General features: G+C 41.0%; 1 protein-coding gene, 1 long non-coding RNA gene and 1 other non-coding gene across 7 annotated transcripts; 1 reads left to right on the top strand and 2 right to left on the bottom strand.

Moving 5' to 3' along the window:
- Positions 1-31,778: 31,778 nt before the first annotated feature.
- LOC102080596 (uncharacterized) lies at positions 31,779-54,914 on the bottom strand. 4 transcript variants are annotated; one of them, XR_002058392.2, is made up of 4 exons: positions 54,391-54,901; positions 50,942-50,997; positions 35,120-35,230; positions 31,779-32,316 (listed from the first exon to the last, which is right to left on the bottom strand). XR_002058392.2 is itself a non-coding variant. In XM_025903247.1 (4 exons), exons 1-4 carry the CDS (start codon positions 54,542-54,544, stop codon positions 36,721-36,723), a joined length of 432 nt encoding a protein of 143 aa, XP_025759032.1. In that variant the 5' UTR covers positions 54,545-54,903; the 3' UTR covers positions 35,900-36,720. The 4 variants fall into 4 exon arrangements, 1 of the variants encoding a protein (XP_025759032.1); XR_003216465.1 differs by lacking the exon at positions 31,779-32,316 and adding an exon at positions 36,639-36,783 and having other exon boundaries at positions 35,187-35,230; positions 54,391-54,914; XM_025903247.1 differs by lacking the exons at positions 31,779-32,316; positions 35,120-35,230 and adding exons at positions 35,900-36,783; positions 42,137-42,295 and having other exon boundaries at positions 54,391-54,903.
- LOC112844023 (5S ribosomal RNA) lies at positions 40,650-40,768 on the bottom strand. The gene has a single exon (XR_003216578.1). It is a non-coding gene; the product is annotated as a 5S ribosomal RNA (ribosomal RNA).
- A 7,406-nt stretch (positions 54,915-62,320) lies between the features above and the next one.
- On the top strand, positions 62,321-65,480 carry LOC112843953 (uncharacterized). Of its 2 annotated transcripts, XR_003216516.1 has the most exons (4): positions 62,321-62,794; positions 63,011-63,130; positions 64,575-64,734; positions 64,984-65,480. It is a non-coding gene; the product is annotated as an uncharacterized LOC112843953 (long non-coding RNA). The 2 variants fall into 2 exon arrangements; XR_003216515.1 differs by having other exon boundaries at positions 62,321-63,130.
- The last annotated feature ends 1,369 nt before the right edge of the window (positions 65,481-66,849 follow it).

Below are 66,849 nucleotides of genomic sequence, written 5' to 3'. Positions count from 1 at the left end.
CCCAAAAAAGTGCACATGTAAAACTGCGGTGTTAAGCGGTGCGGTTGAAAAATTGGGCGCCTAACAAAAAAAGTTAGGCGCACCAGTGCAACCATGGCAAAAAGTTAGTCTAGAGCCCTGTACTAGCAACCTGTCACAAAACACACAATTTCCTCCGATTTTTTAGATTGGAAAAGTAGGGGACAGAAAAAAAAGGGACAGGCGGAAAATCTAATCTACAGTGGAGGAACAGTACCTGAAAGTCATGTCAAAAAAAGAATTCAGCAAACACCTGACACAGACCTGAAAGATGCACCTGGTCCTTCAGTTGTCCATCTAGTGTTCCAAAGCCTCATCTCATGGTGTCAGTGAAGGGTGGCTGTCAAGAAAGGGAACAGGGAGAAAAGGCTGAGGGATGCCAAATTACACAAGAACTGTGTGGGATCATCTCGGCAGAACAAAACTTTTATTTGTACTCATGTACTCAGCATAATTATCAGGTACAACTGTAACACCCAAACCCACCCTGTCATTACACCAGCATCAGTTTACATTTTCAGACTGCAGTTGTAGCAGCGGCTACGCTCGAGAATTTTGATGCAGGATCTTTGGCTGCCAGCAGGCATGCCTCCCTGTGTATTTGATTTTTTTTAACTGATGACTGAAGGTAAAGGTTTCACCACACATCTGTCAGCTGTCAATTAGGGCACTTTAAGTCTCAGAGTGCGATATGGGTCCTTGCGGTGCTTAGTCAGGGGCAGAGTATGTTTTCTGTTGTAAGAGTCAAAGTGATGTCTGCACAAGCTTTTAAGCTAAATAACACAAAGAGGAGCTCTTTTAAAACAAGAGTGAGACTGAGAGGCCTGCTGCAAGAAGATACACACCCAAGTGCTGAGATTGTAAAGATGAAAAGTGAGCAGAGGAAAATGAGCGTTTCAGGAGAAGGAGGCGGTTTCCTCTTTTTCCCCTCTGGCAGCCTCACAGCAGGGAGTTATGAGGTAGCCCCAACCTACCTCACATCTGCCCGCTGTGCAAGAACAAGCTCAGCAACACAAGCATCCTCTCTCTTTTGCGAGTGCATACGTGCACATCTACAGTGCTGCATGCCGATGAACCCATTTTCTTGGAGCACCTACACAAGCTGCAATATACAGATCATGTTTCACAGCGCTACAGCGAGAGCCAAACACCTCCCTCTGTGTTTCATTCTAGCCTCCTTCTCTTCCCAACCACACACACCAACACCTTCCTCTTGTGAATTTTTTTTATCCTTAACATAAAGACAACTATAAATTAGGATAACCAAACCTGATTTATTACCTCCTACACCTCCCCCACTGTGTGTTCAACAGGAAGCTAAAGACTGGTGCTGTTAAATTGTTCACAAAACAGCAGGAGCTCGGTTTGAGGCCACAGTGGGCCAAAAACACACACAAGATGACCTCCAGCAAGGACAAAATGTATCTGGATGTCTCTGTGAGCATCTGTCTCACTGTGTAAGTGTAGCACAGTGTCTGTGCGTGCACGGCTGGAGAAGAGATACAGCACAGCTGAAAGCCAGCACTCAGACGAGGACCCGGTGCATCGTCTGTGTCTCATCTCAGCCAGTTTACTTACAAACTCTTCAAGTTTGAATTTTAAAGCCGACAATGTGAATGAACCTTATTTACATGTGGCGTTCATCTCAAAGAAACCAGAGTGAGTGTAAATTGTTATTCTAAAAAAATAATGCTTCTCGGCTTACTGCGGATCCACTTCAGTATCATAAGGGAAGTAACAGCAGCTCAAGGGAACAAAGCAATAAGTAAAACTTAACATAAATTCACATGGTAATGCACTCAGCATTGGGCAATACTTTCCATATTACAGAGGGACATGTTTTTAGAGGGAAAAAAGTGTTTTTGTAGAGAGCAAAGAAGAATTTGCACAGGCGTGCAGAGACACAATATAATGAACAATATTAGCAGTGATATTTGGGATTTAAAATGAAGATAAACTATTCCAATCTCTGGGCCCCAATTGTGTATCTCACACACACACACACACACACACAGAGTCTGATTCATTACTGGAAGTCTCATCCAGACGTTCAATGGGTACACAAAGGAATTCTTCAGCAGAAGGTGAAAGAAAATGGCCCACAAGTTAATCCAAAATGACCGTTTTTATCAACAATGGCCACAACGGTGATATTGGCACCTGTGACAAGGTTGAAAAGAACTGTGGGTAATTTGGTTTCACAAAATGCAGCTCGCGCGCACACACAACACACACAACACACACACACACACACACACACACACACACCGCTAAGTTCTCCTCCTGCCTTTTTCAGCCCAACTGTTGAGCGCGATGACAAGTAGAGCCGCAGAATTGTGCTGCTCTGCAATTACATTGAGACGTGGGGTCAAAATTCCCACGTAGACTGAGTGAGATGAAATATAAACTGGCTCTCCTCTAACTGACTTTATAGAAATAATTAAATAAGCTGCATTTATAACTGTTATTAAATAACAGCAGCACACGAGAACTAAAGTGTAATCCCAGCACATTTAGCTTAGCTTGCACCGATTAGAGATGACGACTGTGGTGGGTAATTAAGGGCAAACAATATACAAGTCGCATGAAAAATGGAGGCCACATTACCTTTCCAAGCTCCCTTTCCTGATGGCCCGCAGTATCTGGAAGTGGTCAAAGTTTACTGTGGAGAAAATGAGAAGCAGTTAGTGAGAACGCGTCAGTTTGAGCTGAGCTATAAAACAGGGAACATGACATGTACAGCACTGTGCAAAAGTCTTGAGCCATCCCTCATTTCTTTATTTGCTTCCAGGGATCCGGACTTCCCTATAATCTTTAAAGTGGTATTAAGGAATAGCTCTCCAGGCTTTTTAAAGTGTCTCTGATTTTTAATCCAGGGCTCGTATTTGACCAGTTTTTGTCTGTTAAGACCCTTCACACTAATCTCTGAAACATTCAAACATAAACAGACACCTAAGTCACGGAAAGGACCAGAAAACTTAACAAAGAACCAATTTCAAATTGTATCTTTACACATTTACTTGCAGCCTATTGCAAAAAAACAAAACCCCACATCATTTGTTCTCACTTCTTTAGTTGAAGAATGCAGTTAATAACACTGTTAACACAGACTGACCTGGCAAAACATGAAAAAATAAGGGGGTGGTTCAAGACTTTGCTCGGTACTGTATGAGAAATGGAAATCCAGACTCTTTCTGTGCACTTCACAATGTATCGCTGCACTTTGGCAGTACTGTGCAGATTAAATGTTTTTTTCAAAGAATTAAAAAGTAGGAGCGCAGTGGGAGAGAATAATGCGTGTGTTGGATAATGAAACGTGAAAGATTGAAAGGTGGAAATAATGAATCACAACAGTCAAAATGTGAAAAACAAAACATTTTCCCTGGAGGATCTGTACACTGACACACCGTCACAGTATCGACGATTAGCAAGCAAAACAAAACCCCAGAAATAACATTTGTTAAATGAAGACTTAGCTAAACTTTTTTAAACTTCACATCTGAATAACAAATAACACACGCAGCACATAGAAACAAATATCTAAAACGAGTTAGATCCCAGAAAGTTAGACACACTTTCATAAGTTTTATGATCGACTTTTACGAGATAAAATTTGAGCAAGTAAAGACATTTCACATGAAGACCAGAGGCAGGAGAGTTGTATTTCAAAAGACATCCAGCTCAGAGCGCTGAACTCATTCATCTTATTTATTTTCCTATTTCAGTATGCATAATAACACAGCCAGATGTTTTCATTCATTGCCACTGAAGCAGATGCATGTTTGTGTTCTGCAGACTGATTGAATCCTTCTGTACGCAGCTTAAAATCAGTCCTGAGGGACATGGTTGAATGGAAGTGGTGAGGAAGAGTGTCATGTTTTTTTCCTCTGTAATAAATAAACTAAATAATAAGCACAAATATTTTTGTTTTCCAAATATATTTTTTATGAGCGCTGAACATGTGATCAAGATTAGACGATAAATACAAGATTAATTTCACTATTCTGCTGTATTTCTACTTAACACCCATGTGACTCACTTTTGAATTAAATTAATGCAAAGTGTGAGACTAATATTTTAATCAGATCTCAATTTATGCAATTTTAATTCCAAAATATCCATCATAGACCCCAGAAAAAAGCATGAATAAAAAGAACACCCAATCCATGATATTAAAAAAGCCTTGATCATTAATAGCAAGTCTTTTTAATATCAACCAATAAGAGTAAAGTTAGCTTAAAGGCAAAAAGCCAAACCCCTGTTTTTCAGGCAGAGGAGAAAAAGAGGAGCTTGGTGTAAGATAAAGAAGCATTTTTTAAACTGTGAATCGTGCAAAGCTACTCTAGTAGAGTCCAAGAATAAGAATATCATGTTGGAAATGAGCATGAGGATGATCAAAACACATTCCTCCAACAAATAAATACCATAGAGAGCAGAGCTGCTTCATCATTTAAAAAAACAAAACAAAACAAAACAAAAGAACGTCTTTGGCTGAGCACAAACAAGCGCTCAGGAATCAGATTAACCAACAACAGACACGATTTCTTCCAACAACTCAGAGTAAAGAGTAATGAGCTAACACTGAGTAACTGTTGGCCAGTAAAATCAACAGTTTCTAACTTTCACATTCAGCAGCTCATTAAGACACTTCAAATAAATCTAATTAAGACATTTAAATGTTGGTTGTATTTTCCTTCCTGATGCATGTGAAAGGTTAAGACTTACATCTCCAAATGTACTGGAACTGATTTGAACCAGAGGACTCAGCCACACTGTTACTATGTACTGCATAAACATGTTTACCGATGAAGGTAAATCAGATGCTGTCCTGACTGTGTGGCTAAATTTTGTGCTGAAAGCATCCAATCAATTTAATATGATTAACTTGCTATGAGAGGTTTTTACTCCAAGTGTGACTTTTTCTGGGTTCATACACCTTTCAGGGTCAAATTCAAGCACTTTGTAAGCACGTTCAATGTCCATTTTCAAACTTTTCCAGCACATTACCATAAAAAGGATGCATATTTCACTTCGCATCACCTCAGTAAGACCATGTGAAAGGCCAAATTAATAAGTCTTCACATCAAATATTGATGCTTCTTTCTTATGTGACACAAAAATAGGAGGAGACAGATCTTTGCTTATGTTGTTTTTTTAAGTTCATTCATTCAAAACTAACTGTAAGATGCTTAACTACATTGCAGTCTGTGTTATTGTTGTAGTCCTAAATTATCACCTTTAAAGTGTTTGTGCTAATAACATCATGTACAGTAAGACAGGCATAGAGAACAGCACTGACTGGAGAGGCTTTGAACAGATGACATACTCAGTTCAATTCAACACTTTAGACTTTAAAAATGCACAAGCGTCTTTCTATTTATTTAATCTACCATCTGTGATATTATTATGTACAGTTATAATGTACTGTTCATCTCCCTTAAATAAACAGGCAGCCTTAAAGTATGAAATAGTCATTTGTCTACTACTGTCTCAGGGGCTGATCGTGCCCCACAGGCCTCAATGTGAGCTTGAAGCCATTATGTTTAAGTTGTTTAATGATAAACAGATTTTGAATGAAAGCGAGGAAACTTCGGTAGCACAAAAAGTGGCTTTTCTTTGTTCCCATATGGTTCAGTCATATTACCGTTATTTCCCCCTAAGGTGTTCCCAAAGACACCAGGTTAATACTTGAAGAAGCTGCAGCAATACACAAAATATAATCAATATCCTATTTACTTGGTGACAACGCCGCTTTTAGCCTTCAATCAGAAAGCCTTACGTTCGCTAGTTAAGCATCGGGCTAACGTTTAAAGCTTTCACTTGAGGGAAGTAACTCGTATTACTGCTACTGCTGTGTAATCTTAGTTAAATTCACAGCATATCCTACAAGTTACCCCGCAATAACTAACTGTTATAATAGCGGCACCGTATTGTATCGCACTGAGTGCATTTCAATCATTTATCCCGCGAGTTTGCTAGCTAGCAAAATAATAATACCAATTTTAAGAAATAACGTGTGTAACGTACACACTCGAGAAATTATTTACTAGGACTTACGCAAATTCCCCGTTGTGAAAACGTACAAATCCTTCTTGAAGACTCCTTCTTGTATTTTCGTTTCCAGCAAACACTCATTAAAACGGCAACCTCCGGGCACGTTAGTGCACTCACCCACGACTGCTCGGGTGGGGGTCACACATTGAAACAGACTGACGTGCAGAGGTACGAGGCAGCCCAGGCAGAGAAATGTTGCTTTTAGACTTTGCGACTCATTTTATTTATCTATCTGATAAGAAAACTATTCAATCAGATAGTTATTTGTGGTGAATGAAATACGGTTACAGTTTCAAATAGTTTTAAACACCAAATCCGAAATCCACGCACTACAATATTAAAATCCAAGATTTTTCAAGGATTTCAAGCACCCGTACCAAACCTGGATATGAAGCTGATGATTGTTAAAATAAAATAGAACATTTTAATCAATTTCTTGTTTGCTCCGAAATCTACGACATGACTATATACAGAAAAGCTTGACATGGTATGCAAAAAAAAACCCGAAAAAATAAATACAAATACACGAACAAAAATGTTTTAACAGTCAGTTTCGTCATTTTAAAACTCTCCAAAACTAACATTTTCTTTGATTGACTGATATTAAATTGATTAGGGTCAAATTTAGTGTGAACAATATTACACAAACAAACACGTGTGTGCGCATGCGCACATGTTAGAATCGCTTCGATCCCTTGTGACGTGGTAACTTTGCTTTGATCCTTCCTGACGCGGTAACTTTGCTTTGATCCCAAAACCCTTAAATAGGAGCGCTCACCTATTATACTTTATGCTTAACGGACATTGACCTGCAGCAACTAAAACCCTGGAGAAGTTTTGAGAGCATTTTACGGGAGAAACCAAAACAAGTTCAGTTTTCTTTCTCACCAATTCACAGCGCAAACAGACACATTACACCATGTCAGCCAACCCATCCTTCAGCTCAGATGAGCTTGAAATAACGGAAGGGACCATTTTGGGAGATCACCACGTGGTGGAGGCTTTCCTTGGAGAAGGAAGCTTTGGTGTTGTAACCAGATGTCGCGATACAAAAAACAACCAAACTGTGGCTATTAAAGTCAACAAGAGCGACCCTGAAATTCTGCAACAGGCAAAACAGGAAATTTTCATCCTGGAGCAACTGCAACGCTTGGATCCAGACAGGTGCAACATTGTCGAATGGAACGGCTATTTCCTCGATGGAGAGCGCATTTGCTTAAATTTTGAACTCCTGGACCAAAGCCTGTCGGACTACATAGGGGACCGGAGTAACCAGGGTCTCCCAATAAGAGAACTCAGGCCAATTTTGCATCAGCTCGCAAGTGCTCTGTTCCACCTGGGTTCTGTGGGAATAGTGCATGCTGACCTCAAACCTGTCAACATAATGGTTGTGAACCGCCATGAGTCTCCCATCAAAGTCAAACTTATAGACTTTGGCATCGCATGTAACACTTCTGCAGTGATTGCTGGTGGTGCTGTGGGGACAATTGGTTATTGTGCACCTGAGATTATGCTTGGCACATCATATGATGAAGCAATTGACATGTGGTCTCTGGGGCTGGTAGCTGTGGAGCTTGCTACAGGGCTGCCTCTCTATCCTGGGGAAGACGATTATGATGTTTTGAAATTCATAATTGAAACTCAGGGTGAGCTACCAGATCATCTTCTAGAGTCTGGCTTGTATACTGATTGTTATTTCATCGAGGATAAGTACAACGAACGGCGCTGGACATTTAAGACCCAAGAACAATTTCAAGACGAGACAGATTATCAATCCAAAGAAACTCGATCGATAAAACTTAAGTGTCTAGATGACCTCGAACAACTACTGGAGGTTAGGCGAGGACCTGAAAATGGCCAACCATTATTTGTAAGGCTAATCAAACAGATGTTGGCCTTGGATGCAAATCAGCGCATAACACCTTCGGAGGTTCTGAAGCATCCCTTTTTCGACACTGGCCTCTCAAAGAGAGCCCCCTGCCTTGACATAAATAGCACAGGGGGAGAAAACCTTGTGCTCTCTCAGCAGCCTTCAAGCTGGAACAGTCATGGATCGCAAAAATTCAACTGCAGTTTCCAAAATTCAGTTGAATTTCCTCAAAAAGGACACCTCAACACCTCAGCCAACCCATCTTCCTCTGAAGATGATCTTGAAATAACAGAAGGGACCATTTTGGGAGATCACCACGTGGTGGAGGCTTTCCTTGGAGAAGGAGGCTTTGGATTGGTAACCAGATGTCGCGATACAAAAAACAACCAAACTGTGGCTATTAAAGTCAACAAGAGCGACCCTGAAATTCTGCAACAGGCAAAACTGGAAATTTTCATCCTGGAGCAGCTACGACGCTTGGATCCAGACAGGTGCAACATTGTCAAATGGAACGGCTATTTCCTCGATGGAGAGCGCATTTGCTTAAATTTTGAACTCCTGGACCAAAGCCTGTGGGACTACATAAGGGACCGGAATAACCAAGGTCTCCCAATAAGAGAACTCAGGCCAATTTTGCATCAGATCGCAAATGCTCTGTTCCACCTGGGTTCTGTGGGAATAGTGCATGCTGACCTCAAACCTGGAAACATCATGGTTGTGAACCGCCATGAGTCTCCCGTCAAAGTCAAACTTATAGACTTTGGCCTCGCATGTCCTGCTTCTGCACTGATTCCTGGTGACCGTGTGGGGACGGTTGGTTATTGTGCACCTGAGGTTATGCTTGGCATTCCATATCATGAAGCAATTGACATGTGGTCTCTGGGACTGGTAGCTGTGGAGCTTGCTACAGGGGTGCCTCTCTATCCTGGGGAAGACGATTATGATGTTTTGAAATTCATAATTGAAACCCAGGGTCAGCTACCAGATCATCTCCTAGAGTCTGGCTTGTATACTGATTGCTATTTCATCGAGGATAACTACAACGATCAGCGCTGGACATTTAAGACCCAAGAACAATTTCAATACGAGACAGATTATCAATCCAAAGAAACTCGATATATAAAACTTAAGCGTCTCGATGACCTCGAACAACTACTGAAGGTTAGGCGAGGGCCTGAAAATGGCCAACCATTATTTGTAAGGCTAATCAAACAGATGTTGGCCTTGGATGCAAATCAGCGCATAACACCCTCGGAGGTTCTGAAGCATCCCTTTTTCGACCCTGGCGTCTCAGGGAAAGCCCCCTGCACTGACATAAATAGCACAGGGGGAGAAAACCTTGTGCTCTCTCAGCAGCCTTCAAGCTGGAAAAGTCATGGAGCACAAAAATTCAACTGCAGTTTCCAAAACTCAGTTGAATTTCCTCAAAAAGGACACCTCAACACCTCAGCCAACCCATCTTCCTCTGAAGATGATCTTGAAATAACAGAAGGGACCATTTTGGGAGATCACCACGTGGTGGAGGCTTTCCTTGGAGAAGGAGGCTTTGGTTTGGTAACCAGATGTCGCGATACAAAAAACAACCAAACTGTGGCTATTAAAGTCAACAAGAGCGACCCTGGAATTCTGCTACAGGCAAAACTGGAAATTTTCGCCCTTGAGCAGCTACGACGCTTGGATCCAGACAGGTGCAACATAGTCGAATGGAACGGCTATTTCCTCGATGGAGAGCGCATTTGCTTAAATTTTGAACTCCTGGACCAAAGCCTGTGGGACTACATAAGGGACCGGAATAACCAAGGTCTCCCAATAAGAGAACTCAGGCCAATTTTGCATCAGCTCGCAAATGCTCTGTTCCACCTGGGTTCTGTGGGAATAGTGCATGCTGACCTCAAACCTGGAAACATCATGGTTGTGAACCGCCATGAGTCCCCTATCAAAGTCAAACTTATAGACTTTGGCCTCGCATTTCCTGCTTCTGCACTGATTCCTGGTTACCGTGTGGGGACGGTTGGTTATTGTGCACCTGAGGTTATGCTTGGCCTTCCATATCATGAAGCAATTGACATGTGGTCTCTGGGGCTGGTAGCTGTGGAGCTTGCTACAGGCCTGCCTCTTTATCCTGGGGAAGACTATTATGATGTTCTGAAGTTCATAATTGAAACTCAGGGTCAGCTACCAGATCATCTTCTAGAGTCTGGCTTGTACACTGATTGGTATTTCATCGAGGATAACCTCAACGAACAGCGCTGGACATTTAAGACCCAAGAACAATTTCAATACGAGACAGGTTATCAATCCAAAGAAACTCGATATATAAAACTTAAGTGTCTCGATCACCTCGAACGACTACTGAAGGTTAGGCGAGGACCTGAAAATGGCCAACCACTATTTGTAAGGCTAATCAAAGAAATGTTGGCCTTGGATGCAAATCAGCGCATAACACCCTCGGAGGTTCTGAAGCATCCCTTTTTCGACCCTGACCTCTCAAGGAGAACCCCCAGGCACCGATATGAATAGCACAGGGGGAGAAAACCTTGTGCTTTCTCAGCAATCGTCCGATTGTTTGGGTGGCCAAAATTCTAGGGGAGCTAGAAATTCTTGTGGAAAAAAAGCCCAAAACAATAACATCAACAAAAACAATCAATGAATATGGTCTTAAACTTGGGCACAATTTGGCTTGAAATCCATCAACTAATCTCTCAATATTCAAAGCAGAGCAGCAGACAACTTACCATCACATCAGTCCTTCAATCAGACCTACAACAAATGTCTTCCTTCTCTCACCCCAACCGGTCGCAGCAGATGGCCGCCCCTCCCTGAGCCTGGTTCTGCTGGAGGTTTCTTCCTGTAAAAAGGGAGTTTTTCCTTCCCACTGTCGCCAAAGTGCTTGCTCATAGGGGGTCATATGATTGTTGGGTTCTCTGTATGTATTATTGTAGGGTCTACCTTACAATAATACATACAGCCTTGAAGTGACTGGTGGTATGATTTGCTGCTATATCAATAAAATTGAATTGAATTGAATTCAAGGTGAATTCGGAACTAATTGGAAACATACTGGATATTAAATAAACCTGCTTTGAGCATTAAATAATTGTTGTTTGAAATTCTTTATAACTATATAAATATAGTGCCACTTTTCTACTGTTTAAATTGCAACTGTTTAAAACTGACTCATTTATTCATACACTCGAACATAAACACACACACGGTAAATGGCCTGTATTTGTATAGCACTTTACATTCACCCATTCACACACTGGTGATGGCAAGCTACATTGTAGCCACAGCTGCCCTGGGGCGCACTGACAGAGGCGAGGCTGCCGGCTGCCGGACACTGGCTCCACGGGGCCCTCTGACCACCACCAGTAGGCAACGGGTGAAGTGTCTTGCCCAAGGACACAACGACCGAGACTATCGGAGCTGGGGCTCAAACCGGCAACCTTCCAATTACAGGACGAACTGCGAACTCTTGAGGCACGATTGCCCTATATACACATATACTTTACAGTACCAGTCAGTGCTTACATACTAGTTCTTTTCCCTACTTTTTCATGCTTACTGGTACAAATGCCTGTTACTAGAGTTAAATGCTATCAATGTATTCTCACAGTTATCGAACTGTACAAATGCATACAAAATAACGCTCATGTAAACATAGCTGTGCACTAGTTTGCCCTTATTGCTGCAGTTTGTTTCAAATCACTTTGAATAAAGCTCAGCTTCTCTCAAGCTCTCTCTTACTCTCTCTCGCTTTCTCTCTCTCACTCTCACACACACACACACACACACACACACACACACACACACACACACACACACACACTAACACACACACACTATGTAACGTTTCAGCATCTTGTCTTGTAAGCTTTTAACCTGTCAGTCAAACCTGTTTTGAAGATAAATAAGTGTGCCACTTTCTTCTGTCCAGCAATGCGTATTCCAAACTTAAAGTCTGAATTGCTCCTCCTCTTTCTAGGTTCTAACAATATCTCTTCTTAAGACCTTGATTAAGACTAGAGATGGCACGATACCACTTTTTTATGTCCGATACCGATACCGATATCATAAATTTGGATATCTGCCGATACCGATATGAATCCGATATAGTGTGTTTTTTAATCAATAAAACTGTTCTTTTAATATCTTGCTGCATTTTGTATAAGTTCATACTCAAGTTTAAGTAAACAACAACACTAAAGCTATTCTGTTATACCTGTATGTAAAAAATACACTGCACCCAAAATATTTTATATTTCAGCAAAACTGATCAATCTAATAAACTTAAACCTACTCCATCCTTCCTCTTCTGGTATTTTAAAGAGTACTTAGCAGAAATATTAAGCAACCTAACTAATAGGGTTGCAAACTCCCAGCAAAAAAAAATAGGGAACCATCCCCACCCTCCACCTCATGATGCTTAATCGATGTAATCAACTTTAATTTGATGCAGGGTGAAAAAAAATGCACAGAAATAAATTATTTTTCAAGAATAATTAAATAGATTCAACATCTTTCTTCAACAGAATTGCAGACTGCACAGATGGTACTTTCCCAAAGGAAAAAGTACTATAGCTTACTAGGGTATATTAGACTTAACAGTTACTACATACAGTAATGGACTTCTATACATTTTACATCAGATTAAAACTTTGGGTGTAAGATTCAGATAATTATTTATTAAAAGCTAGACATTTTAAATGAGAATAAGAAAGAAAAGTATGTCTTTGTGCCCCCTTTTCCCTGTTCATGCCCTATCGGCCCCCCTGGCTAAACTTTGCTAGATCCGCCCCTGCACAGTTACCAGCAGTCAGCTACGTAGAAAAGGATCCTGGTGTAGAAAGTAATATTAAATAAAAATTCTAACAGCAGCTTATCAAGGTTAAACGTGCTGCTGTTGTTCAGCCGCTGGTTTCCTCTTTCTGGTGCAAAGTGGGCCAAAAACAAAGAAGAGAGACGGACTCGCGACAGAAAAGCCGATCAGCTGATCATTAAGCAGTTTCAAGATTGAAGTAGCTGCAGGAAGGTGAGGGAGAGAGAGAGGCAGTCGCTCCATATATCGGTTGTTAAGCTTGACATGGGAACGCTTTACAAACATTCAGAGATGAACTTGCACACTTGCTTTACTTCTCTCTGGGATAACTTCCTCGGAGATGAAATGCTGGTTTGGTAGCGAGGCTACAAATACACACAGCCACTCTATCACGTGAGGCATACTGCTCCGACGTGCTACGGTTATGAGCCGAGTTACGCCGTGTCGCAAGTTTTGTGAGGTGTTTTTTTTTTTTATATTTAATGTATCGGATTACATTTTTAATTTCTCACCGATATCCGATCCAGTAATTTACGTCAGTATCGGACCGATACCGATACGTAATATCGGATCGGTCCATCTCTAATTAAGACCAGCGAAAACTAAATGGATGAATAGAAACAAGGAACAATGTTCAGAGAGTAAAGTATTTCTTATTTTAAGCCTCATCTATTTAAACGACGTGGTGTCTGTTTTGTAAATCATCAGCCTTTTACAGCTGAGAGGAAACAGTCAGCTAGTGTATCTCCTGATGCAGGACCTGATGCAGCTCATTTTGGGTACTACGATCACCAAGCATTTAGAAAATCTGTTAGAGGATAATAAAGTGTTTTCACCATCTTGGCCAAGAAGAAAAACACATTTTAGCATATAAATTAGCAGTCTCTTCTAAACAAGTCCTTTAGCATGCCGATGTTAAAAAAAATATAACAAAAGGCATCTATCATATTGCTAAAAGTACTAATTACAGTGTTTTTAATTGTTTAGTTATTTTAATAGTTTAATTCAAGCGTATCACTGCATTGAGAAATGGGTGGTTATCTGTTGGATAATGGGATTAAGCAGTGTTTTTGTTGACGTTCATAAAAGACAAAATATGTAAAACAATTAATAATGAATGAGTCTGTTCAATGAAAACACTACGAAAGAGAAAAAAGTATCCAGCTGTAATATAGCATGCATCAGCTCAGTAGTTGAGATCACAGCTCACTGCGAGGAAAGTCTTTATGATCGTACACAAATGAGCCTCGAAACTGCAACTAAACAGTCACTGTGAGGCAGAGCTGTGGTGGTAATAAGGATAATGACAAGCACAATGAAACCTCTGCACAAGCATTTTCCTGACAAGAACAGATCCATTATTACTATTATTATAAGATTACTTCGTGTACCACAGATTATCATCACATATTATTGTTACTTCCTACATCCACCTATGAAAGTACTAAAGAAGAAGCTGAAGGCTCCAAGGTAAGCTCTTTGTCTATAGAAAGGATGTAGCCCTGAATTTATGAGACAGGCAAAGATACCAAAATACAAAAACAGATGCAAAAAACTGCACAAAAATGTAAATGTAACATATATAAAAAATATATTAAAAAAATGTAAAAAGTAAATAAACATAAAGATTTATTAAAATATATACAAAAAACAAAATATGTAGCCAAAATACCAAAACCACAGAACAAAAGAGAAACACGCACTTTTCTAAACGTTGTACACTGCAAGGTTTCCTGTTCAAGGTTAACCCTGCATGTGTGTAATGGACCGAGTTGAAAAACAGGAGTCCCACAAATTATTAGAAAAATATGGTTTTCATTCATTTAACCCCCAAAAATTAGATTTACAAAAGTAATAAATGTTGAGCTCATAAAAGAGGTCAAAGAAACAAAACTGAACTCAGGCCAAGACTGCAAACTTAACAAACCAAATGACTGCCCAAACAAACATAACTGACCTAAACATGAAATGACACACAGGGGTACATGTAATGGCTGATCAGACCGTTGTGACACATGAGGGGTAACAAACAAACACAATCATAAATCACAAAACAATGCAGTACAGTCTAGTTTGTTAATAAACTAAACACTAAAGAAGAAAATCAAAACCATTAAACCCTAAACTCAAATATTTAATTAAATACAAATACTTTGTTTTTAAATTGAAGCAAACACACATTCTCCCCTTCAGCAGGGAGTGGTGGTGTGGTCCAATTATCCCTCTTTGCATTTAGTGGTTTCAAACCCTGGCTACCATCTTTTGTCCAGCAACTCCCAGGGATGATGGCAGGTAAGAAATAAAAAGACAAAGGTTAGTCAAAAATCAAAGTAATGAAGTGGCATGAATACATAAGTAAAGTAAATGTGTGCGCTTACAAATAGAACAAATGTATCCACACCAATCAATAAAGTTATTGAAAACTAAAGTGTGTTACGGTGTTCAAATGAAGAAATGAAAATACAAGAGTTACTGACTTTAGAGTGTGGCCACGGGTTTGGCCATCACAATGTGCAGACTCCAGCTGTGGTAATGTGGGCGGATGAAGATGGTCACTGATGGACCTCCACCCCTGCCTTCTGGTCATCTGTGTTACTGATTAAGACTTACCTCTGCTCTGTGCGCGTGTGTGTGTGTGTGTGCATGTGTAACAGTGCCCCAAGCAGATGAGGGCACAGCAGGCGTGATGCCAACTCATGCAGCTTCTCCTTAGAAGTCACTCAGCGCCCCGTCCGTGTAGACAAAGAGCAATAATGGGAGAAAAAAAGACACAGACTAGGCTCCTCCAGGCAGACCCATTGCTAACCAGCCTCTGAGTGCTGAATGAGAAGGCAGACCCCCGCCATGCCAGGTGATTTCAAAGGCAAGGGTGTGTTATCTGTAGTTTGTGTGGGAGACAGTGTGATACACTCCCTCTGTACATGGCTAATCCCCTCATATGGCACAGCTCCGACTCCACCTCAGGGCCAAAACACAGAGGCACCGTAGCATGAATGTAGCTCTGTGCAATATTAAAAAGAATAAAGAAAATGAAATAATAATTAAATCTAGCGCTGTGTTTTCATAGATTCACCAGGTCTTTCTCCCAGTGAGAGCGATGATTCAGCTTCTCATCTGGGTCCTGTGCCAGTATAGCATTTACTAGCAGATGGATAAACAGGTTTGGAAATCCCCTCCCTGTACTAAGGTTTGTGACACACACACACACATTCACGTGGCAACACAATGAGTGGCTTCCAGGAGAGACTCGCCCTTTCAAACTAATGATTCATCAATAATGTTTAGCCAGAATTGAAGCATCTGAATCCACAGCATGTCTGTGCTCTGGCACTCCTTGAGGCAAAGATCTAACAGCTCCAACCAGATGTTTTGGCTGTGCTCCAGTTGTTGTTTGTTGGGTAAAAACTGGTTAATTAAAGTTAATTATGAGTTTGTTTTGCTTTGTAGTTTTAATTGGCATGTTTATCTCTGTTTACTTCATACAGCTCATATCTTCTTAATAATAGTATGCAGGTTGAACGCCACAACTGGTTGTCTTAAGGTTGACTTAAATGAAAGAATACAAACCAAACTGTGAATGTTGGGAGTTAAATTAACTTCAAGGTGATTGGCTGATGACCAAAGCACGTCATAGTTTGGAACCATTCGCATGTTTGTATTTTAGTATAAATGTCTGACTGTATGGTTGATTTGAAAATGTAAAGTTATTTTTAACGCGTGGCTTTTATTCAAACTCTGAAGCACTTTGTAACTCTGTGTTTGGATAAAAGTCCATCAAGTTATGAACCCATCAGCACATCCATGATTCTTATATCACCTTCCAAAGGTGCTCCATTAGACTGAGATCTGCTGACTACAGTGGCCATTAGAGTACACTGAACTCACTGTCATGTTCAAGAAAACAGTTTAAGATGATCTAAGATTTGTGACACGACACGCTGTTCTGCTGGAGTCAGCCATCAGAGGAGAGGTACACTGTTCTCATAAAGAGACGGACATGTTCAGCAATAATACTCAGGCAAGCTGTGATGTTTACCTGAGTATTATTGCTACTCGGTTGATACTAAGGGGCCCAAAATGTGCCAAGAAAATACCCCCCACAGTGACACCACCACCGCTAGTCTGCACAGCTGACATAAGGCAGGATGGATCCATCCTTTCATGCTATTTATGCCAAATTCTGACCCGACCATCTGCATGTCAGAGCAGAAATCAAGACTCATCAGACCAGGCAACATTTTTCCAATCTTCTCATGTCAAATTTTGAGAACTGTAGCTTCAGTTTCCTGTTCTTAGCTGACTAAAATGCTCTTCTGCATTCTTTGGTTGTAACAAATGGTTGTATGAGCTACGGTTGCCTTCCTATCAAACATTTTTCTCTGACCGTTGACATCAATAAGGCAGTTTTCCCAAGAGAACTGAAGAAGTGCTTTTAAATAAAAGAATAACCATTCAAAGTGCTCAGTGGTGAAACTTTAAATCTTTCAGAGTTTGATAGCTGGACAAATGATGCCTTATTTGAAGAAACGTGAAATGAGTTCAGCATATTATGTGAACAGAGATAATTCAATGAGTAAAAATAAACACTGACAAGAGAAACACTTCACTATTGATTACTGTGATGGCCAAACCCGTGGCCACACTCTAAAGTCAGTAACTCTTGTATTTTCATTTGAACATAGTAGTGATGGGTCCAGCAACACTGACGCACCGGCGCTTCTATCAAGCTCACAGAGTGAAGCCTGTGTCGGTGCGTGCGTCGCTTTAAGAAAAAGTCACGTGATCGATACAGCTACTGTATCGCTCATTGCCAACGCGCCAAACTGTGTTTAAAAGGTACCGCATCCGCATCTGTCAACGGAACGAGTCGCCACCAAAAAAACCACAAAATTACTCTCACAAAGATAAATAAAAATACACATCTCTCCATAACAAAATGGAGCTCGAAAGAGAAAGAAAAAGAAATGTTTCTGCTGTATGGGATCATTTTGATCTTTTAACTGCAAATAGTTTGTCTGTCTTTGTTTCAGTGTAATCTATCAGAATAGGAAAAACAGCAATGTGACCTGCAGTGTAAATTATTTCATTTTATGCAATATCGCATCTGTTCTGCGGAGTTTTCTTACACAAACAAAAGCACCTCCTCAGTGTTTAGGCATTACAGAGCCAAACGTGAAAATGAGGCGACAAACACACCGAGAATGAACACAAGTAGGCCTATATTGACACTGAACAGCTTTATCATCATTTTTTTTATTAATATGTGTCTTATTATTTTGAAATCGAGCATCTAGGAAGACTGTTCTGGACCAGGCAGTCATGAATTCTATTATAAAGGACTGCCAACCCCTTAGTATTGTGGAGAGTGTTGGAGAGAAAAATTCCGAGATCAGAGGATCCTTTAACGTACTGAGGGAATAGGAAGACATCTTATCAGAACTTTTTCCACCTGGCTTTACAGTTTTTGTGTACCCCAGCTTCATCTATGCCTGTGAGTGTTCCAAAGCTGGGGAAATGGTGTCAAAAAAACAAAACGCAATAGACTGAATGCAAAAACATTGGATAAACTTATTTTTCCGAATAGAAATTTATTATAAACTCTGAGTCAATTACATTTAAATGGGTAATATTATATTCACAATATTTTCACTTAATGTAATTCACAGTATATTTTAAAGATTTCTACAATATTTGCAATGTAAAACATATAAAATGATTCCATAGAAAGTACAATACCTTACAGTGTACAAGTATGACTAGGTCATTGAATCAGTGTCTGTTGTGAGTCTCAAGTAAGTTGCCTGCAATGATATTTAAGGTCCAGCAGGTGTCAGTATGGAGCAAAACAGCAACACTGTGTCGACACAGTATCGATACAGTTTGGGGAATGTGCTGAAACGCTTCACGAGGCCTCATCTACCCATCACTAGAACATAGTAACACACTTTAGTTTCCAATAACTTTATTGATTGGTTTGGATACATTTGTTCTATTTGTAAGCACGCACATTTAGTTTACTTATGTATTCATACTACTTCATTGCTTTGATTTTTGACTAACCTTTATCTTTTTATTTCTTACCTGCTATCATCCCTGGGAGTTGCTAGACAAAAGATGGTAGCCAGGGTTTGACACCATTATATGCAAAGGGGGCTAATTGGATCACACCACCACTTCCTATTGAAGGGGAGAATGTGTGTTTTCTTTCATTTAAAAATAAAGTATTTGTATTTAATTAAATATTTGGGTTTAGGGTTTAATGGTTTTGATTTTCTTCTTTAGTGTTTACTTTATTAACAAACTAGACTGTACTGCATTGTTCTGTGATTTATGATTGTGTTTGTTTGTTATCCCTCATGTGTCACAATGGTCTGATCAGCCATTATATATACCCCTGTGTGTCATTTCATGTTTAGGTCAATTATGTTTGTTTGGGCAGTCATTTGGTTTGTTAAGTTTGCAGTCTTTGCCTGAGTTCAGTTTTGTTTCTTTGACCTCTTTTATGAGCTCAACATTTATTACTTTTGTAAATATAATTTGTGGGGGTTAAATAAATGGAAATTATATTTTTTTCTAATAATTCCTGGGACGACTCCTGTTTTTCAACTCGGTCCATCACATGTGGTGTCAGAAGTGGGATCCTTCAGTTGAGGAGACAGGATTTTTTTTTGCATTTTCTGCCCTTTTTTCTCCCCTGACAAACTTTTTGAGCCATGCAGAATGCTGTGCGCCCAAAGAGAGGAAATAAAATGGAGGCCAAAGAGGCCTTGCAGCAGCCAGAGAGGGAGAAGGAGATGGAAGAAGGAATTTCAGTTGTGGCTGGAGACACTGAAGGAGAGGATACCAGGGAGCCAACTCTGCTTGATATTGCTGGGATTCTTCAGGCTTTCATGGGACAACAGGAAGTTCGAGATAAAAAGCAGAGAGAGGATGCTATACTGCAAGAACAGCGTTTTAAGAGTTTGCAACACCAGTTTCGGCTTTTGCAAATGGAAGTGCAGGCCAGAACCACCCCACTTCCAGAGCCCACATCAACTGATCCAGAGCCTGTTGAAACTCCAGCTGATTATCAGACACAAGCAACATCTCAGCATGAGGGTTCTGGCTCAGCCTCCATATTAACAGGTCAGTCTGTGCATATTCATCATCCTAAACTGGAGAAACTAGCTGTTGAAGATGATGTTGAACATTTTCTCACTACCTTTGAGAGAATTGCAGCTGCTTGTCGCTGGCCAGAGTCAGACTGGATTTTTCACCTCATTCCTCTTCTGACTGGTAAGGCTCGAAGTGCCTACGTTAATATGGATGTGGACGATTCACTGCAATATGAGAAGGTAAAAGCTGCCATTTTGCAAAAATATGACATAAACCCAGAAACATACAGGCAAAGATTTCGCTGTCTTGAAGTTTTTGATGAGAGTCCCAAGGAACTGTATGCAAGACTGAAAGAACTTTATGAGAAATGGATTCAGCCTAAAAACAGAACTATAAAAGAAGTTGGTGAAATTATTATCTTGGAGCAGTTTTTGAGAATGCTGTGTCCCGAGCTTCAGGTCTGGATTAAGGAGCATAATCCAAAGTCTGCTGCAGAGGCCGCCACCCTGGCTGATGTGTTTGTAGCTGCCCGAAGTAAGAGTCAGCCATGGAGCAACAGTGCATGGAAGGCTGCCAGAGATTCACGTCGGTCGCAACCCCCTCAGCATCCTCAGAGGTCAGCGACGGGTGTGGGTAAGCCCTTTACAAGGGAAAACCAAATGCCTCGAAGCCAGGTAAAAGGCCACCAGTGTGCTACCTTTGTGGACAGGAAGGTCACACTAAGCCCATGTGTCCTAATAATCAAAGCAAATTATCTCAGATGTGTTTTGTGCCTCATCAGAATGTGGATATTAAATCTGAGAGAAAGCAGTCAAATAAAATCACCACAGTTAAGATTAATGGACAAGAAATGAATGCTTTAATAGATACTGGCAGCACACAGACTCTGGTACACAGGAAATATGTGGCAAATGACTACACATGCCCCTCTGAAACCATATCAGTTTGCTGTATACATGGTGATGAAAGACCATACCCTACTGCTGATCTGTTTATTGAAGTGCAGGGGACATCCTATCTGTTAAAGGTTGGTGTAGCTGACAGTCTGCCCTATCCTGTAGTTCTTGGGGAGGATCTGCCAGTCATCTATGATTTGTTGAGAGAAGTGCAGGAGTGTAATGTTGCTATAACAAGGGCTCAAACTAAAAATCAGGATGAGCATTATGCAACCCTCAGTGCTTTACCCTTCTTTGAGGCTGAACTAGAGACAGAACCCGGGAAGTCTCGGAAGCCACGCAGTCAAAGAAGACGTGAAAAATTTCAACACACTGTTGGAAACATATCAGTTCAGGCTGCTCCAGATACGCCTTTAGGTTTTTCAGTACCTACAAACATCAGACAAATGCAGCAGGCTGATCCAACTTTGTCTGCCATGTTGCTGAGGGCTAAGGAAAAGGACTCTGTTGAATCTGACACAAATAAAGAGCAGTTCATTCTGCAAGATGGCATTTTATACTACCAGCACGGCCAGGTTAAGCAGTTGGTGGTCCCTAAAGCGGCTCGTGAAACAGTGCTTACTTTGGGGCACTCCATTCCCTGGGCTGGCCACCTGGGGAAGCATAAAACCACCGCTCGCATTAAGCGATACTTTTTCTGGCCTGGTTTGCGCTCAGATGTTGCCATGTTTTGCAGGAGTTGTCCGCAATGTCAGAAGACTTCAATTAGGGTCCCCACCAAAGCACCACTCCAACCTCTCCCAATCATTGGTATACCATTTCAGCGTCTTGGCATGGACGTAGTTGGTCCTGTGGAAAAGAGTAAAGCTGGAAATCGCTTTATGTTAGTCATTACAGACTATGCTACGAGGTATCCTGAAGTATTTCCATTAAAAACTGTTAAAGCAAAAGCTGTAGCTTCCTCATTGATTCAACTGTTCTCAAGGGTTGGATTCCCACAGGAGATTTTGACTGACCAAGGCACTAATTTTATGTCTACACTGTTGAAACAGGTCTATAAGCTGTTAGGCATCAGGAGTGTGCGGACGACCCCATATCACCCCCAGACAGATGGACTGACGGAGCGCTTCAACCAAACTCTCAAACAAATGCGCCGAAAGTTTGTCAATGATAGAGGGTCTGATTGGGACCAGTGGCTGCCATACCTCCTTTTTGCCTACAGGGAAGTTCCTCAAGCCTCCACTGGCTTCTCCCCATTTGAGCTTCTTTATGGCCATGAGGTGAGAGGCCCATTAACCCTGCTGAAGGACTCATGGGAGGGAGAGCAAGGTAAAGAGGAATCGGTCAGTGTTATTTCATATGTCATTCATATGAGGGAAAAGCTTCAGCAGATGAGTGAACTGGCACAGAGCCATATGGCAGCTGCTCAGAAGCAACAAAAGACTTTGTTTGATAGGAAAGCTCGCCACAGGAGTTTTGTCCCTGGCCAGAAGGTTTTGGTAATGTTGCCAACTTCTGACAGCAAGCTGCTGGCAAAGTGGCAGGGACCCTTCGAAGTACAGAAGAAACTTGGACCTACTACCTACAAAGTTTCCACACCAGGTCTCCAGCGAGGGAGTAGAGTGCTCCATGTTAACCTTCTTAAGGAATGGATTCCACGCACTGAGAATAAAACAGAGGGGTTGCTTATTCACAGCGTGGATGAGGAGGAAGAAGTTAATGACTACTTGCCTTCAGTAACAGCCTCTGTCCTGGACCTGAGCCATCTCACCAGTGAGCAACAGTCTCAGGTAACACCTCTGATTGATTCAGACATATTTCAAAAGTACCCAGGTCGCACCAGTCTGGTGGAGCATGACATTGTTTTAAAACCTGATGCAGCTGTGAAGCGTATGAGTTACAGGATACCAGAACGTTTCCTGGTGGAGCTAAAGGAGGAGGTGGACCTCATGCTGTCTCTTGGAATCATCCAACCTTCAACAAGTGAGGGGTGCAACCCTGTTGTGTTGGCTCCGAAAAAGGATAGCACAATACGTTTTTGCATCGACTTCAGGTACCTCAATTCCATATCAAAATTTGACTCTTACCCAATGCCACGCATTGACGATCTCATCGAGCGTTTGGGGAAGGCAAAATATCTAACAACCATTGATCTCTCCAAGGGATACTGGCAAGTACCTCTCACTAAACAGTCTCAAGAGTTGACAGCATTCCGTACTCCGTGGGGATTGTTCGAGTTCACAGTCCTGCCATTTGGTCTGCATGGGGCCCCAGCAACATTTCAAAGACTAATGGATAAGGTACTCTGTGGTCTCTCAGCATTCACCTGTGCGTACCTTGATGATGTTGTTGTTTTCAGTGGAACTTGGGAAGAGCATGTGGATCACCTAAGGGTCGTGCTGGATCGGCTGCGTTCCGCAGGCCTTACCATCAATCCAGCAAAGTGTGCTCTTGCTAGGACTGAAGTCCAGTACCTCGGGTTTACTGTTGGAGGTGGGACAATTAAACCACAGGTTGACAAAATTAATGCAATTGCATCATGTCCTCTTCCACAAACCAGGAAACAGCTGCGATCCTTCCTCGGCATGGCTGCGTTCTATAACAGATTCATTCCCAACTTCTCAGCGAGAGCAGCCCCACTGACGGACAGGACTGGCTCAAGATGTCCCAATAAGATTCGGTGGACAGCTGAAGCCGTTGCAGCTTTCAAAGACATTCGCCAGTCCCTGAGTAAGGACCCCGTTCTGCACTCACCAGATTTCACAAAAGACTTTACATTGCAGACTGATGCTTCTGAAAGAGGTCTGGGAGCAGTGCTTCTGCAGGGACCACCAGAGGATCGACATCCTGTCGCCTACATCAGCCGTAAGCTGCTACCAAGGGAGAGCCGCTATGCAACGGTTGAGAAGGAAGCCTTGGCCATTAAATGGGCACTTGATTCTTTCAAATATTATTTGTTGGGAAGAGAATTCATCCTTCAAACGGACCACAAAGCCCTGCAGTGGCTGGAAAGAATGAAAGACACTAATGGGAGAATCACCAGGTGGTATCTGGCTATGCAGCCATACCGGTTTAAGGTTCACTACATCCCTGGTAAAGACAACACCACTGCTGATTACCTCTCTCGCTGCCTGATGGAAGATCAAGAAGTGGGGGGGTGTGTGATGGCCAAACCCGTGGCCACACTCTAAAGTCAGTAACTCTTGTATTTTCATTTGAACATAGTAACACACTTTAGTTTCCAATAACTTTATTGATTGGTTTGGATACATTTGTTCTATTTGTAAGCGCGCACATTTAGTTTACTTATGTATTCATACTACTTCATTACTTTGATTTTTGACTAACCTTTATCTTTTTATTTCTTACCTGCTATCATCCCTGGGAGTTGCTGGACAAAAGATGGTAGCCAGGGTTTGACACCATTATATGCAAAGGGGGCTAATTGGATCACACCACCACTTCCTATTGAAGGGGAGAATGTGTTTTCTTTCATTTAAAAATAAAGTATTTGTATTTAATTAAATATTTGGGTTTAGGGTTTAATGGTTTTGATTTTCTTCTTTAATGTTTACTTTATTAACAAACTAGACTGTACTGCATTGTTCTGTGATTTATGATTGTGTTTGTTTGTTATCCCTCATGTGTCACAATGGTCTGATCAGCCATTATATATACCCCTGTGTGTCATTTCATGTTTAGGTCAATTATGTTTGTTTGGGCAGTCATTTGGTTTGTTAAGTTTGCAGTCTTTGCCTGAGTTCAGTTTTGTTTCTTTGACCTCTTTTATGAGCTCAACATTTATTACTTTTGTAAATATAATTTGTGGGGGTTAAATAAATGGAAATTATATTTTTTTCTAATAATTCCTGGGACTCCTCCTGTTTTTCAACTCGGTCCATCACAATTACCATATGGATTCTAATGAAAGCTGTAAATCTGTTAATATCCTGTTAATCTACATACAGCAAATAAAGAACATGTGACTTTAAAGCATCCAGCAAAGTGATAACTGTCCTCTGCCCACTAAGTAGTGACTCTACAATATTATATTTCATTTTCAGAGTTATTCTCCCTGACTTGTAGGGATGTAGGGGCTGTTATGAAGCTGTTGCAGATGGTACAGGAAACATCCATGGAAATTCATTCATTACTGAAAACTTTGTTTTCATTTTTTCATTATTTGAGAAAAATGTGAGACAGCTTCTTTTTGAATCTATGTGGGAAAATACAGTTTGTAAAAATCATGAAATTTTGAAGTGACAGAAATTCTCTGAGGGAGAAAGCTGGTTGGGAGGTTTATTTCATCAATTCAGCAGACAGAAGGCAAGTTGAGTTCAGCAAATCCACGTAAGATAACTGAATGCAGAACAAAATGTTTTATTGCATTTTCACTATTTGTCATGATCTGGTGACTCTGTGTTTATGTTTTGTTTTCTTATAGTTCTGTGATATAGTTGGTTTTTCATGGCTTTGTCTTTTGTATTTTTAGTTTCTTTAGTTATTCTTTAGTACTTTAGAGATTTTCCAGCCCTTAGGTTTTGTCACTGTGCTCACCTTGTGTTCCTTGTGTTACGTCTGGAGTCCTGGTTTCTATGTTCATGTATTTCCTTTGACAGTCCTGTACCCTGTGTCAGTGTATTCTTGCTATTTTCCAATTCAGGGTCTGCATCTTTCGGAGGCCGCATTTAAAGGCTGATTAAGTCACAGCCAGGCGACGAAGGCTGTCCCAATTCGAAGGCTTCTCCACATGCGGCCGACAAATGCGTCCTTCATTTCCCCGAATTTGAAGGAAGGGTCGGGTGTATCCTTCGTGGCCCAACCTACCCCAGAATTCATAGCACGGCCCAGCCAATTCCAGTTTCTAAGAATGGCAGCAGCTACTTAGTTGTAATATTACTCTTATTACTCTTTTCAATACTTTATTAATTAAATTATGTTTTTAATGACATGTTTTTGATAGGCGTTCAGGCTTGCTGAGAGCTCCACAGAGGAAAGCAGGCCCAGCAGCAAACAGACAAACTGAACCTTCATGATCCTCTGGTGAAGAAAAAGGAAAATAATGTTCATATTAAACACCACAAATAATGTAGTTTCAGAAAGGAGAGACTGTTTTCCTGTGTGTGTGTGTGTGTGTGTGTGTGTGTGTGTGTGTGTGTGTGTGTGTGTGTGTGTGTGTGTGTATATATAGATAGATGTTCAGCTCATTTGTCTCCAAGCTACAGTCTGTCTCTGTGAGTGCTCTTATCTTGTTTCTTCATTTGTTTTTGTGTAATAAACTCATAGACACCAGGGGTCAGTCGTCTCCTGAGAGACTGTATTTATACAGGAAGTGTTCACTCATTCAGGTGTACCATGGAGTATAGGACCATATTAAGAAAAGCCATATATTATTGATCATTTTGAGAATAAGTAGAAATTTCAACATTAAAGTGGAAAATCTATTTTTGGGGAAAAAGTGAAATTTTGAGATTACAGTTGTTGTTTCAAGACAAACTGCTACAGTTGCTACACCCTCTGAGTTAGTGAAATCATACTTCAGAATCAGTTTTAGTAACAAGGAAGAAAATGATTTCTTTTTTAGCTCATAAACACAGCTGATAAGTCTGTGGTGTATCACAACTCGTGCGATCAGTTTATTAACTTATTGCATTAAGTCATGCAAACAAGGCATCTTCTAGAAGGTAAAGCAAATGTTTCAGTTTGTCTTGAAACAACAATGATCATCTTCACATTTCAACATGTTTCTCTAAATAGAATTACAACTTTATTCTTGAAATTTTAACTTTATTCTCAAAGTAATCCGTAATAATTTTTTTTTCTTAATGTGACCCTAACACTCCTTCGTACAGGTGTGTATACAGAAGGAAACCCAACAATGTTTCACCCTGAGCTTTGCAGCAGGAGTGAAAGCAATGACATTTAGACTTTTCTTTTTATATATGTTGTGGCCAGCGCCATCCTCTACTCCGTTGCATGCTGGGGGAGCAGGCTCAGGGTCGCAGATGCCAACAGACTCAATAAACTGATCCGTAAGGCCAGTAATGTTGTGGGTATGGAGCTGGACTCCCTTAAGGTGGTGTGGGAGAGGCAGATGTTGTCCAAAACAAAGACAATGTTGGAAAACACCTCCCACCCACTCCACAACATCCTGGTCAGTCACAGGAGCACGTTCAGTGAGAGACTGAGATTACCGAAAAGCACCACTGAACGACACAGGAAATCATTCCTGCCAGTGGCCGTCTCCCTGTACAACTCCTCCACTTAACTGTATACTGCAATAGCTACACCCTTTTTGCACATGCTCTTCTTTCTTATTAGCTATTTATCAATAAGTGACTTATATATATTTTATATATATAATATTTTATATGTAATATATACATATATATATATATATATATATACATATATATATATATGTAATATATACATATATATATATATATATATATATACATATATATATATGTATACGTGTATATATATATATATATATACAGTCTACAGTCTGTAGCTTCCTCCTGTTTTCACTTCTGTACAAAGACCCTCAGTAATGATTTCCACTCTGCTGAGATCCGGCGTGTTCAGGGTGGTATGGCTGTAAGCGAGCGTAAGAGTCTAAAACATACCTTTGAAAACTGTACCTCCAACTGCTTTTTAACCTGAGTTGTTACAGATAAAATAGGGAAACAGTAAAGATATTAATTGTAGTATTTTGCAGGAATGTATCAATAACAGTTAATGACATAAAGATTTTATTTTTTTTTTTGCCATTTGGCAGCAAAAGGGTAACAAGCTTTGTGTAAAATTTTTTATTTCCTTTAAAATAACCTCATGAGTCGGAGTTTGAGCAGAGATTGATTCACCCAGCTAAACTCAAACCGTTTAGCTGGGTGAATGAGTTTGTTAAGTGGAAAAATGATTTTATTCCAGTTTCTTTGCCTAGACTGTGTTATTTAGTCTACCCTGTTTTCCCAATGGTAGAGGTTAATGAGGTTCCGATGTGAGTGGAATTGTTGAAAGACGACGCCAGAAAATAAAGCACAATTAAAAGAAGCTTGAACAGTCTGCAGATGCCGTCTTCCTATCACTTTCCAATCTCTAGAGTTGGGGGCCTTTTTATACTTAAATGATACAACGGTATAAGCACGACATCCCAGTGTACTTCAGACCCAGCAACACACTCAGACAGAAACTGGTTCATCCCAAAGATAAAACTCCAAAACACAAACTTAACAATGTGGTGTATGCTGTACAGAGCAGCGAGGAATGCCCAGACCTCTACATTGGAGAGACCAAACAACCACTTCACAAACGTATGGCACAACATAGAAGAGCCACCTCCACAGGACAAGACTCAGCAGTTCATCTGCATCTAAAGGACAAAGGTCACTCTTTCGAGGATGACAATGTTCACATTCTGCACAGAGAGGACAGATGGTTTGAAAGAGGAGTGAAAGAAGCCATTTACGTCCACTGTGAGCGACCATCTTTGAACAGAGGCGGTGATTTACGACACCAACTGTCTGCCATCTATAATCCAGTTTTGAGATCCCTTCCCAGACACCTTAACGCCCACTCCTTTGTCCCTCTTTGGGGGGATACTCCCACTGGGTTTAAATCTGGGACTCTCCACCAGTTGACCCTTTAGAACTGAAGAAGCTTCTCGGATGAGAGGTGAAACGTCTTCAAGCAACTTAAACAAGTCCAGACGCTTTTCTTTACAAGCTCCTTAGACTACGATGACCTGGATGACTGAGAACCTTCACAGACATGTTTCATCAAGTGGCCTCTTCAGCCTCAGCTAACTGCAGGTTTCCCCAAGCTGACTAACAACTGGTCTGTAGGTGTGAAGAGACTGCGGGGTCCTGGCCCTACTAATGAATGTTATCTTGTGTCAGGATACATAATATCTGCCATTATCCAAAGACACATCTGCTTAACTGTATCTTTTGCTCGTTTCTCCTCTTCTTTTCTCTTCTTTTCTAAACTGAGGACCTGATGACTTTGACCTTTTCTTGTCCATCTTCCATCAGTCATTTTGCACTCCAGTAGCAACACCCACAACATAAACTAACAGACCTACACCTTGTATAGGGTTTTTTCCCTGGGATTTCACACAACCCAGGAACAATAATTAATACATAAAGGGCTTGGATTGACAATATTATGAATGAAATGTGCACTGTTTGGAAGCAGCCCCCCCCCTCCCCTTTTGACAGGTTGTGTGTGAGACTTCAGCACAGCAGCAGCAGCAAGCAGGCGCACTTGAGGGCCCTCGCGCTCACTTTTCATCTATATGTGTGCGATAGAATTTAGAAAACACATCGGTGCAAATTATAAGTCTGTATCATAATGTCTTCAGTTTTTGTGTTTGTTGTCAGCCCATCTGGAGCGCAGAATTGACAAACTTTGGAAAAACTGCCCTAAATGCGTCGACAGAGACATTCCAGGGATTTTGAGTCATTCTGCACTCCAGACGCATTAACTGCATTACAAATTTTAATCACGTTAAACATTATTTTTGCCGATGCCCATGATGTCGCCTCCCACCACGATGCCGCCCTGGGCAACAGCACATGTCGCCCATATCAAAAACCGCTACTGATCAGTAAAGTAATGGGATTACCTTCTTGGAGAAGTAATCAGTACTTAGTAACTAATTACTTTTTCAAGTAACTTGACCAACACTGGTGTGAACAAAGTGAAAGAGGTTTCAGTCTGTGAGGGCCACAAGGTCACAGTAGCAACAGAGACCTGATCTGTCAGTCTGCCCCAGGGCAGCTGTGGCTACAACCGTAGCTTGCCTCCACCAGTGTATGAATGTGAGCGTGAATGAATAATGGCATTGTAAAGCGCTCTGGGTGCCTTGAAAAGCGCTATATAAATCCAATCCATTATTATTATTATTATATGCAAAATGTCTGAGTTTTTTTGTCTTAACTGTAGTATGTGCATGACACATTTTAATTTACTTGTAATTGTTGTGTACAATAAAACAGTGTTTTTGGTGATTTCTTTACAGTGTTACTCATAGATAGAGATGCTGAGAAACGTGAGAAAAAACATTTACTATCAGCTGTGATTAAACTGCTTCATATCTTCTTAAAAACAGAAAAACAACTTGGCTGCTGGAAGATGACGGCTATGATTTGGAAAAGGAGATTATAATGTTGAACAGACGCAAACAACAGACAACTCTGCATGTGAGATACAGCTGCATTACTGTTGCTATTGTTGTGAACACAGCGTTGGTCCGTTAAAACATCTTTTTACTCCATTAGAGAAATCATTAGGAAACAGCTGGTTGTTCATTGTGATCATCAACAGAAAATATATCACGTGACCTGTTGTTGAATTCAGACCTCACATGTTTTCAGCTTTCACATAGGAGGACGGAGGCAAGTGAAGTAAGGGGTTATTTATCAATTAACGAATGAACAGGGACGGCCATTTATCCCCCTAGCATTAGAAATGTAATGTATATCAGAGAGCTACAGTCAGCAGTCTGTTAATAGAATTAAAAGCACATTAAAGCCAAAAATGTAGCTTTGTGAGTCATTTCAAATTGAAGGGAATCAATAACATCGCAGGGTGCTCGTGCATAGAAACACAGCAACAAGCACCAAATACAGAGCCATTTATTCTTTTTATTCTCAAACTTGCTTTGGTGTAATAAACAGAGATGCTGAGGGGCAGTCACGTCTCGAGGGACTGCATTTATACAGGAAGGGTTCATTCATTCTGGTGTGTGCATGGGTGGGGGCCACACAGCTTTTGACCCTGATCTCTGCAGCAGTAGCAGTGAGAGCAATGACTGTGTTACATTAGGCTACATAACTGGAACATGAGATGCCTGCATTTCAAAATATTTAGAAGTAATAACTGAAGAAACAACAGCATAGACATTTGGAGCTTTACTTGTTTTAGGGACATCAGTGAAGACTCATCAGTCTGAATATAATTTATAAGCAGCATTGTGACTGCTGCGACAGATTAAGAATATGAATAAGAATAAGTGGCCAATATGTGGGACTCAACAAAGCAGCCATTTGGACTGTTAAGTGATTAGGGCACGTGGATGAGGGGCCTTCAGTGTGAATTTAACTTACACGCAACACCGAGTGACTTACTGAAAGTAAGGTACAGTTAAACAGATCATCTATTGTTAAGAATATGAGGAGCTGTAATAGGATTTGCTGCAAATTTGTACTCATAGTCATCAGACTTGGTTTTTATACAAACAAATTCATTTAGTTTCACTTTATTTATGAATCTTGCTCAGGGATAACTAGAGAGTGGAGGAGCCAGGAAGTGAAGCAACAACCTTCTGATTGGTAAACGACTCGCTCTACCTCCTGAGCCTGAGGCTTATTGATCAGCATCAAAATACTAGAACAAATGGTTCAGAAGCAGCAAATAGTTTTTATTGAGTTTGCTTTTTGTGCTGTGTTTGTAGTGCCATTGAAACTGCAATTGGTAAATACAACATAAAAATCATATAAAATATAAATAAAATGCAGGACACGGAGCAAAGACATGTCAGCTTGTGAGTGCTGATGCTTGAAGTGTTCAAAGAACATTTTTTACACAGTCTGTGATCAGACAATAAATCGTTTATTAGAAGCAAGCTGGATCCCAGAGTTACCAAAAATCACCTTTCAAATTACTTTAACACATAACTGTAGTACATACATCTGTATCCTACAATCACTGCTATTAATATATCAGCAGTCATGAGATAAACAAATAACAAAATTAAGCTGTTTTTTTTACTCGTTCGTGTTTTTGTTTTATTTTTTATCAGTAACATTTAATACAGGATTTTTTCTACATGCTTTTTGTCATCCCTAGTGAAAATGGGGTTAATTGTTTTTTATACAATATGTTTAGAAATTGAATTTGATCACATGCAAAACATGTATGTGCTTATAAGACAGGCACAAATAAAAACTTATAACAAACAAGATGTTTCCAGTGACCTTTTGTCAGAGCTGATGATAAATGTTGCTCTTTTGTTATCTCAGAAATGCATATTTGTGGGTACAGAATTAGAGCGCATGGGGATTTTTCCTATAGTTGTGTTATTGGATGCAAAGGTCATTATGTCACGACCCTAGTGCACGGGTAACTTTCCTTTACATTTGACTAGAATAATCCTGTTAGTGAGACGTTTGCCTTCATACTGACATTTGGGTTCCCCGGTTCTTTTCTTCTTTAGTTTACATATAACAATACTAAACTTTGCTACACTCTTTGTCATGCGACTCTTACGATCATATCTTCCTTGACCATTACAAATGGCTTTGACCTCTTTATCATCACTAAGGATGAATGTGTTAGTAAACTTACAACGGCTGTTAACATCATAGATCTGCCTGTTTTTTTATTTCTGTATCACATTTTTCCACACTCATCTTAGCATCTACATGTTGCCGTCTGAACTTTTCATAAGGGGTTTCATTCTGCTGCTGTTTGGGTTGAAGATTGGCTAGTTTTGAGAGTCCAGTGTCAAAGAGCAGCACAAGCAGCAAACCAGCAAACATGATCCTCATTGTTTCCTGGAGAAGGAAAAACAGGAACATTTTCCAGATTAAGAATTTAAAGCAGCAAAAATCTTGTCACTGTAGTGGTGGAAATAATTATTTGATCTCCTGTTGAATTTGTAACTTTGCTCATTAACAAAAAAAAGGAACAGTCACTAAATTTTGTATTAGTTTGATTTTAATGGAGAGAGACAGAATATTATCTTGCTCAGGTCTACAATCTCGTGCCACTATGGGCAAGACCAAAGAGCTGTCAAGGGACGATAGAGACAAGACTCTAGACCGGCACAAGGCCTGAACAGGTGTATGGACATCTGCAAGAATGAAAAGGCACCAACTGTTCATGCATTTATTCAGAAATGGAAGATATTTAAAATGACCTTTAGTCGTCTCAAGCTCCATGCAAGAACTTGCTTTATGGAGTGAGGATTATCATGAGAAAGTTGTTGGATCAGCCACAACTACAAGAGAGAAGCTTGTTAATGAGCTGAAGGCAGTTGGGATCACAGTCATTTAAAACATTGGTAACACACCATGCTGTAACAGACTAAAATCTTGCGGCACTTCCAAGGTCCCCCTGTTCAAGGAGAAACATGTATAGGCCCATCAAGTGCCAGTGAACATCTAAATGATTCAGGGAAGACTTTGGAGAAAGTGCTGTGGGGAGATGAAACGTAATTTGAATTATGTGGCTTTAACTGACCTTTTGAAATAGGAGCGTGACGCAAAAAATAGCATCCCCGCAGTCAAGCAGAGAGATGGAAACATTATGGTGTGGGCCTGTTTTGCTACAGGACGACTTAGTCGTGGTTCCAAGCAGTCAGAAATGTGACGTCGTCAGACTGCATGCCACGGATTGGCTTGTCAGTCGCGCCACTCGATGAGTCATGAGACGGTGTCTTTCACTAAAATCAAAACTGCAATTTTTTTAAAACCCTGCAACAAGGGAAATAGCTGCACAACACCGTGGTTCCTAAGTGTGACAAAAAGCCACAGATATATCATCGCTGCCACGTCTTCCTATGTTGTGGCATTCGTGTTGCTTATAAATGACAACATGGACATTGGGCCGCTTTGCTGTAATGACCACACGCACATTAGGTGGTACTTGATTGTAATGGAAAATGAGTTGAGTCACAGCAAGCCGATCTGAGTATGTACTAATGGAGAAGTGCTATAAGATCACGGAGCGGTCTAGTCAGTCTCCAGACCTCAGTACTGTAGAAAATCTGTGGAGGAAGCTGAAGTTTCAACTTTCCAAGTGGCAGTCAAGAAACTTAAAGGATTTAGAGAGTTTCTGTAAAGAGGAGAGGGCCCAATTGTGTAAACCAAGAGACGTGAAACATCGTGCTACTTGGAGATGAGATATTTATTTCACTCAGTGACGTGCAAATCAGTTTATACATTTTATGTTTTTTGTTTTTTTTGGCTGATATTCTTTCTCTCTCCATTAAAATGAAACAACTATCAACATTAGAAACTGTTGACTTCTTTATTTACTGCAGGGGGTCAACTAATAATTTCCCCCTGGCATCAAATTTAAATACATAGAACAACATAACAGATAAACATAGTATCCTCTTATTATGACCTTTTTTTTTAAAACATGTTTGATTCGCCCTTTAAAATCAATACCGAGGTCATAAGCACGACTCTGTGTTTCTCTTCTCTCTTGCTTTTTACGTTATACGAGCCCCTAGTCACAGATTTACAAGCGTCACGTAATATTTGGCAGCGTTCTCTTGAAACTTTTATTTTGAAACTGAAACACGCCGAAAAGCGGAAGCAGGCTTCTGCACACCTGAGGTGCACGCGCTGCGTACACCCCCTCTGTCGGGCATACGCAGCAGAGCGTGCGCGCCAGAGGTGGCTGACTTGAGCAGAAAGCGCAGAACCAGCAAGAAAGGAAAAGACAGAAACAGACAGAGTTAACCTGAGCTTGAAATTAACCAAGAGTCAGCAGAGCGACTTTTCACAGGGGGAACAGGACCTGTTGATTTTTCTAACTGATGGCTACACACAGCTCTGCTGGACAGCTAATTACCGCTGTTCGGTTTAATATTTGATTTTAAACAGTGTTTGAAGCTAAGACAAAAACAGATCATATATTTTCATACAGTGATGTTCCAGTCGGGTTAATGTTTGTGTGTCCTACCTGTAAAGACTGCAGGTTACTGGAGCGTGTCTGCAAATGTGAAGCCCCCCTTCAGTCTAATATTGACACCGTTATGCCATCTGCACTTCCCGCTACCTACTCTTGAAAATGATGTGCGCATCTACTTCACTATTTACGGTTCAACATGTTTCCTGTTGCTCTGAGGTGCATCTAACAAACAAACAAATCATTTACCACTAATAATAACAATTTTACTTTATTAATATAAACACATATATAGCAAAGGTCTTATTCAAATTTATGCAGCCTAGGATAAAAGTTGGTCTTTTTTGATATAGGATGTTTGGAAATTATTTTATTGTTATGATTTTTGCATTTTGTTATTTAATTTGTTGCAAAGAAGAAAACAAGTTTATGTAAACAAGTGGAAATTAATCCTCCTGAAAATAAGCCTTTTAAATAACCTTGGTGGGTTTTTTGGTTGTTCAAGAGTTGAACAATACATAGTATCACAGGTGGCTGACTGCAGTTAGATAATAGCTGTCACAAAAAATATTATCTTCATACACGTCACAGCTGTGTAAGCACTGATATTGATAATAGATGGGACCACAAAGAGACAACATTTTTTGCTAAATGTAATTATTATATTAGAAATTTATAAAACTTGTGATTCAAATTTTTCCAAATGAGAACATGTACCTTTTTTTGCTTTACTGATCAGTGGTTGGTTGGTTAACCTGCAGGTGTTCAGGCACGAGTCCGTGGTCTGGAAGAGCAGGTGGTGAAGATGTCTTCACTGACTGAAATGCCCTGAAGGTGGAATTAAAGTTAAACTTTATTTGAACATAAATCAGTAAAGACAGGCCTCCATCCTGACATGCAGTACTTGCATTACTTATGTATGATATGCATGCTCACAGAACCCAGATGATGCTAGCATGTTTTGAAGCCAATGTCTGGATAGTGAATGTGAGTATAAGTGTGGCAGGAGAGTGATTTCTCTCTCTTTCTTGGAAGTATACAAAAGCCTGTTGTTTATAAAAAGTTAATAAACAAACAACAAGTTCTTACCGAATGAGAAGTGAAGCCTGGAGATGAGCAGAGATCAAGTCAAGTACAGTTCAGGCACGCTGTTATTAAATTCTACCTGAGCAGGTTATAGTTCACCTCAGTAACAGAAGAATAAATAACACTTGGCTCTGAGGGCTTCAGTTTTTATACATTGCTGCAGCACCACCTTAAGCAATCATTTACATCAATACCTACAGCACTAGCCCACCAGTTCTAAGAAACTTCTCTGTTTGTGGTTCAGAACCTAATGTGACGACCAGTGACCACAACAGCATGCAGCTGCAGGTTGTCATTCACAGCTGGCTTTACAATAGAAGAGAATAAAGAGGCATTTTTCTGTAAAACTTTTCGGTAAAATATTACTTTTAAATAAATAAATAAAATGTGTCTAAAAATAAACTAAGGTAAACACCCAGAATAATGAATTAAAAAAAAACTGCATTTGGCTTAGTTTTTGTTAACTCGGTGTAATATGTCATGTGTTGTTCAGCTGAACTCTTCTTCCACACAACATGACCCCTGTGAGTGCCGCCTGCTCCAATCAGAGACGAGGTAAAATGTAGCACTATTAAAACAATGTGATTAATGCTGCATGAAAGTGAGCATTTAGCACAATAGCACAATTAGAGCCCTGAAACCTCAAATTGGATATGTTCAAACATCAAAGCTTACTCAAAAGAGACATGGAATCACTTTAGTTTGTCTCCAGATCTGTTCTTCCTGTCGTCCCCATTTACCAATATTTGCTGAGTCATCACAGAACTTTTGCAGGAATCATTTAGCAAAGTTGTAGGAGACGTCTGCTGTGTATATTATGAATAGAAATGGAGTCAGGACTGTTCCCTGTGGGGTGCCTATACTGCAGACTACCCATTCAGACACATAATTCCTCATGTACTGAGGGTGGTTGGTAAGATCGTCCAGGATCCATGTGGTGATGGTCCACACCTGTGTAATCAGGCCTGTCCTTCAGGATTGTCGGTATAATCGTGTTAAAAGCACTGGAGAAATCAAAGCACATGATTCTCACAGTGCTCCACACACTTTCCAGGTGAGCGAGGGATCGGTGTAGGAGCTGGATGACAGCATCATCTACCGTAATGTTGGGGTAGTAGGTGAACTGGAAGGGGTTCAGCAGTGAACTCACCTGGGGCCGAAGATCAGCAAGGACCAGCTCTCCAGGTTCTCCATCAGGTGTGATGTCAGAGCCTCCAGCCTGTAGCTGTTGTTCATTTACATCTGCCTAGTTGATCATTTATCCTCAGCACACTTTTCAGTTCCCTTGCCTGAAACTGGACAACATGGAAAGTCTGAATTCAAACACAGGTTGCAGCTTGCGGCATTTTTTGACTCAGTGCAGGATGAGTGACGGAGCGCTTCTCCCACTGAAAACGCTACGTCCAGGTGAACAGAATTAACTGTTTGGCACAGGTCCCCCAAATGTTTTGCTCTGCTCTGAATTCACAGATCATGTCTGTTTTACTTGTGAGCTATAAGGTATAAAATTCTCTTGTGTATATATTTGTCTTCACAGATGTACAGCAGAGCTTTTTGTGAGAGTGAAATAAAAAATAAAATAGTAAAACCACCAGAATAAACACAATAAACCACCTTTCAGTTCAACTTTTGTTGTCTCAACAATGTTCTCATTTATATTTTTTGCTGTTTAACTTACCAAATATTTCCAGTAAGACATTTGATCAGGTCTTTTAAAACTTCCTATTAACCAAACAGCATTCTCAAGCTGCTGCTGCACTGTTAAGAAAATCCTAACTTAATCCTCATAGCACAGTCACAAGAAAACAAACAAACATACAGTCATGTGGAAAAGAGTGTTTTCATAAAAATATAGCGTACTAGTAAAAACTAAGAACACTGATTTAGTAACTTATAGAGCTACCTTTAGCAGCAATAATGTTACCAAATTGTTTCTGTATGACTATCAGTCTGTCACAAGGTTGCTCAGGATATTTGAATCACTCTTCTTTACATGGCTTCTTCAGATCGTTGAGGTTTGTGGTATTAGTTTATGTTCAGCTCTCTCAAGTTCCCAGCACTGAATTTTAGGTTGAGGTCTGGACTGTGACCGGGCCATTGCAAAACCTTGATTCTTGTCTTTTTTAGCCATTCTGTTGCAGCTCTGCTGATGTGCTTGGGAACTTTGCCCTGCTGCTTGACCCAAACTCACTTTTGACTCTATAGTACTTGGTATACAGGGGAGTTCAGTGAAAATTCGATGGTGCAAGGGGCCCAGGTTCTGTAGCTGCAAAACAAGCTCAAATCATCACCCCTTCACCACTGTGCTGACAGCTTGTATGAGGTGTTTGTGCTGGTATGCTTTGCAACTTTGCTACCAAACTTGCAGCCATGCTGTCATGCTCTTTTTAGAGAGCAGAGGCTTTCTCTTTGCAACCCTCCCAAGAAGGCCACACGTATTCAACCTTTTTCTAATTGTACTGTCATGGACTTTAACATTTAACATGCTAACTGAGGCCTGTAGAGTCTGAGATGTAACCTTGGATTTTTGAGCTTTTTCTGACCATTGCACAGTTTGACCCTGGGGTGAATTTTCTAGGACGTCCATCTCTAGAAAGATTATGACATTGTGTTAACTGCCAATTATGCTTTCGTATAGGTGCTCACACTTGCTGGTAAACCAAGAATCAAGTGCAGTTGATTAGCAGCATCTGGCTGCTATTTATCTTTTTCATTTGTATTGAAGCATTAAAGGTGCTTTCTGAACAACATGAGCTGTGTGAAGCAATAAATGGTGAGCATATTACCCTCTATAGTCTACAGACAAACTAGAGCATCCAAATCACGTGATCAATTTAAGTTGACATCGAACCCTCACTGAGTCTCGTTTCAGTTTGGGTCAGAAAGACTTCAAACTACATACCAGTTTTTAGAATCACCTTTAGTGCTAGAAGAAACGGTAAAAACTGCATCTTCTAAGGATGTAACGAAAACAAAATGCAAGTAAAACGTGATTTCCATTTCGTATTGGGGAAAATGCAGCATGACAGCCAATCGCAAAATTATATGGCTGCTGAGGAAAAGGAGAAGTTGTTAAAGTGAAGGCCAAACAGTGACATCAACAGCGAGTTTTGAGATTCGAGAGATTTGTGGCATTTTTGGAGTGTGTAGTCTAGCCTTTTATGTTTTTTTGTTTGTGTTTTTTGAGTGTCAAAAACGCAGTCAAATTCAAATAATAACTGTGTATTCTTATTTGTGCTGGTGTGCTGAAAATAATGATACCAAACAAGGCAAAATAAGCAGTTTGTAAAAGTGAAATTAATGAAGGTAAACTCAAAAGGTATCAAAAACGGCCATTTATAGGTTTGACTTCAGAGTTTTACATTACACAAAGACTGCATTATAACATATTATAACATATGTAGTTAGTGTGATAACATCTGCATTGCATTTATAGAAGTTTCTTCTGCTCTCAGAACAGATTCAGTTGTTCACAGTTTTGGCACACGGTGCATTACCAGACTGCAAACACTCATAAGGTGCTGAGTTGTGGTCATGAAAAGAACAAAGTGCTTAACGATAATTCTGTGATGCAGTGTCATCAGACTGTTGACAAACCCTCAGTCTAGCCACAGTGTGACAGCACGGCTTCACGGAAAGTCATGTTTTGAATTACTTCTCATGCAGTGTTTTCTGCTCTTTATTTCATGTTCATTTACTTGACCAAGCCTCTGATGTGTAAATCAAATCCATGTGAATGTCATCAGAACATATTTTATAATGAAAATTGTTTTCTTTTACTAATAAGTTGAGGATTTGGCATAACATTGAATATAGAAGTTTTCCATCTGTGAAGATCGGTTTCTATGTTGGATTGTAAACTCACTTTAGTAGTCCTCCTCCTCCATTATTCCATCCATTTTGTGCAGTTGATCAGTACCACTGGCACCAAATCAGCCCCGGAGCATGATCCTACCACCACCAGGCTTAACATCTGGTACACGGTTCTCAGATTTCAAAGGATCACCTTTGATGCACCAAACATACTGTTGTCATTATATAGCTCAGTCATAGTCTAGTCTGCCCATAAAGCTGTCTTTCCAGAAGCAAATGGCTTTTTTGTGGTTGGGATCCTCTCAGTTCACAGTAATAACAAATTCCCTCTGATCTAAGGGGAACTCTTTGGGTCTTCTTCCAGTCCTTGGCAAAGTGGTAACACCTCACCTTTGACACCTTGTAAGATGTTAGTTTTAGTTTATTTTCATGTTAGTTGTTTTAGTTGATTATATGCTGTTCTGTCTCGTTTTTTTAATATACGGCTGTTTTAATCTTTACGTATTATGTGTTTTGTTTTATTCTACTGTTTTCTTTTTTAACTTATTTACTGTACAGCACTTTGGTCCTGCGCTGGGTACTTTAAAGTGCTTTATAGATAATGCTGGATTGGATCATCTTCCACACCACTGCCATTTTTGTATTCAACAGGACACATTCACATGAACTTTCAGCACATCCAAAAGCCCGTCCAGCTTTGTCACTTCTGAGGAATCGAACACTGTCTTCTCTCTGGTCCACTCCCTATGGATCATTTGTACGCTGGCTACAGGTTAATTTCTCTACCAGGAGTGGGGTTTGAACCCACGTGGACAAAAGTCCAACGCCTTCACCACTCGGCCATCCTGGTCCGACAGAGCTGAGCGGCGTAACAGACACGTCGCCCAACAGTAAAGTCATTACTCACAGCATTAAAATGCTTTTTACAAAGTTATATATGAATAAAACAAATCCTATTAACAGGACAGTGTTGCTTTGGCAGAGAGAAGAACGTGTGCAACAGCTTTTATTATTATTTATTATCAGCAAGATACAAATACAAGAATATAATTTGAGTATAAATCTTCACATATCGGCAGCTTTTCTTGTGTAACCTCATCTTTGTCCAGAAAGTAAAGTGAGGAATGATGTTGGTGTATTTTTGTCATCCTGGAGCTTTCAGACTCATGAAGTCACACTGAGCTGAAGCTCTGCTCTACAACAGAATCACGAGAGTGTCTCCAATAAGCTGCAGAGATGATTGTTGTTTTAATTTTTTAACTGTACACATGCAAAAAATTAGGAGAGAGGTCATGAAGTTTTTTCCTAAAGAGCAGCGCCCTCTGCAGTTTGTGTGTCGAAGTGCAAAAGCTTACAGCACCTGGTATTCCCAGGCGGTCTCCCATCCAAGTACTGACCAGGCCCGACCCTGCTTAGCGTCCGAGATCAGACGAGATCGGGCGTGTTCAGGGTGGTATGGCCGTAAGCGAAAGGACAGCTCGCAAACGGCCTTTTTATCCATGCTGTAAGGACACATACGCGCTTACGTTTTTGTTTTCTATATTTAAGTTAAAATGTCCAAACGACAAAAATGTTGGATTTCCAAATCGTCCTAACACACTGTGTGCTCTCTGTCACTTTCACACTGTGCTGTAATCAACGAACATGTGTTCTTATCGTCATGTTACTGCGGGAAAAGCATGTTTGCAGCTCAGTGTTGAAGCTGCAGTTAATAACGAAGGTTTGCATGTTGTCGCTGTAACACATGAAGTTTAGCACAATAATATAGATCAAACTGTGTGACATTTGCCACCCTCCAGCTGACGAGGCACGAGGCTGGTGCGGTTCTCCTGAACCCCCAGCTGAATAAACAGACAGAGCCAGCAGGTACGGAGACCTCTGGCTGAAGGGACGCTAACTGAAGCTGCACAGGGCACACAGGCGGCTCAGGATGCAACGGCTGGGGCTGTGCAGTGCAAACAGTCTGTCCGGGATTTATTAGAGAGATGCGGTCCCCTTCTGGTTGAATAGAAGGGTGAGCTGCACAGTGGGTGAAGGGCTGAGCTAACGGTAACACAGGAAATTGAACTATGGACTGAGCTGCTAACAGAGCTAATGACTGTGCTATAGACTGAAATGCATACAGTAGTGATGGTGGTGATGATGGTTGTGGCCTTAAGTCTCCTGACCCTCTGGAACACAGGGAGGACTGCTGGGTGGGCTCGCCTGAGCCTTCAGCAGAAACAGGAACAGGTGCAGGCCTGCCGGACACTGCCGCTCCCACCCGAGGAGTAGGTACGGGTGCGGAGACGGGCTGTATCCTGGCTGACCTCACCCTGGGGACCGGCATGGGTGCAGGGGTGGACTGGTTCACAGCCCCCCTCACCATAGAAGCCGGGACCGTCACCGGCACGGCAGCTGCCGTTCTCACCCGAGGAGCTGGTACGGGTGCAGAAACTGACAGGGCCTCAGCCGGCCTGGAAATCAAAGCGGGGACCAACTGGGCCCCAACCTCCCTCACACGAGGAACTGGTACGGGTGCAGGGGTACGCTGGGCCCGAGCTGCCCTGGGAGCAGGAACACGAGTAGTCTTAGAATGGGTAGGCTCAGGATTAATATATACTGGGTCAACAAAAACAGACCTATCAAAAATGAATAATGAATAATGAATTTAGCAGTTTTCGAAGGGTTTGAAGTGTGTGAATTGTCCTTAATTAACCCCCCCTCCCAGGGAGCTGAACGAAAATAATTGTCCCAGTCAATGTCATCATCCAGCAGGGACACACCAAAAGGATCAGAAGTGAGTTTGTCTTTTATGTCCAGAGAAGCGGGAGAAAAACAGTCATTGTAACTCACCACCATAGGTTGGTCAGCAATGTCCAGTTTATGGCGGCGTGTGTGCCGCTTCCTTCGGGAAGGGGAAGCGGGCGGAGAAAACAGCTGAGCCTCCGGCGTGCAGAACGGCGACGCCGAGGCTGGAGCGTGGGCATCTGAAGAGATGCCGAGAATTCCCACCTGAAGCGGCTTGGGTGCAGGTGAAGCAGCAGGTGGGGGCTTTCGGCAGCTCCGGGGATCGCCGAGAGCCAGCCGAGAGCCAGCCGAGAGCCAGCCGAGTTCCTCGGAAAATCCGCCCGTAGTCAGGATTGCGCCACGGCCTCAAGCGAAGCTCCTCCTCCAGCTGGGCAAAGGCAGCATCCTGACGCTCACGCAGCTGAGAGCGGTTTGCTGGGTCCGTGTAATGGTCGCGATCTTCTGTCATGTTTCGGCTGTGTGGCAGGCAGGAATTGGACCCAAACGCAAACTCACGGGGACAGAAATTGAACTCAAAAGCACAGCTTTATTGCTGGAAAACAGATCACAAACAATATAAAACTAAACTGGGAAAAACTAATTGTAATGTACACCAGGAGACACGGGAAGAATCACACACAGCATGAGGGAGACCGCGACACTGACATAGAGAAACACAGGGCTTAAATACACTGGGAAATAACGAGGGGAATGAGACACAAAAGGAGAGCACAGCTGGGGGAAATCAGAACTGACGAGACAAGGAAGCAAAGTAGGATACACTCACATGAGACACAGACCTTCAAAGTAAAACAGGAAGTAGCACAGAAGCAGACTTGACTAGGGGAGACAGAGCAACTAAGAAACACAGAACAACAACAAAGAGACACAGAGGGCAGCTACTACATACTCAGAAAACTAAACAGAATACAAGAAAGCCAAACTAAGATGCTAGACTATAGAATAAACTGGGGCAACAAAGAGAACTAAGATCATAATACAAAAACTCTGAGACACAAGAAACTCAACACTGGGTCACCGACCCAGGACCGTGACAATAAGTAAAATAACCCAAAAAGCTAAAAGAAACACAATATCAATCTTTCATTACAGTTTGAATTTTCTAATTTTGTTTTTCTACCATAACTCTTCCACATTCATTAATGTTCAATAATTCAATTCAGTTTTATTTGTATAGCTCCAAATCACAACAACAGTCGCCTCCAGGCGCTTTTCAATAATGACTGAAACATTATTTTCACCACTATTTGAGCTTATTTAGTGTCTTTTTGAAAGGGCTGTGACACTGACCTCTGTCTCTGTGACAGGGATCTGGGTCCGTCCAAGGATTTCTTTTCTTTTACTCTTTGTTTCTTTTGCTGCCCAATCCATGAGAAAGATTTATCTTTTTCCGTCTTTCATGTCTTTATACAAATTGGTGATGTTGCTGCTATAGTAGAAAATTTCCTTCCTACACACATCATGTTAACAGTTTTTTCATCTACAGCTGTAAAGTACGTGATGCTCCGCTTTCTCACTGCCTGGAGCCTACAAGGCTCTGCTTAGTGCTGCTGAGTCCTGTGACCACAAGACAACTGGCCAGATCATAACAGGGACCACATGTAAACTGTACTGACAATGCTCCAAATTAGGAAAATCACCTTATTTTTTACTTTACTGATGGATGAGTGGTCAGTTGGTAAACCTGCAGTGGTTCAGACACTTGTTGGTTGTCTGTATATACTTTTGAAAAAAAAAAATATACAGACATATGTGAAAAAGTGTTTGCCTCCTTACTCATTTCCTATTTTTTTGTATATTAGTAACACTTAAATGTTTTATATTAAATATTGAAACATTTATATGTGATAAAACAAATTATAACATAAATTAACTGTGGTGTAGTACATCTGTGGATCATCTGAACTCATCTTTGAAGCTGAGTTCAATTTCCTGATTATTGCCATCCCTGTTCTCAATCAAGAAATCACCTAAATGAGGCTTAAAGTTGTGGGACTCCAGCGAACCACGATAATGAGAACCATTATCCACAGATGAAAAAAATATGGAACAAACGCGCGTCAGAGTAGCGCGACTGGCGCATTTGACGCGCGAATGAAAATATGCGCGCAAGTTTTTGTGTTGCATTTTGTGCATTTGCGCGTATCGCGTCTACCGCTCGAGTTGGAAAAATCTGAACTCCAGCGTCAATTCGTGCCGCGACAACCAATCAGGAGCCTGGTGACGTGGCTCTGACCTAGGTCAAAGGGGCAAATCCAGCCAAAGCCCTTCACTCTTCATTTAATATGGAGGAAGGGCTAATCAACGCTGTAGGACACCAGCTGCTTTCTGTACTGAGACAGGAATAAAAAGGACCTACTTGGAGGAAGATATGTGAAGAGATCCGGCAACCTGGTGAGTTCATTCATTTCTCTGTTGAAATTTTTGACTGACCCGGGAAAGCTGTGCTAAAGCTAGCAAGCCCGCCCACTGCTGTGTATGTTGTCATATAGGAATATATGTTATTGTTTATTAATAAACAGTATACAGTGGTCCCGCTGTTCATCCGTCACTGCCTCGCTTTTTCGCAGTTTTTTATTGCACAGTACAGCTGTCAACAATGAGCACTGCATTCTGCAGCCTGATTGACAAATCTCCTCCATGTCGTGTCTCCTGCGCTTGCCAAATTTATCATGTTTGGTTTTGATAACCATCACGTCCAATAGAAAAAACAGCACAAAAACACCCATAACTATGACCCTCATTCGGAAATAGACACCTGCACCGGGAGGGAAAAAGGCGCACAAAAGTGGCAGGCAGAAGAAGACAAAACGCGGCATAAGTGCGTGGCGAGGGGCTAGTTATTCTGAGAACCCCTGCTGCAATAAATGAGGGACCACTGTAAATACTTTCTCTATGACTATTGTTTTCAACCTGTCAACATTTAATATTGTCTTGACAGAGTCAACTGATTCTGCAGCAGAGCATCCCCTGTTGCTTCTCCTGCTGCTGCACCCACAGGTATGTACAGCAAGCTCTGATGGCTTTTTACTCTGTGGGATTCCCTTGTGATTACCTTTACTAAATATCTACAACCAATCTGTTTATATCCTGTGTTTTTCAATGTTGAAAATGAAAATCTAGTAGCAGCCTTCTCATTTCTTTGTGTTGTTTTGTGCTTTGTTTTACAGGCCCACAGAGGAGGACAGCTCCGAGGCGGACGAGGGACGGGTCCCAGGACGGTCCATCGGCGGTGGAGCTGGCCATCCTGGAGTCCCTGAAGAGGCCACGCCAGTCTCCAATGGAGCAGCCTTGTTCCTGCTCTGGAGAGCATGCCGCCTCAGACGAGAGTATTAGTGAAATTTCAAATTTATAAATTAGTTTTTGAAAAATGCACAGCTGTGTTAAATTTGGAAACATTGGACCCTAGCAATCAGTCGTTTTCTGATGAGGCAGCAGGCTCTCCAGGGCAGAAACAATGTTCTTATTTTTCTCCCTGAGGCTCTTCCACTTTAAGCTGGGTCCTTTTTTTATTCCCATCTCTCTGTAAATAGTTATATTTTATATATTTATGTTTAATGTTTTTCTGTTTGAGAATTTTAATATTTTCTCAAATAAATTTTTGTAATGACTAATGTCTCAGTTCCACTACACAGCAAATATTGGCACACAACTTGACACATGTAGAATTAATTTCATATTATACTAATGACAAAATATACTAAAATATAGGAACATAGTGAAGACCAATTAGTTAAGAGAATAAAGAGGTTAGTTTATTTTGGAGTAGAGCTAATTTATTAAGAAAATTTTTAAAAAGGCAGGAACGCTCTTTAGAGGTTTGTGGGTGGCTGAGAGCCGTTGTGGGGAAGTCACTGGGACTTCAAATGGGCTATTCTTTTGGCTGCCAAGACACTGCTCCCTCTGCCGAGAAGTGGGCCATGAACTTCTCCCTCACCAGGACAGCCTGGAGGAGTTGTTGGCTGCTACACGACCCAGGCCTTTTTTGAAAATGAACCTGTGATAGGACATAGCATATCAACATAGAATTGTTATTATCATATAACTAAAGATGAACCAAACTGTTTACAATTTTATCTAGCTCTCAGGTTTAAAAAGGCTGGTGACCCCTGTTATAGAGTCTGACAGCTGCAGGGATTATATACAAATATTCAACTGGTTCTATACCAGAATTTTAAAAAAAAAAAGACTTTATTAGATACACCTGAGTATCACTACAAACATTACCAACAGTGGTCCTCATACCACAGTTTGCTATCAGTAAACACGACGGCACCCTACTTTAAAAAAAAAAAGTTTAAAACGTTGAAGGCTTGATCATCTCCTGACCTTTCCATAGATATGATGAGTGTCACAGCCTCTTGTGGTGTCCGTTTCCCTCATCTCCATCTCGTTTTTACTCCCACTTATTTCCAGCAGCCGTCTCTGTTCGTCTGCCTTCCCATTTCAATCCTAATGAGGCTTTATTCCCACTGAAGCAGCTGCACAGCACGGGGAAAGAAGACGCAGGAACCCCCGGCTGAGTTCATCCACAACTTCTGACCTTCTCTGTCTCTCTCCATCCACCTCTCTTCTATCTGTGTAGATGTTTACCTGTCCATGTGACTGCTGACATTAGGAAGCTGTCACTAAACTGCTGTCGCTGCCAATGACTGTCATGTCCCCTCTCGAGTGTTAGCCCCCCCCCCCAGAGCTCTAAAGCACAGGCTTTAATAAGCCCGGCAAGAGAAATGCCAGCTTCCTATGCAGCCTGAGCTGAGAACGTTGGAGTGACAAAGAAGAGGGGGGCGAAGGTCTGATGCACACAGGGAAAAGTTAGAGAGGAAAAGAGAGAGCAGGAAATTATTCTTACTCTTAGGACGTATATGGCCCAACAGGCCTAGCAGTCATGATACAGCTGAGCTACATCCTCCTGGAAAGCAGCTACCATTACAGTCTCCCCCATCTGCTGGAAGGCAGACGCTTCAAAACAGAGTGAGAAGTAAAGAGAGACGGCAGGAACTCAAACAAAATTAACGCCATATTTTATCTTTAATAATCATATATATTGCTTTACCAAAACAGCTTGTTTTTGTGTTTCTTTAAACTACCATCTCTCTTAAACCAACTTGAACTGAATAGTGAGCACAGCCACTAGGCATTATGTAACAAAAAGACAGGGATGGGAGGGAGCGAGACGGTACCTGCACTGACGTTTAAAAAGAAGGAATAGGAGGAGGAGGGGGGGTGGAGGTGGTGGAGCACTCTGATAGGGGGAAAACAGAGATTTCAGCAAAGCTCAGTCCAAAGGACTTTCCTAATGATTTCCCTGTAACATTAGTCCTCGAGGACCCCGTCACAGCAGACTACTGTGAGCGCCACCAGACAGTTAATGAGACAAAAACGAGACGCTCTTACAGCCAGGAGGCTGCTTCCAGATGACGCTTGATTCATTTGATTGATTATCTGTGAATAAGTCTTGAGCCTCTCCTCGGTTCTTTATATTTTGCCTGTACTGAGCCAGATGTTCTTCTTAAGCAACCTTTCTTTACACTTTCTGAAGGTCATTTAAAGTTTTTTCACCCATTTTCAGTCCAGTCCTTGTACCTGATCACTTTGAGAGTGGTTTTTTTGTGTTTTGGGTTGTTGTTGTTTTTTTGTTAAGCCACTTAGCCTAACTCAAGGGATAAACCCGAGTTGTCAAATACAAAACAAAACACACAACTTAGCAAAGAACAAATTTTCAATTTTATCTTTAGGTACTTTGTTACTAGCAACCTGTCACAAAAACACACCATTTAATCCGATTTCTTTGGACTGGTAATAAAAGTAGGAGACAGAAAAAAAGGGGACAGCCTGAAAAATCTATCTAAAGTGGAGGAACAGTACCTGAAAGTCATGTAAAAAAAACTTCAGCAAACACCTGACACAGGACCTGAAAGATGCACCTGGTCCTTCAGTTGATCCATCTAGTGTTCCTCAAAGCCTCATCTCATGGTGTCAGTGAAGGGTGGCTGTCAAGAAGCCATTATTAAGGAAGGGAACAGGGAGAAAAGGCTGAGGGATGCCAAATTACACAAGAACTGTGTGGGATCATCTCGGCAGAGAATGGAACAAAAAGGCAGCTAATATCGAAAGAAGAGCTCTGAATGTCCTTAAAGAAGCCCGGAGAACTATTCCTGAAGACTACTTAAAGGAATTCCAAAGAAATGTGCCTGAGAGAGTTCAGGCTGTGCTGAAGATAAAGATGCTCAAGCTCATTAGCTCATTATATCAACTCTGTTTTTGCCTTTTATACTGTATTTTCATGTACGCTTTTCAAATTTAAACTGTTGCACCCGTTTCCCATTACCCAGCAAGTCATATGTTAGAATTAAGGTGTGGCTCAAACTTTTGCACAGTCCTACATTTCACAACTATAAAATGATTTGGCACCTGATAAACCTTTAAAAGCACTGACCTGCCTCTCCAACTATCTGTTTTAAACAACACGCACTTACCAGCAGTTGTGTTGCGTTTTCGTCAGGTTAGCGGCTCAGACCTAAAACAGCCCTACATTCAGTTCTGGACCCAAGCTGACCCATTAAATTACGTGGTACTCCTTTTATTTGTACTCATGTACTCAGGCATAAATTATCAGGTACAAACTGTAACACCCAAACCCACCCTGTCATTACACCAGCATCAGTTTACATTTTCAGACTGCAGTTGTAGCAGCGGCTACGCTCAGAGAATTTTGATGCAGGATCTTTGGCTGCCAGCAGGCATGCCTCCCTGTGTATTTGATTTTTTTTAAACTGATGACTGAAGGTAAAGGTTTCACCACACATCTGTCAGCTGTCAATTAGGGCACTTTAAGTCTCAGAGTGCGATATGGGTCCTTGCGGTGCTTAGTCAGGGGCAGAGTATGTTTTCTGTTGTAAGAGTCAAAGTGATGTCTGCACAAGCTTTTAAGCTAAATAACACAAAGAGGAGCTCTTTTAAAACAAGAGTGAGACTGAGAGGCCTGCTGCAAGAAGATACACACCCAAGTGCTGAGATTGTAAAGATGAAAAGTGAGCAGAGGAAAATGAGCGTTTCAGGAGAAGGAGGCGGTTTCCTCTTTTTCCCCTCTGGCAGCCTCACAGCAGGGAGTTATGAGGTAGCCCCAACCTACCTCACATCTGCCCGCTGTGCAAGAACAAGCTCAGCAACACACGCATCCTCTCTCTTTTGCGAGTGCATACGTGCACATCTACAGTGCTGCATGCCGATGAACCCATTTTCTTGGAGCAGCTACACAAGCTGCAATATACAGATCATGTTTCACAGCGCTACAGCGAGAGCCAAACACCTCCCTCTGTTTGTGCTTCATTCTAGCTTCTCCCTTCTCTTCCCAACCACACACACCAACACCTTTCTCTTGTGAATTTTATTTTTATCCTTAAAATAAAGACAACTATAAATTAGGATAACCAAACCTGATTTATTACCTCCTACACCTCCCCACTGTGTGTTCAACAGGAAGCTAAAGACTGGTGCTGTTAAATTGTTCACAAAACAGCAGGAGCTCGGTTTGAGGCCACAGTGGGCCAAAAACACACACAATGACCTCCAGCAAGGACAAAATGTATCTGGATGTCTCTGTGAGCATCTGTCTCACTGTGTAAGTGTAGCACAGTGTCTGTGCGTGCACGGCTGGAGAAGAGATACAGCACAGCTGAAAGCCAGCACTCAGACGAGGACCCGGTGCATCGTCTGTGTCTCATCTCAGCCAGTTTACTTACAAACTCTTCAAGTTTGAATTTTAAAGCCAACAATGTGAATGAACCTTATTTACATGTGGCGTTCATCTCAAAGAAACCAGAGTGAGTGTAAATTGTTATTCTAAAAAAATAATGCTTCTCGGCTTACTGCGGATCCACTTCAGTATCATAAGGGAAGTAACAGCAGCTCAAGGGAACAAAGCAATAAGTAAAACTTAACATAAATTCACATGGTAATGCACTCAGCATTGGGCAATGACTTTCCATATTACAGAGGGACATGTTTTTAGAGGGAAAAAAGTGTTTTTGTAGAGAGCAAAGAAGAATTTGCACAGGCGTGCAGAGACACAAGTATAATGGACAAATATTAGCAGTGATATTTGGGATTTAAAATGAAGATAAACTATTCCAATCTCTGGGGCCCCAATTGTGTATCTCTCACACACACACACACACACACACACACACACACACACACACACACACAGAGTCCTGAATTCATTACTGAAGTCTCATCCAGACGTTCAATGGGTACACAAAGGAATTCTTCGGCAGAAGGTGAAAGAAAATGGCCCACAAGTTAATCCAAACTGACCGTTTTATCAACAATGGCCATCAACGGTGATATTGGCACCTGTGACAAGGTTGAAAAGAACTGTGGGTAATTTGGTTTCACAAAATGCAGCTCGCGCGCACACACACACACACACACACACACACACACACACACACACACACGCGCTAAGTTCTCCTCCTGCCTTTATTCAGCCCAACTGTTGAGCGCGATGACAAGTAGAGCCGCAGAATTGTGCTGCTCTGCAATTACATTGAGACGTGGGGTCAAAATTCCCACGTAGACTGAGTGAGATGAAATATAAACTGGCTCTCCTCTAACTGACTTTATAGAAATAATTACACAATAACAGATATAAATGCAGCTTAAATAACAAAAAAAAAAAAAAAAAAAAAAAAAAAAAGGACGGCTCTGTTAAGCAGCATAGGAGAACTAAAGTGTAATCCCAGCACATTTAGCTTAGCTTGCACCGATTCTTTAGAGATGACGACTGTGGTGGGTAATTAAGGGCAAAGAATATACAAGTTGCATGAAAAATGGAGGCCACATTACCTTTCCAAAGCTCCCTTTCCTGATGGCCCGCAGTATCTGGAAGTGGTCAAAGTTTACTGTGGAGAAATGAGAAGCAGTTAGTGAGAACGCGTCAGTTTGAGCTGAGCTATAAAACAGGGAACATGACATGTACAGCACTGTGCAAAAGTCTTGAGCCATCCCTCATTTCTTTATTTGCTTCCAGGGATCCGGACTTCCCTATAATCTTTAAAGTGGTATTAAGGAATAGCTCTCCAGGCTTTTTAAAGTGTCTCTGATTTTTAATCCAGGGCTCGTATTTGACCAGTTTTTGTCTGTTAAGACCCTTCACACTAATCTCTGAAACATTCAAACATAAACAGACACCTAAGTCACGGAAAGGACCAGAAAACTTAACAAAGAACCAATTTCAAATTGTATCTTTACACATTTACTTGCAGCCTATTGCAAAAAACAAAACCCCACATCATTTGTTCTCACTTCTTTAGTTAAAGAATGCAGTTAATAACACTGTTAACACAGACTGACCTGGCAAAACATGAAAAAATAAGGGGGTGGTTCAAGACTTTGCTCGGTACTGTATGAGAAATGGAAATCCAGACTCTTTCTGTGCACTTCACAATGTATCGCTGCACTTTGGCAGTACTGTGCAGATTAAATGTTTTTTTCAAAGAATTAAAAAGTAGGAGCGCAGTGGGAGAGAATAATGCGTGTGTTGGATAATGAAACGTGAAAGATTGAAAGGTGGAAATAATGAATCACAACAGTCAAAATGTGAAAAACAAAAACATTTTCCCTGGAGGATCTGTACACTGACACACCGTCACAGTATCGACGATTAGCAAGCAAAACAAAACCCCAGAAATAACATTTATTAAATGAAGACTCAGCTAAACCTTTTTTAAACTTCACATCTGAATAACAAATAACACACGCAGCACATAGAAACAAATATCTAAAACGAGTTAGATCCCAGAAAGTTAGACACACTTTCATAAGTTTTATGATCGACTTTTACGAGATTAAATTTGAGCAAGTAAAGACATTTCACATGAAGACCAGAGGCAGGAGAGTTGTATTTCAAAAAGACATCCAGCTCAGAGCGCTGAACTCATTCATCTCATTTTATTTTTCTATTTCAGTATGCATAATAACACAGCCAGATGTTTTCATTCATTGCCACTGAAGCAGATGCATGTTTGTGTTCTGCAGACTGATTGAATCCTTCTGTACGCAGCTTAAAATCAGTCCTGAGGGACATGGTTGAATGGAAGTGGTGAGGAAGAGTGTCATGTTTTTTTCCTCTGTAATAAATAAACTAAACAATAATGTTTTCCAAATATATTTTTTATGAGCGCTGAACATGTGATCAAGATTAGACGATAAATAAAAGATTAATTTCACTATTCTGCTGTATTTCTACTCAACACCCATGTGACTCACTTTTGAATTAAATTAATGCAACGTGTGAGACTAATATTTTTAATCAGATCTTAATTTATGCAATTTTAATTCCAAAATATCCATCATAGACCCCAGAAAAAAGCATGAATAAAAAGAACACCCAATCCATGATATTAAAAAAGCCTTGATCATTAATAGCAAGTCTTTTTAATATCAACCAATAAGAGTAAAGTTAGCTTAAAGGCAAAAAGGCCAAAACCCCGGTTTTTCAGGCAGAGGAGAAAAAGAGGGGCTTGGTGTAAGATAAAGAAGCATTTTTTTAAACTGTGAATCGTGCAAAGCTACTCTAGTAGAGTCCAAGAATAAGAATATCATGTTGGAAATGAGCATGAGGATGATCAAAACACATTCCCTCCAACAAATAAATACCATAGAGAGCAGAGCTGCTTCATCATTTAAAAAAACAAAACAAAACAAAACAAAACAAAAGAACGTCTTTGGCTGAGCACAAACAAGCGCTCAGGAATCAGATTAACCAACAACAGACACGATTTCTTCCAACAACTCAGAGTAAAGAGTAATGAGCTAACACTGAGTAACTGTTGGCCAGTAAAATCAACAGTTGCTAACTTTCACATTCAGCAGCTCATTACGACACTTAAAATAAATCTAATTAAGACATTTAAATGTTGGTTGTATTTTCCTTCCTGATGCATGTGAAAGGTTAAGACTTACATCTCCAAATGTACTGGAACTGATTTGAACCAGAGGACTCAGCCACACTGTTACTATGTACTGCATAAACATGTTTACCGATGAAGGTAAATCAGATGCTGTCCTGACTGTGTGGCTAAATTTTGTGCTGAAAGCATCCAATCAATTTAATATGATTAACTTGCTATGAGAGGTTTTTACTCCAAGTGTGACTTTTTCTGGGTTCATACACCTTTCAGGGTCAAATTCAAGCACTTTGTAAGCACGTTCAATGTCCATTTTCAAACTTTTCCAGCACATTACCATAAAAAAGATGCATATTTCACTTCGCATCACCTCAGTAAGACCATGTGAAAGGCCAAATTAATAAGTCTTCACATCAAATATTGATGCTTCTTTCTTATGTGACACAAAAAATAGGAGACACATCTTTGCTTATGTTGTTTTTTAAGTTCATTCATTCAAAACTAACTGTAAGATGCTTAACTACATTGCAGTCTGTGTTATTGTTGTAGTCTTAAATTATCACCTTTAAAGTGTTTGTGCTAATAACATCATGTACAGTAAGACAGGCATAGAGAACAGCACTGACTGGGAGAGGCTTTGAACAGATGACATACTCAGTTCAATTCAACACTTTAGACTTTAAAAATGCACAAGCGTCTTTCTATTTATTTAATCTATCATCTGTGATATTATTATGTACAGTTATAATGTACTGTTCATCTCCCTTAAATAAACAGGCAGCCTTAAAGTATGAAATAGTCATTTGTCTACTACTGTCTCAGGGCTGATCGTGCCCCACAGGCCTCAATGTGAGCTTGAAGCCATTATGTTTAAGTTGTTTAATGATAAACAGATTTTGAATGAAAGCGAGGAAACTTCGGTAGCACAAAAAAGTGGCTTTTCTTTGTTCCCATATGGTTCAGTCATATTACCGTTATTTCCCCCTAAGGTGTTCCCAAAGACACCAGGTTAATACTTGAAGAAGCTGCAGCAATACACAAAATATAATCAATATCCTATTTACTTGGTGACAACGCCGCTTTTAGCCTTCAATCAGAAAGCCTTAAGTTCGCTAGTTAAGCATCGGGCTAACGTTTAAAGCTTTCACTTGAGGGAAGTAACTCGTATTACTGCTACTGCTGTGTAATCTTAGTTAAATTCACAGCATATTCTACAAGTTACCCCGCAATAACTAACTGTTATAATAGCGGCACCGTATTGTATCGCACTGAGTGCATTTCAATCATTTATCCCGCGAGTTTGCTAGCTAGCAAAATAATAATACCAATTTTAAGAAATAACGTGTGTAACGTACACACTCGAGAAGATTATTTACTAGGACTTACGCAAACTCCCCCGTTGTGAAAACGTACAAATCCTTCTTGAAGACTCCTTCTTGTATTTTTCGTTTTCCAGCAAACACTCATTAAAACGGCAACCTCCGGGCACGTTAGTGCACTCACCCACGACTGCTCGGGGAGGGGGTGGGGGGTCACACATTGAAACAGACTGACGTGCAGAGGTACGAGGCAGCCCAGGCAGAGAAATGTTGCTTTTAGACTTTGCGACTCATTTTATTTCTCTATCTGATAAGAAAACTATTCAATCAGATAGTTATTTGTGGTGAATGAAATACGGTTACAGTTTCAAGAAGTTTTAAGCACCAAATCCGAAATCCACGCACTACAATATTAAAATCCAAGATTTTTCAAGGATTTCAAGCACCCGTACCAAACCTGGATATGAAGCTGATGATTGTTAAAATAAAATAGAACATTTTAATCAATTTCTTGTTTGCTCCGAAATCTACGACATGACTATATACAGAAAAGCTTGACATGGTATGCAAAAAAAAAAACCCCGAAAAAATAAATACAAATACGCGAACAAAAAATGTTTTAACTGCCAGTTTCGTCATTTTAAAACTCTCCAAAACTAACATTTTCTTTGATTGACTGATATTAAATTGATTAGGGTCAAATTTAGTGTGAACAATATTACACAAACAAACACGTGTGTGCGCATGCGCACATGTTAGAATCGCTTCGATCCCTTGTGACGTGGTAATTTTGCTTTGATCCTTTCTGAGGCGGTAACTTTGCTTTGATCCCAAAACCCTTAAATAGGAGCGCTCACCTATTATACTTTATGCTTAACGGACATTGACCTGCAGCAACTAAAACCCTGGAGAAGTTTTGAGAGCATTTTACGGGAGAAACCAAAACAAGTTCAGTTTTCTTTCTCACCAATTCACAGCGCAAACAGACACATTACACCATGTCAGCCAACCCATCCTTCAGCTCAGATGAGCTTGAAATATCTAAAGGGACCATTTTGGGAGATCACCACGTGGTGGAGGCTTTCCTTGGAGAAGGAAGCTTTGGTGTCGTAACCAAATGTCGCGATACAAAAAACAACCAAACTCTGGCTATTAAAGTCAACAAGAGCGACCCTGAAATTCTGCAACAGGCAAAACAGGAAATTTTCATCCTGGAGCAACTGCAACGCTTGGATCCAGACAGGTGCAACATTGTCGAATGGAATGGCTATTTCCTCGATGGAGAGCGCATTTGCTTAAATTTTGAACTCCTGGACCAAAGCCTGTCAGACTACATAGGGGACCGGAATAACCAGGGTCTCCCAATAAGAGAACTCAGGCCAATTTTGCATCAGCTCGCAAATGCTCTGTTCCACCTGGGTTCTGTGGGAATAGTGCATGCTGACCTCAAACCTGTCAACATAATGGTTGTGAACCGCCATGAGTCTCCCATCAAAGTCAAACTTATAGACTTTGGCATCGCATGTAACACTTCTGCAGTGATTGCTGGTGGTGCTGTGGGGACAATTGGTTATTGTGCACCTGAGATTATGCTTGGCACACCATATGATGAAGCAATTGACATGTGGTCTCTGGGGCTGGTAGCTGTGGAGCTTGCTACAGGGGTGCCTCTCTATCCTGGGGAAGACGATTATGATGTTTTGAAATTCATAATTGAAACCCAGGGTCAGCTACCAGATCATCTTCTAGAGTCTGGCTTGTACACTGACTGCTATTTCATCGAGGATAAGTACAACGAACAGCGCTGGACATTTAAGACCCAAGAACAATTTCAAGACGAGACAGAGTATCAATCCAAAGAAACTCGATCGATAAAACTTAAGTGTCTAGATGACCTCGAACAACTACTGGAGGTTAGGCGAGGACCTGAAAATGGCCAACCATTATTTGTAAGGCTAATCAAACAGATGTTGGCCTTGGATGCAAATCAGCGCATAACACCATCGGAGGTTCTGAAGCATCCCTTTTTCGACACTGGCCTCTCAAAGAGAGCCCCCTGCCTTGACATAAATAGCACAGGGGGAGAAAACCTTGTGCTCTCTCAGCAGCCTTCAAGCTGGAACAGTCATGAATCGCAAAAATTCAACTGCAGTTTCCAAAATTCAGTTGAATTTCCTCAAAAAGGACAGGTCAACACCTCAGCCAACCCATCTTCCTCTGAAGATGATCTTGAAATAACGGAAGGGACCATTTTGGGAGATCACCACGTGGTGGAGGCTTTCCTTGGAGAAGGAGGCTTTGGATTGGTAACCAGATGTCGCGATACAAAAAACAACCAAACTGTGGCTATTAAAGTCAACAAGAGCGACCCTGAAATTCTGCAACAGGCAAAACTGGAAATTTTCATCCTGGAGCAGCTACGACGCTTGGATCCAGACAGGTGCAACATTGTCGAATGGAACGGCTATTTCCTCGATGGAGAGCGCATTTGCTTAAATTTTGAACTCCTGGACCAAAGCCTGTGGGACTACATAAGGGACCGGAATAACCAAGGTCTCCCAATAAGAGAACTCAGGCCAATTTTGCATCAGCTCGCAAATGCTCTGTTCCACCTGGGTTCTGTGGGAATAGTGCATGCTGACCTCAAACCTGGAAACATCATGGTTGTGAACCGCCATGAGTCTCCCGTCAAAGTCAAACTTATAGACTTTGGCCTCGCATGTCCTGCTTCTGCACTGATTCCTGGTGACCGTGTGGGGACGGTTGGTTATTGTGCACCTGAGGTTATGCTTGGCATTCCATATCATGAAGCAATTGACATGTGGGCTCTGGGGCTGGTAGCTGTGGAGCTTGCTACAGGGGTGCCTCTCTATCCTGGGGAAGACGATTATGATGTTTTGAAATTCATAATTGAAACCCAGGGTCAGCTACCAGATCATCTTCTAGAGTCTGGCTTGTACACTGACTGCTATTTCATCGAGGATAAGTACAACGAACAGCGCTGGACATTTAAGACCCAAGAACAATTTCAAGACGAGACAGATTATCAATCCAAGGAAACTCGATATATAAAACTTAAGCGTCTCGATGACCTCGAACAACTACTGAAGGTTAGGCGAGGACCTGAAAATGGCCAACCATTATTTGTAAGGCTAATCAAACAGATGTTGGCCTTGGATGCAAATCAGCGCATAACACCTTCGGAGCTTCTGAAGCATCCCTTTTTCGACCCTGGCCTCTCAGGGAAAGCCCCCTGCACTGACATGAATAGCACAGGGGGAGAAAACCTTGTGCTCTCTCAGCAGCCTTCAAGCTGGAAAAGTCATGGAGCACAAAAATTCAACTGCAGTTTCCAAAACTCAGTTGAATTTCCTCAAAAAGGACAGGTCAACACCTCAGCCAACCCATCTTCCTCTGAAGATGATCTTGAAATAACAGAAGGGACCATTTTGGGAGATCACCACGTGGTGGAGGCTTTCCTTGGAGAAGGAGGCTTTGGTTTGGTAACCAGATGTCGCGATACAAAAAACAACCAAACTGTGGCTATTAAAGTCAACAAGAGCGACCCTGGAATTCTGCTACAGGCAAAACTGGAAATTTTCGTCCTGGAGCAGCTACGACGCTTGGATCCAGACAGGTGCAACATTGTCGAATGGAACGGCTATTTCCTCGATGGAGAGCGCATTTGCTTAAATTTTGAACTCCTGGACCAAAGCCTGTGGGACTACATAAGGGACCGGAATAACCAAGGTCTCCCAATAAGAGAACTCAGGCCAATTTTGCATCAGCTCGCAAATGCTCTGTTCCACCTGGGTTCTGTGGGAATAGTGCATGCTGACCTCAAACCTGGAAACATCATGGTTGTGAACCGCCATGAGTCCCCTATCAAAGTCAAACTTATAGACTTTGGCCTCGCATTTCCTGCTTCTGCACTGATTCCTGGTTACCGTGTGGGGACGGTTGGTTATTGTGCACCTGAGGTTATGCTTGGCCTTCCATATCATGAAGCAATTGACATGTGGTCTCTGGGGCTGGTAGCTGTGGAGCTTGCTACAGGCCTGCCTCTTTATCCTGGGGAAGACTATTATGATGTTCTGAAGTTCATAATTGAAACTCAGGGTCAGCCACCAGATCATCTTCTAGAGTCTGGCTTGTACACTGATTGGTATTTCATCGAGGATAACTTCAACGAACAGCGCTGGACATTTAAGACCCAAGAACAATTTCAATACGAGACAGGTTATCAATCCAAAGAAACTCGATATATAAAACTTAAGTGTCTCGATCACCTCGAACGACTACTGAAGGTTAGGCGAGGACCTGAAAATGGCCAACCATTATTTGTAAGGCTAATCAAAGAAATGTTGGCCTTGGATGCAAATCAGCGCATAACACCCTCGGAGGTTCTGAAGCATCCCTTTTTCGACCCTGACCTCTCAAGGAGAACCCCCAGGCACCGATATGAATAGCACAGGGGGAGAAAACCTTGTGCTTTCTCAGCAATCATCCGATTGTTTGGGTGGCCAAAATTCTAGGGGAGCTAGAAATTCTTGTGGAAAAAAAGCGCAAAACAATAACATCAACAAAAACAACCAATGAATATGGTCTTAAACTTGGCCACAATTTGGCTTGAAATCCATCAACTAATCTCTCAATATTCAAAGCAGAGCAGCAGACAACTTACCATCACATCAGTCCTTCAATCAGACCTACAACAAATGTCTTCCTTCTCTCACCCCAACCGGTCGCAGCAGATGGCCGCCCCTCCCTGAGCCTGGTTCTGCTGGAGGTTTCTTCCTGTAAAAAGGGAGTTTTTCCTTCCCACTGTCGCCAAAGTGCTTGCTCATAGGGGTCATATGATTGTTGGGTTCTCTGTATGTATTATTGTAGGGTCTACCTTACAATAATACATACAGCCTTGAAGTGACTGGTGGTATGATTTGCTGCTATATCAATAAAATTGAATTGAATTGAATTCAAGGTGAATTCGGAACTAATTGGAAACATACTGGATATTAAATAAACCTGCTTTGAGCATTAAATAATTGTTGTTTGAAATTCTTTATAACTATATAAATATAGTGCCACTTTTCTACTGTTTAAATTGCAACTGTTTAAAACTGACTCATTTATTCATACACTCGAACATAAACACACACACGGTAAATGGCCTGTATTTGTATAGCACTTTACTTAGTCCCCAAGGACCCCAAAGCGCTTTACACTACATTCAGTCATCCACCCATTCACACACTGGTGATGGCTGTCAGTGCGCCCCAGCTGCCCTGAGGCGCACTGACAGAGGCGAGGCTGTCGCACACTGGCGCCACCGGGCCCTCTGACCACCACCAGTAGGCAACGGGTGAAGTGTCTTGCCCAAGGACACAACGACCGAGACTGTCGGAGCTGGGGCTCAAACCGGCAACCTTCCAATTACAGGACGAACTGCGAACTCTTGAGGCACGATTGCCCTATATACACATATACTTTACAGTACCAGTCAGTGCTTACATACTAGTTCTTTTCCCTACTTTTTCATGCTTACTGGTACAAATGCCTGTTACTAGAGTTAAATGCTATCAATGTATTCTCACAGTTATCGAACTGTACAAATGCATACAAAATAACGCTCACGTAAACATAGCTGTGCACTAGTTTGCCCTTATTGCTGCAGTTTGTTTCAAATCACTTTGAATAAAGCTCAGCTTCTCTCAAGCTCTCTCTTACTCTCTCTCGCTTTCTCTCTCTCACTCTCACACACACACACACACACACACACACACACACACTATGTAACGTTTCAGCATCTGTGTGCCACTTTCTTCTGTCCAGTAATGCGTATTCCAAACTTAAAGTCTGAATTGCTCCTCCTCTTTCTAGGTTCTAACAATATCTCTTCTTAAGATCTTGATTAAGACCAGCGAAAACTAAATGGATGAATAGAAACAAGGAACAATGTTCAGAGAGTAAAGTATTTCTTATTTTAAGCCTCATCTATTTAAACGATGTGGTGTCTGTTTTGTAAATCATCAGCCTTTTACAGCTGAGAGGAAACAGTCAGCTAGTGTATCTCCTGATGCAGGACCTGATGCAGCTCATTTTGGGTACTACGATCACCAAGCATTTAGAAAATCTGTTAGAGGATAATAAAGTGTTTTCACCATCTTGGCCAAGAAGAAAAACACATTTTAGCATATAAATTAGCAGTCTCTTCTAAACAAGTCCTTTAGCATGCCGATGTTAAAAAAAATATAACAAAAGGCATCTATCATATTGCTAAAAGTACTAATTACAGTGTTTTTAATTGTTTAGTTATTTTAATAGTTTAATTCAAGCGTATCACTGCATTGAGAAATGGGTGGTTATCTGTTGGATAATGGGATTAAGCAGTGTTTTTGTTGACGTTCATAAAAGACAAAATCTGTAAAACAATTAATAATGAATGAGTCTGTTCAATGAAAACACTTTACGAAAGAGAAAAAAGTATCCAGCTGTAATATAGCATGCATCAGCTCAGTAGTTGAGATCACAGCTCACTGCGAGGAAAGTCTTTATGATCGTACACAAATGAGCCTCGAAACTGCAACTAAACAGTCACTGTGAGGCAGAGCTGTGGTGGTAATAAGGATAATGACAAGCACAATGAAACCTCTGCACAAGCATTTTCCTGACAAGAACAGATCCATTATTACTATTATTATAAGATTACTTCGTGTACCACAGATTATCATCACATATTATTGTTACTTCCTACATCCACCTATGAAAGTACTAAAGAAGAAGCTGAAGGCTCCAAGGTAAGCTCTTTGTCTATAGAAAGGATGTAGCTCTGAATTTATGAGACAGGCAAAGATACCAAAATACAAAAACAGATGCAAAAAACTGCACAAAAATGTAAATGTAACATATATATAAAATATATTAAAAAATTAAAAAAGTAAATAAACATAAAGATTTATAAAAATATATACAAAAAACTAAATATGTAGCCAAAATACCAAAACCACAGAACAAAAGAGAAACACGCACTTTTCTAAACGTTGTACACTGCAAGGTTTCCTGTTCAAGGTTAACCCTGCATGTGTGTAATGGACCGAGTTGATAAACAGGAGGAGTCCCACGAATTATTAGAAAAATATGGTTTTCATTTATTTAACCCCCAAAAATTAGATTTACAAAAGTAATAAATGTTGAGCTCATAAAAGAGGTCAAAGAAACAAAACTGAACTCAGGCCAAGACTGCAAACTTAACAAATGGCCTGCATTTGTATAGCGCTTTACTCAGTCCCTAAGGACCCCAAAGTACACTACATTCAGTCATTCACCCATTCACACACTGGCAATGGCAAGCTACATTGTAGCCACAGCTGCCCTGGGGCGCACTGACAGAGGCGAGGCTGCCGGACACTGGTGCCACCGGGCCCTCTGACCACCACCAGTAGGCAAACAGGGGGTTAGTATCTTGCCCAGGAGGCAGCCTGGGATCGAACCACCGACCTTCTGATTAGTGGCTGACCTGCTCTGCCACCTGAGCTACAGCCAAGTGGCCAGCAAACCAAATGACTGCCACAAACAAACATAACTGACCTAAACATGAAATGACACACACATGTAATGGCTGATCAGACCGTTGTGACACGTGAGGGGTAACAAACAAACACAATCATAAATCACAAAACAATGCAGTACAGTCTAGTTTGTTAATAAACTAAACACTAAAGAAGAAAATCAAAACCATTAAACCATTAAACTCAAATATTTAATTAAATACAAATACTTTGTTTTTAAATTGAAGAAAACACACATTCTCCCCTTCAGCAGGGAGTGGTGGTGCGGTCCAATTATCCCTCTTTGCATTTAGTGCTTTCAAACCCTGGCTACCATCTTTTGTCCAGCAACTCCCGGGGATGATGGCAGGTAAGAAGTAAAAAGACAAAGGTTAGTCAAAAATCAAAGTAATGAAGTGGCATGAATACATAAGTAAAGTAAATGTGCGCGCTTACAAATAGAACAAATGTATCCACACCAATCAATAAAGTTATTGAAAACTGAAGTGTGTTACGGTGTTCAAATGAAGAAATGAAAATACAAGAGTTACTGACTTTAGAGTGTGGCCACGGGTTTGGCCATCACAATGTGCAGACTCCAGCTGTGGTAATGCGGGCGGATGAAGATGGTCACTGATGGACCTCCACCCCTGCCTTCTGGTCATCTGTGTTACTGATTAAGACTTACCTCTGCTCTGTGCGTGTGTGTGTGTGTGCATGTGTAACAGTGCCCCAAGCAGATGAGGGCACAGCAGGCGTGATGCCAACTCATGCAGCTTCTCCTTAGAAGTCACTCAGCGCCCCGTCCGTGTAGACAAAGAGCAATAATGGGAGAAAAAAGACACAGACTAGGCTCCTCCAGGCAGACCCATTGCTAACCAGCCTCTAAGCGCTGAATGAGAAGGCAGACCCCCGCCATGCCAGGTGATTTCAAAGACAAGGGTGTGTTATCTGTAGTTTGTGTGGGAGACAGTGTGATACGCTCCCTCTGTACATGGCTAATCCCCTCATATGGCACAGCTCCGACTCCACCTCAGGGCCAAAACACAGAGGCACCGTAGCATGAATGTAGCTCTGTGCAATATTAAAAAGAATAAAGAAAATGAAATAATAATTAAATCTAGCGCTGTGTTTTCATAGATTCACCAGGTCTTTCTCCCAGTGAGAGTGATGATTCAGCTTCTCATCTGGGTCCTGTGCCAGTATAGCATTTACTAGCAGATGGATAAACAGGTTTGGAAATCCCCTCCCTGTACTAAGGTTTGTGACACACACACACACACACACACACACACATTCACGTGGCAACACAATGAGTGGCTTCCAGGAGAGACTTGCCCTTTCAAACTAATGATTCATCAATAATGTTTAGCCAGAATTGAAGCATCTGAATCCACAGCATGTCTGTGCTCTGGCACTCCTTGAGTCAAAGATCTAACAGCTCCAACCAGATGTTTTGGCTGTGCTCCAGTTGTTGTTTGTTGGGTAAAAACTGGTTAATTAAAGTTAATTATGAGTTTGTTTTGCTTTGTAGTTTTAATTGGCATGTTTATCTCTGTTTACTTCATACAGCTCATATCTTCTTAATAATAGTATGCAGGTTGAACGCCACAACTGGTTGTCTTAAGGTTGACTTAAATGAAAGAATACAAACCAAACTGTGAATGTTGGGAGTTAAATTAACTTTAAGGTGATTGGCTGATGACCAAAGCAGGTCATAGTTTGGAACCATTTGCATGTTTGTATTTTAGTATAAATGTCTGACTGTATGGTTGATTTGAAAATGTAAAGTTATTTTTAACGCGTGGCTTTTATTCAAACTCTGAAGCACTTTGTAACTCTGTGTTTGGATAAAAGTCCATCAAGTTATGAACCCATCAGCACATCCATGATTCTTATATCACCTTCCAAAGGTGCTCCATTAGACTGAGATCTGCTGACTACAGCGGCCATTAGAGTTCACTGAACTCACTGTCATGTTCAAGAAAACAGTTTAAGATGATCTAAGATTTGTGACACGACACGCTGTTCTGCTGGAGTCAGCCATCAGAGGAGAGGTACACTGTTCTCATAAAGAGACGGACATGTTCAGCAATAATACTCAGGCAAGCTGTGATGTTTACCTGAGTATTATTGCTACTCGGTTGATACTAAGGGGCCCAAAATGTGCCAAGAAAATACCCCCACAGTGACACCACCACCGCTAGTCTGCACAGCTGACATAAGGCAGGATGGATCCATCCTTTCATGCTATTTATGCCAAATTCTGACCCGACCATCTGCATGTCAGAGCAGAAATCAAGACTCATCAGACCAGGCAACATTTTTCCAATCTTCTCATGTCAAATTTTGAGAACTGTAGCTTCAGTTTCCTGTTCTTAGCTGACCAAGATGCTCTTCTGCATTCTTTGGTTGTAACAAATGGTTGTATGAGCTACGGTTGCCTTCCTATCAAACATTTTTCTCTGACCGTTGACATCAATAAGGCAGTTTTTCCAAGAGAACTGCCTTTCACTGGGTATTTTCTCTTTTTTGTCACCGAAAAGGGTGTCTGTGTTACTTCTTGTCTTATTCTGATAATCCTAGTCTGTGCTCCCATGTTTGTCCACTTCCCTGATCACCCCTCAGTGTATATATTGTCTCTGTTTTCCTCTGTCCTTTGTCAGAGTGTCTGTTCACCTACCCCATGTCTCCATGTTCCCAGTGTTCTAGGTTTCCGAGTGTTTTCCCAGTTTAGGTTTTCATGGTTGGTTCTGTTTGCTACTCAGCCAGAATAAACAGCTCGCTTTTTTAAAAGTAGGCTCCAGAATGGATGATGGGATGTTCGCATGTCTTTATGTAACACTGAGTGTGCTGAACTAAAGGTAGGCCTAGTTTCATTTTCATGGTCATAATTATCAAGACAATGATTATGTCTTATTCTGATTATTTCTCCCTTTTGGAGGTGTAACTTTTACATGAGGGGTGTAGGAACATTTCCCCCTGAATATATTTTGATAAACTGATGTTGAAGTCCCTGTTTTTGTCGTATTGATGATGCAGCTAAAATAAGTGCTTTTAAATAAAAGAATAACCATTCAAAGTGCTCAGTGGTGAAACTGTAACTCTTTCAGATTTTGACAGCTGGACAAGTGATGCCTTATTCAAAGAAACATGAGATGAGTGCAGCATATTATCTGAACAGAGATCATTCAATGAGCAAGAATAAACACTGACAAGAGAAACACTTCACTGTTGATTATCATATGAAGTCTAATGAAAGCTGTTAATCTGTTAATATCCTGTTAATCTGCATACAGCAAATAAAGAACATGTGACTTTAAAGCATCCAGCAAAGTGATAACTGTCCTCTGCCCACTAAGTAGTGACTCTACAAAAGATTACATTCAATATCATCTTTATATTATATTTATATTATATTTAGTTATTCTCCAGTGCAACAAAGCCATGTAGGGCAATGTAAGGAGCTCTGTGATTGGTTAGGAAAGGACAGACTGGCTACCTCGATTTTTCTTCACTGCACATCGATCCATAGCTTTGCACTGCAAAGGCTAACAATAGACTTTTGCTTTTACAAAGACATTTAGCCTCGGTATTCCCTCTCTTAAAATGCCACTGGACACTGGAGTGAAATGGAGCCCTGATCCAGAGTTTTATTGTTCCTAATATTTCTTATAGAGAGCACAGATAGTGTCCCACTGCAATAATCACTCATGTCTAGATATTCCTGTTAAAAGGGAGGTTTTCCTCCCTACTGTCGCATAGCAACAATGGCAAACACAAGCTATTCTATAAAACAATCTAATTTAAACAAATAATCCAGCAGAAGCTTCAGACAGCCATCATATGACAGTGAAACACTGCCATCTGCTGGACTCGAATTACACAGACGCTGCTTTGACAGGTGAGAGAGTTTCAAGTCTGCAATGACTCAAGCATCAAACTACAAAACTATTATAGCGGACATGGTGCTCTAATGGCTGCTTCATTAACGCAGGTCAGAAAGGATAAAAGAAAATCAATAAATTATGAAACACAAAACTTCTCTTATTAGCACAACACTGCCCAGGGCTCAGGAAGTGAGTGTATTCCTTATAGCCTATTAAACCATAGCATGTTATTTTGATGTGTTACAGATGAAATGGCTATCCAGTAACATTCAGCCACAAAAATGCTTTTTTAATAATTTTTTTTTTACAGCTTTGCACTTTTACACAAGTTTTATCATCAGTGTCGCAATGACTGCTGCTAAAATTGAGTACAAGATATTTGTTAGTCTGATTAAAAGGTCTTGATGCATGCTCAATCATCCAGGTAAGTAAATCTCCAAAAGTTGATTCTGTTCATCTGGACGTAGCGTTTTCAGTGGGAGAAACATTTCATCACTCATCCAAGTGACTTCTTCAGTCTCAGCTGACTGCAGGTTTCCCCAATCTTAGAAACAGTACATTTGCATAATGACTGAAACCAGCCCACTGAAGGAACAATGGGCTGGGAGGTCAGTTCGTTCCTCATGATTCTGCAAATTCTCATGACCATTGATCAATGGCCATGAGTACCATTCACAGAGAGTTGTGGAATGGCTGCAATCACAGCATTGTAAGATGGTGAAAGATGTACCCTTAAGCCCCCTCCTCAATCCTCAAACTAAAGGTGCACCTTTAGTTTTGTAATTTAATTCTTCCATCCATTTTCTATCCCTGGCTGGGTCGTGGGGGCAGCAGCCTAAGCAGAGAAGGCCACACCTCCCTCTGACAGAGAGGTCACTACCCAAACCTTGTTACCATGGCTGAAGGTAAGGACGTAGATCGACTGGTAAAGCGAGAGCTTCGCTTTTACTTTCAGCTCTCTCTTCACCACGACAGATCTGTACAGTGTCTCCAGTCTGCGTCTGCACCCGCAGCACCAATCCATCTGTGAACTCCCGTTTCCCTTCTTACATCACTCGTGAACAAGACTGCGAGATCTGTAATTTAATA

This window comes from Oreochromis niloticus, linkage group LG23 (genome assembly GCF_001858045.2).
Source record: "Oreochromis niloticus isolate F11D_XX linkage group LG23, O_niloticus_UMD_NMBU, whole genome shotgun sequence".
Lineage (NCBI taxonomy): Eukaryota > Metazoa > Chordata > Actinopteri > Cichliformes > Cichlidae > Oreochromis > Oreochromis niloticus.
This window is presented reverse-complemented; position numbering and strand designations above follow the sequence as displayed.

Coding starts and splice junctions, on each gene's coding strand:
- LOC102080596 (XM_025903247.1), bottom strand. CDS start 54,544: ATGTGTGACCCCCCACCCCCTCCCCGAGCAGTCGTGGGTGAGTGCACT. Junction 50,998..54,390: donor TTCACAACGGGGGAGTTTGC/GTAAGTCCTAGT, acceptor ATTTCTCCACAG/TAAACTTTGACCACTTCCAG. Junction 42,296..50,941: donor GGAAAGGGAGCTTTGGAAAG/GTAATGTGGCCT, acceptor AAGCCGCTTCAG/GTGGGAATTCTCGGCATCTC.